Source organism: Theropithecus gelada, chromosome 13 (genome assembly GCF_003255815.1).
Source record: "Theropithecus gelada isolate Dixy chromosome 13, Tgel_1.0, whole genome shotgun sequence".
NCBI classification, from domain to species: domain Eukaryota; kingdom Metazoa; phylum Chordata; class Mammalia; order Primates; family Cercopithecidae; genus Theropithecus; species Theropithecus gelada.
In genome coordinates, this window is record NC_037681.1 from 99,980,978 (window position 1) to 100,052,029 (window position 71,052).

General features: G+C 40.0%; 3 protein-coding genes across 5 annotated transcripts; 1 reads left to right on the forward strand and 2 right to left on the reverse strand.

Annotated features, from left to right (window-relative positions):
- Positions 1–8,887: 8,887 nt before the first annotated feature.
- On the forward strand, positions 8,888–11,850 carry LOC112604558 (lithostathine-1-alpha). 2 transcript variants are annotated; one of them, XM_025353627.1, is made up of 6 exons: positions 8,888–8,944; positions 9,246–9,355; positions 10,006–10,124; positions 10,427–10,564; positions 11,286–11,397; positions 11,587–11,850. In XM_025353627.1, exons 2-6 carry the CDS (start codon positions 9,292–9,294, stop codon positions 11,652–11,654), a joined length of 501 nt encoding a protein of 166 aa, XP_025209412.1. In that variant the 5' UTR covers positions 8,888–8,944; positions 9,246–9,291; the 3' UTR covers positions 11,655–11,850. The 2 variants fall into 2 exon arrangements, with proteins under 2 accessions (XP_025209412.1, XP_025209410.1); XM_025353625.1 differs by having other exon boundaries at positions 11,286–11,849.
- Positions 11,851–23,551: 11,701 nt separating this feature from the next.
- LOC112604515 (lithostathine-1-beta-like) lies at positions 23,552–25,995 on the reverse strand. Its single transcript, XM_025353529.1, has 5 exons — positions 25,932–25,995; positions 25,170–25,288; positions 24,736–24,873; positions 23,894–24,005; positions 23,552–23,691 (listed from the first exon to the last, which is right to left on the reverse strand). The coding sequence occupies exons 1-5, from the start codon at positions 25,993–25,995 to the stop codon at positions 23,552–23,554; spliced, it is 573 nt and encodes a 190-aa protein (XP_025209314.1).
- A 31,848-nt stretch (positions 25,996–57,843) lies between these two features.
- Positions 57,844–60,587, reverse strand: LOC112605035 (regenerating islet-derived protein 3-alpha). Of its 2 annotated transcripts, none has more exons than XM_025354610.1 (6): positions 60,561–60,587; positions 60,164–60,272; positions 59,502–59,620; positions 59,161–59,298; positions 58,414–58,540; positions 57,844–58,135 (listed from the first exon to the last, which is right to left on the reverse strand). In XM_025354610.1, exons 2-6 carry the CDS (start codon positions 60,237–60,239, stop codon positions 58,068–58,070), a joined length of 528 nt encoding a protein of 175 aa, XP_025210395.1. In that variant the 5' UTR covers positions 60,240–60,272; positions 60,561–60,587; the 3' UTR covers positions 57,844–58,067. The 2 variants fall into 2 exon arrangements, with proteins under 2 accessions (XP_025210395.1, XP_025210394.1); XM_025354609.1 differs by having other exon boundaries at positions 60,164–60,249; positions 60,561–60,582.
- Between the last annotated feature and the right edge of the window lie 10,465 nt (positions 60,588–71,052).

Consider the following 71,052-nt stretch of genomic DNA (forward strand, 5'->3'; position numbering starts at 1 on the left):
CTACACATTGGGACGAGGTTTGGTCCCCCATGATTTTGCTGGGTTCATCCCGGGAAGTAGCTGTCACAGGTTAGGGTATCTTGTATGCAGCCCTCAACAGGTGGCATCTCACACTGCTGGATCTACAGTTAGGGTTTTGAAGGAAACCCATCCCCCAAAGTTCTACTAGAAATTGCCCTAGTGGACAAACTCTGTGGTGACCCTGTCCTTGGGTCAATTATTTGAGCCTTGCACCTCTCTGAGGCATCTTTTGAAATCTATAATAGGCAAGCCTACAAAATTAGCAACCAGTGGGCACTGCCAAGATTTATACACTGCACCTTCTGGAACGGTGGATGTAGCCACATGTGAGCGCCTTTAAGCCATTTCTGAAATAGTAAGGATTGCTGCTCAGGAATGTAGGCATCAGAGACTTGAAGTAGTCCTGGGCATTGAGCATCGAGGTCTCAAGGGCTTCCAAGGTCCAGCTTTTAGTATAATTCTATCCCCTAGATATTGGCATTCTGGACTTGTGATGGGAGAAGCAGCACCAGTAATCTTCAAGATGCCATTGGGCTCATTCTTCCATTATCTTGATGAATAGTCTTGATGAAGAAGCAGCTGGCTTCTTCCATTCATACTAATCTCTTTATCAAATAGCTACTTAGCTGTATTTTTGGTTTTCTCTTGTTACCTTGCCTTTTCTTTCTTAAAAAAAAAAGCAACCCTGTAATATTTTCAAACATTTACATTTTGTTTATCATTTCACATAATTATATCTTCTTTTTTCATCAACTTTTATTTTAAGTTCCAGGGTACATGTGCAGAATATGCAGGTTTGTTACATAGGTAAACGTGTGCCCTGGTGATTCAATGCACAGATCAACCCATCACCTAGGTATTAAGCCCAGCATCCATAAGCTTTAAGTTGCTTCTTTCTTCCTGAATTTTACTATTATTAGGTCAAAGAAGCCATGCAGCATCCTCAACAATTTGTTGCCGAGATATTTCTTTTAACAAATATCCTAGCTCGTGGTTCTTAAAGTCTGCCTTCGCAAATTGCTGGGACACAAAGATAAGTCAGCCAAGTTCTTTACCAGTTTATATAAAGGATGGCCCTTCCTCCATTGTGCAATACCATACTCCTCATTTCCATCTAAGACTTTATCAGAATTACTTCCAGTGTCTATGTTGCTAACAATATTCTGTTTACATTTACGTAGTAATCTTAGAGTATGATTTAGGCTTGGCTGTTAGCTCTCCTTCTGAGCCCTCATCAGAAAAGCCCTTACCTCTCTGTTAATGGCAATATAGACTTTTTCTAGCCTCTTCTTTCAAACCGATACAGCCTCTGCTCATTACCCAGTTCCAAAGCTGACACACATTTTTAGGTATTTGTTATGGTAAGAATATCACTTCTGGTACCAACACTGATTTCTATCTTAGTCTTTTTTGTGCTGTTAGAACAAAATACCTGAGAGAGGGGAATTTATAATTGACAGACATTTATTTTCTCACAGCTCTGGATACTAAGTTCAATATCATGGTGCTTGCACTTGGCAATGGCTTTCTTACAGTGTTATCTCATGGTAAAAGGCTGAATGACAAAAAGGCAAAAGGAAATGAAAGGAGCCATCTTATAATGGCATTAATACCACCTATGAGAACAGAAGCCTCATAGCTCCATTAATTCTTTAAGGTAACATTATTTAGTAGTATTGCAATAGCAGTTAAATTTCAACAAAAAATTTTGGGGGGAACAGATATTATAACCTTCTTTGATTTTCTTACCGTTTTAATTCGTCTGGACCCTGGTTAATATTCATCTCAATTAACATAATGGTATTTTTAAAAGGGTTATCTGGCTTCCTCTTTTACATTTTCTCTAATTCCATAGCAAGACATCCATTATGAGTTCAGTTTAAATTTGTGGATTTACCATGTCTTTGAGGCAGGCCATTGTTCCTCTGAAGAAAGAATTTTTTCACATGAGTGAAAATAAAATCTGAGCTCCCAAACTCCACCTCTATTCTTAAATCTCAGATTTTAAGGCAGCTTATATTTGTGCTAGTCTGCGGCTGATATCAATGTGTGTTTTAAAAGCCCAACGTTGTTTGGCAGAAGATGGCTCTGAATATGGCTATATGCTTAACTCTTCATGTTTTAGGGTTCAGGGATCCATTATTCCTACAAAAGATAATTCACTAAAGAAGTTGAGGATCAGAGTCTTTGGAGCTTTCCCTAAACCAAATTTGGCCCTTCAGTCTATAGGCTTATAATGGACAGTTGACAACAGTCCTTGACAGAGTGATTCCTCCTTGGAAATCTCACAAAAATAAGTCAAACCCCATCAGCAACAAGTTAACTGGTCCAGAGACTGGGAAGTAGAGACAATGTATTCACAAAACTGAGTTTGACTTTGTATGTCTGTGAAGTGTAAAAATGGAAGTCAGAGGAGGATATGGTATAACTCCAGCTTTCATGTGGAGATGAGGTTGTGGATGGGAAACTTTTACAAAATAACCACAAAGTAAAATAGCTGCTGGAGCCCGCAGGGAAAGGAGGGGCAAAGTGGTGGAAGGAATAGCAGACTGGGAAGTAGATTGGAGTTTCAGCATTTTATTTGATCACTATTGGACAGTGGTTCTCTTTAGAGAGGAGGGATCCAATTTTAGTGTCTGAACTAGACAATAAAATTATCTAAATACCTATGTCCTTATGAGAGGGAGTAGAACAATATGTGATCCCATCTGCCAATAACTTTCCTTTCTTACTGGTTGTGTCAGAATTTTAGAACTTTTGCAGGGTGGGCGATAGAACAGAGAAATAGAGAGCACAGACCCTGGTGTCAGGTTCATTGGGTCTGAATGCTAGCTATGCCACATATTGTGGTTACTTTTGGCCTTGGGCAAGTTAATCCACCCTTCTGTGGATAAGGCTTTTTAAAAATTTATTTATTTATTTATTTATTTATTTACTAAGGTAACTGTCTTCTATGTAGGGATTTTTTTTTTTTTTGAGACAGAGTCGCTCTCTGTCGCCAGGCTGGAGTGCAGTGGTGCTATCTCGGCTCACTGCAACCTCTGCCTCCCAGGCTCAAGTGATTCTCCTGCCTCAGTCTCCCAAGAAGCTGGGACTACAGGTGTGCACCACCATATCCAGCTAATTTTTGAATTTTTAGTGGAGACGGGGTTTTACCATGTTGGCCAGGACAATCTCGATCTCTTGACCTTGTGATCCACCCACCTTAGCCTCCCAATATGTAGGGATATTTTTAAAAAGTTAACATATTTTACACATGTAAACATATTTCTCAGAACATGAAAATTGTAATATACATGTTTGTGCAAATGGAATAACATAACAGAAATATTCTAAACTATTATATGAAAGGGTGTGTTTGAAGGTATTATGAAAATACATAGAAAATTATAGTTTCAGCTTTAATCATCACTGTTATATGCTTAGCAGAAAGCCAACAGTGTTAAGAGTGCCTTTGCTGAATGCATCATCACCATCATCACTCTCTTCCTCCTCTTTCTCCTCATTGTATCTGACAACAGTTCTGAAGAGGCATTAGAGTTGATTTATTACTTTGAGGAAGTGAGATGTAAGGTGCCATCCCCAGAAACCTTCATCTTCTTCCATGGGAGTTTCTCTTTCCACAGGATCCTTTCAGGACACGCCTAGTCAGTAGAGGAGGCCTCCGGGGTAAATGACGTTAGCATTCCACGAACTTCTGTCTCTCCCTTTCCCCACTGTCCCAAGCAGGATGGTCCACATCTTGTCCTGCTGCTGCCCTTGTCCCACGTCCCACAAATGGTCCTGCTCCAGACTCACACACTCACTGCCCCTCCTCCCAGAGTCCTCCCTTCACACCCATCATCACTATTCCTGGAAACTCTCTGCTTCTTCCTGGGCTGCTCAGGGCCATGAGAACCGGGCATCTGGTTGTTGCTGACTTTGCAGCATCTTTGACTTGCACAGTTTGCCAAGTTGTTTGTGAAAAGAACTTTATATGTGACCACTCCCGGGGTATGCCAAGAAGAGTTCCCCAATGCCAGAATTCCCTTGTGTTGGAGCCATCTGTAAGGCCTCTGAGCTTCTACCCTTGCCCTCTGCTTGGAATTCAAATTCAAAGCTCTCTTTACAGTAGGAGGGATCCACAGAAAAATAGCTTCTGTTGTGGATTTGAGGAGCTTACAACTTCTCTGGAAACTCTATACTCAAATAAATACATTAAATAACTGGGGGCTTGATAGAGTAGGTGTTTCTGACTATTCAGTGATGTAAAATTTAGAGTAGGAAGATGTCCTGGATAATTTTATGTAATAGCTTTTTCTTTTCTTTTTCCTTTTTTCTTTTCAGTGTTTTAATTGGCCCATAATAATTGTACATATTTTTCAGGTTCACTGTGATATTTCAATACATGTATACGATGTATAATAAACCAGCCAGGGTAATTAGCATATCTATCCCTTCAAACATGCATCATTTCTTTTGTTGGGAATATTCAAAACTCACTCATCTAGCTTTTCAAAAATTTACACAAAATTGTTATAAATTATAGCTGCCCTGTAGTGCTATAGGACATTAGAATCCATTCCTCAGATGTGGCTGTACTTTTGTATTCCTTAACCAAGCTTTGGCTGTCTTCTCTGTCCCCTTCAGTGTCTGTAGTAACCACCATTTCACTCTCTACTGCTATGAGATCTAAATTGTTAGCTTCCACATATGAACTAGAACATGTGGTGTTTGTCTTTCTGTGCCTGGTATTTTCCTGAATCTTTTTGTACCTTTCACTTCTCTGAACAAGTGCTGAGACATGCGAAAGGGTGAGTTGGGGGCCCTAAGTTTCTGCTCTTCCAAGGCTCCTCCAATATTTCAAGTTATTTGACCACATTGGTTTGTGACTTCAGGTCAGAACTGCTCATATGTATGCTAAGATGGCAGCATACCATCTTGAATGGCTCCCCCTTTTTCAAACACAAACACACAGACACACACACACCTAACTGTGTTGTTAATATATGTTAAAAAAAAAATAAATAAATTATGGTGTAGATATGGGTGCTTGATGTCTTATATTTATTCACATTTTAAGCTCTCCTTATGTGTCCCTGGCCATGGCCATCATGAGTTTGTGGTTATTAAATCAGTCCTCAGAGGCCTAGATGGGTTGAACATGGAAATTACCTAATAAAAGAAACTCAGAAAGGTAGTTGGAATAACAAAATGACCCTAAAGCAAAACTGCTTATGTTGAATATAGTTCCAATAAATATTTGTCATTTGAATTGGTTTAGTTACTTAGTTCTTCTCTGACCCTCAGTCTCTTCATTTGTTAAATATGGCTCTTCATAGCACCTATATTATTAGGATGTCATGTGGATTAAGTAGGTTCCTCTTAGTCAGCATTTAGAATAGTCCCTGGCACAGAGAGCATGCAATGAAGGTTTGTGTTAAATGGCCACATGCAGTGGCTCATGCCTGTAATCCCAGCACTTTGGGAGTCCGAAGTGGGTGGATCACCTGAGGTTAGGAGTTCAAGACCAGCCTGGCCAACTTAGTGAAACCCTGTGTCTACAAAAAATACAAAAATTATCCAGGCATGGTGGCTTATGCTTGTAATCCCAGCTACTTGTAAGGCTGAGGCAGGAGAAACATTTGAGCCTGAGAGGCGGAGGTTGCAGTGAGCTGAGATGGTACCACTGTGCTACAGCCTGGGTGACAGAGTGAGGATCCGTCTCAAAAAAAAAAAAAAAGTAAGAAAGAAAAAGGAAATTTGTGTTAAATAAAACAGAGGTTTCCTGTGAAGCAGAAAAGGCTAAGTTATAAGTAAGTTGCTTTATGTCTGCAGAACACAGCAGACCAGGGAAAATCCCGAACGCATCTTGTATTTCTTGAGCTCCTTTCCTCTCCAGTCTAAGGCTTGCGGACAGGCTTCTATTCACATGCCTGCTAAGTATTTAAACAAGAGGAACGTTGTTTCTCAATAGTAAGTCTAAAATCTCTATTCCAAGCATCAAAAGCAGAAAATAGCTACTGGATGATGGCCAGTAGCACCATCTATCATCCACAGCCTTGAAACGTTCTAAGCCATATTGAGTCTTATCAAGAAATTGCCCCACTTGGGCACATATTAACCTTAACGTCCATGATACTTGCTTCTATCTCTGAGAAAACTAACATAAAGAATAGATGGGAAAGGCCTGAAATGCGCTTCTGGGAATCTTATAAAACTAGGTCAAAGGTCCTTGAGGATCCTCAGAAAAATAAGGTAAATACTAAAGGGATTGAATGTATGGCTTTCCTGAAAAAGGAATTTCTTTGGGACCATGGCTGCTACCAATTTATGTCCTAAATTTTATTATCTTGCATGTGGAATTTGGCCAGTCACCTATGTAAGCAACAAGTGCAACTTCTCAATGGAGTTACCACTACTGGGGACAATAAGGATTTTTATGGGTGTACTCTGTCAATTGTTATTTGTTTTGAATCTCTGCCTGTTTTATGTCTTCCTAGTTGTAACATCTGTCATTGTGTATTTTAGAGTACTAGATCTTTTATACCTTGACAGTCATTTCTTGTTTGAAGTTATGTTAAATTAAGAAAAAATCTCATATTTTAAAAATATTTATTATAAAGACATATGCATACATATATTCATTGCAACATTGTTCACTATAGCAAAGACATAGAATCCACCTAAATGCCCATCAATGATAAACTGGATAAAGAAAATGTGGTACGTATACACCATGGAATACTATGCAGCCATACAAAAGAATGAGATAATGTCCTTTTCAGCGACGTGAATGGAGCTGGAAGCCATTATCCTTAGCAAACTTACACAGGAACAGAAAACCAAATACTGCATGTTCTCACTTATAAGTGGGAGCTAAGTGATGAGAACAATTGAACAAATAGAAGGGAACAACACACACTGGGACCTTTTGGAGAGTGGAACATGAGAGGAGGGAGAGGGTCAGCAAAAATAACTAAGGGTACTAGGCTTAACACCTGGGTGATGAAATACTCTGTACAACAAAGCCCCATTACACAAGTTTACCTCTGTAACAAACTTGCACTTGTACCACTTAATTTAAAATTAAAGTTGAGAAAAGAAAAGAAAATATTATGTCATAAAGTATTTTTATCTTAATTTTTTAAATTAATTGCTTGTTTAATTTTTACCAGATAAATATGTCATGGTACCAAGTATACTGGACTCTTCCCTACTATTCCTTTGTTAATGGAAGAATACGTCTGAATCTCTTATTTAGAGAAAAACTAGGAATCATTCTCTGGTTGTAATCATTTTAAAAGGCATAACTACTTTTTGTAAAAGCAGAAAAAAATTGGATTAATTTAACAAACACATAGGAACCAGACAGTGAGAATAAACAATATTAACATCTGTCATCTTTGTTTAATATCATTAGTTTTTGTTTTTGTTTTTATTTTTTGAGACAGTTTCTTGTTCTATCACCCAGGCTGGAGTGCAGTGGCACAACCACAATTCACTGTAATCTCAACTTCCCAAGCTCAAACAATCCCCCACCTCAGCCTCCTAAGTAGCTGAGACTACAGGCATGGGCCACCATATCTGGAGAGAGATATATATATATATATATATATATATGTGTGTGTGTGTGTGTGTGTGTGTGTGTGTGTGTGTGTGTGTGTGTGTACTTGTAGAGATGGGGTCTCACTGTGTTGCCCAGGCTGGTCTCAAATTCCTGGGCTCAAGTGATCCTCTCATCTCAGCCTCCAAAAGTGCTGGGATTACAGACTTGAACCACCACACCAGGCCCATCATTAGTTTTTATATAAAGGAAAAAACCTTAGAATTGTTAGGCAAATATTATGACAAATTGTAATATATATTCTTACATTTCAGATTTTTATTTTTTAAACTGTATGACAATTGATTAATAAATAAAATTTAGTATTAATCTGTCTTTTAAAACCATATATAAAGTTTATCAAGTAGCTTATAACTTCTTGCAACTGAATTTTTGTGTTCAGTGTTATGGATTTGATACTAATCCAAGTTGAAATATAGATATCTACTTTATTCGATTTAAATTGTTTGATATTTTATTGTATTTTGTTAATCCATTTGTCCCAATTCATATACTTATCTCTCTTTCTGTGAACATTCAGGTTAGTTTCTTCTTCCTAATTTTGCATTCTGATTGGCTTTTATTCCCTGAATTATAAATGACTATTCTATGATGATTCTGCTAAATATTCAATTTCACCACACAATCTTTGACTTCATACTAACAAACAGTTGACTTCACACGGACAATTTCAATGAAGCCTGACTTCATATCTAGCTCCTTTAAGCTTCCTTGGGCATCAGCTCTCTACAATTCTCACATTGAGAATATCTATATTTTGCTAGCTCAAACCTTGCTGGACATGTTCAATGTTTAGAAATATAAATTTAACCTACCTCTTGAGATAGGTCTTGAGAGGTTTGTGAGCCTAAAAAGACATGGAGGAACCACTTAATGCCACAAGCACATTGTTCTAAATTATTTGGAATCAGTTAATTCCTTCCCATCTCCTAGCTATGCCTGACACCAAAGGGCAGCCTCTAAATTTACAGGAAGTAGAAGGAAATCTACTCTTCTCTGCCCCTCTCTGGGTTGTTAGGGCACATGGGAACCCTCAGTTGTTTTCTGCTGAGCAACAGCCAAGTCCACCTTGAACTTAGACAGCTTGCCAAATTGTTTGCCGGAAGGGGACCTGATTTGTGACCACTCCCAGGGTGTGCCAGGAAAAGGCTCCTACTGGTGCCAGAAGCTCTTACTGTCAATGCCCTCCCTAGGCCCCCAAAACTCACCCCTTGCCCTCACCCCTTTCGCTTAAATGACGTGGTTCTTATCTCAGATCCCGATATAAAGCTCCTACAGCTACCTGGCCTGAGAAGCCAACTCAGACTCAGCCAACAGGTAAGTGGGCATTACAGGAGGAGGGCACCTCTAACTTGCACTGTAAATCTAAAATCTTGGGGAAGATACAGCATGAGTTTCTGTCCAGGAGGTTTTAGCCCTAATGAAGCCTCAGTGGGATGCAAAGGTGTTTTTCGGTTATTGAATCTATAATCCTCAAACTCTCAAGAGAAACTTTCGAAGGTATGGGTGTCTCAGAGGACCTTCCTGGTCTCAGAAATTCTGAGAGGAGGTTTTAAGGAAGGTAATAGGTGCTTTGCTCTCCATCTCTCAGAACCCCTGTCTCCGTGTTCTCCTATAGAGATTGTTGATTTGCCTCTTAAGCAAGAGATTCATTGCAGCTCAGCATGGCTCAGACCGGCTCATACTTCATGCTGATCTCCTTCCTGATGTTCCTGTCTCAGAGCCAAGGTAAGATCTTTTTTCCACCAACCAACTCTGTCTAGCCCTGAAGCCTTCACTCTATCCCCAAGCATATGGGTCTACTTGAAAAAAAAAAAAAAAAAAAAAAAAAAGTAGAGTCACCATTAAGGGTTGTTTTGTGGTGTTTAGTGATCTTTATTGCTTATCTCTCCACATTTATATGCATCTACACCTCATTAAGGAGTTTGAGCTAGAATTTAAAATGAGTCCTTATAAGCTACTGCTGCAGTTGGGATGAGTTAATCTGATTAAATTTATATACATGATGGTGGATTTGGGGATGTCTGTGTGTAGAGAGTCACTAATGGGGTGTAGAACTGAGGCGAGCCTTGTGTTCAGGGAAACTAAGACAGGCTTGAGAAAGCAGAAGCCTGAGTTCTTCAAGGCAGAAAAGCCTGAGCTCCAGACATAAAAGGGAAACTGGAGACATGTTTCTTTAGCCAATTCATTCTGGGATTTTTTTGCCGGATCAAATAAACCAAAGAGAGAAGATGTAGGATGCAGGAGCAAGAGTGAGCAGTCATTCCATAATAGACTAGATTATTCTGTTTCTATAAAGGAACCCCAGAAACTCCTACCTCATCTTCAAGCCTTTTCCTTACCCCGAGAGCGTCCTTTAATTGTCTGTTCTTTTTCAGGTCAAGAGGCCCAGACAGACTTGCCCCAGGCCCGGATCAGCTGCCCAGAAGGCAGCAACGCCTATCGCTCCTACTGCTACTATTTTAATGAAGACCGTGAGACCTGGGTTGATGCAGATGTGAGTGAGAAGAGCAGTGTGGGAAGGGAGGCTCACGAAGGGAGGGGAAGCTGCCACTCTCCAGTGTGTTCAGTGGCTGCAATGAGATGAGACTGAACCCCTCGCTGTACTATCATCAGTCCCAAACTTTCCAGTCTACTTTATCCCATTATTCAGCACATTCCCAGCACAAAGAACCTCGTGGTCAGTGACAGCATCATCAGGGACATTACTGTGCTTTTTATGACCCATCTTCTTGGAGGACTCAGTATATCCCTCACACCCTCCTCCTCCACTGCGTGCTCCATTTTCTTCCCCAACAGCTCTACTGCCAGAACATGAATTCGGGCAACCTGGTGTCTGTGCTCACCCAGGCAGAGGGTGCCTTTGTGGCCTCACTGATTAAGGAGAGTGGCACTGATGACTTCAATGTCTGGACTGGCCTCCATGACCCCAAAAAGGTAGGCTGCAGCCTTCTTTATCTCCTAATAATCAGGTTTGAGAAGTAAGAAGGAGGTTCACGTTCTGGTCTCCTAAGTAGCAGCTTTTGTCACTTTCCAGAACTCAAGCTGTTTACAGATCCTATAATGTCCTGTGTAGCAAGATGCACTGTAGATGATTAGAGATATAAGTGGAAAGCTGAATTTCCTAGGTGTCCTGGTCATTCATAAATAAACTTATTCTGTTTACAGTCAACAAAGCATCTATATGAACCAACTTCTTACCTATTTTGTTACTGTCAGCGTCATAAGAGAGACTAGATTGCTGACTATACAGAAAAGGAGACTTGTGGTAAAGAATCTACTGCTGTACTACTGGCATTTGGGAACCTAGTAGTACACTACATAATATAATATATCAACAACTAATGGTCAGCCAATGCTATGCTGGATATGAGGGTCCTGGGCCACAAAGACAAAAAATCAGGAACTACTTTTTAAGTGAGCTACTTTGGGTCTCTATGTCAAATTCATAACACTTATTTCTTGGTGAAACGTGGTTAATGAGTTGGACAGTTCAGGAAAGAAGAAGTTTAGAGCAATAGCAAAGGAAAGGAAACAATATTTAGTAAGGTTTATTCTTCCCTTGTGTCTTAGTATGTTTCTGAGTGTGCACAAAGGCCCAGTGATTCCATGAATTTTTGAGTGATCACTGCCTCTGTTCTGGCCCTTCCCCATCTAGAACCGCCGCTGGTACTGGAGCAGTGGGTCCCTGTTCTCCTACAAATCCTGGGACATTGGAGCCCCAAACAGTGTTAATCCTGGCTACTGTGTGAGCCTGACCTCAAGCTCAGGTGAGAGACAGAGAATCCATCCACCTCTTTCTGTTCTCTCCTGCTTAGCTCTAGGGATGGAACTGGGACTGGGATAGAGGAAAGGTGAACTCCTCATTAAGGGTGTTTGGTTTTTGTCCTGAGTCCTAAAGCCAGGAGGGTCATACTCTTTCTGGTCTCCCAATTCTAACTCTTCACATTGACTTATAGGATTCCGGAAATGGAAGGATGTGCCTTGTGAAGACAAGTTCTCCTTTGTCTGCAAGTTCAAAAACTAGAGGCTGCTGGAAAATAGATGTCTAGAACTGATCCAGCAATTACTACGGAGTCAAAAATTAAACCGGACCATCTCTCCAACGCAACTCAACCTGGACACTCTCTTCTCTGCTGAGTTTGCCTTGTTAATCTTCAGTACTTTTACCTACCCCAGTCTCTGGAACCCTAAATAATAAAAATAAACATGTTTCCACTATTGTGCTGTCTTACTGTGTCTGCTATTTCCACAACTGATGCCTGGGTGGTTGAGATGAGAGTGATTACAACAAAGCTTGCTCAGGCCTATCCACTTTTAAAAAGTCCATCCACATACCATGCATATTAGAATTCAGTATTTATGAACATATGTGGCCTTGCTTATGACAAGGCTAACAAGATGGAGATTGACCAAAAATTCACATGCTGGCATATCTCAAAGATATTTTGCATTCAGTTCCAGACCACTGTAATAGGGGTAATATCACAGAAAAGTAAGTTACACAGGTGGTTTTTTGTTTTTGTTGTTGTTGTTGTTGTTTGTTTTTTTGCTTCCCAATGCATAGAAATGTTTTCTTTACACTACACTGTAATCTATTATATGAACCATAACATTATGTCTGAAAAAGAAATATACATACTTTAATGAAATAGTACTTTATTGCTAAAAAAATACTAACAATCATCTGAGCCTTCAGCAAGTAGTATTCTTTTGCTGGTGAATGGTCTTGCCTCAATGTTGATGGCTGCTGCCTGAGCAGCGCAGTGGTTGCTGAAGGTTAGGGTGGCTGTGGAAGTTTCTTAAAATAAGACTACAATGAATTTGGCCACATTGATTTGATTCTTCCTTTCATGTATGATTTCTCTATAGCATGTCATATTGTTTGATAGCATTTTCCCCACAGTAGAACTTCTTTTAAATTGGAGTCGGCCTCTCCAAACCCTGCTACTTCTTTATCAACTAAGTTTATATGTTGTTCTAAACCCTGTGTTGTTATTTTAACAATGTTCACAGTACCTTTGTCAAGAGTAGATTCCATATCAGGAAACCACTTTCTCTGCTCATCCATAAGAAGCTGCTCCTCATCCTTTCAAGTTTTATCATAAGATTGCAACGATTCAGTCACCTCTTCATGCTGCATTTCTAATTTTAGTTCTCTTGATATTTCCACTACATTCACAGTTACTTCCTTCACAGAAATCTTGATCCTTTCAAAGTTATTCGTGAAGGTTGGAATCAGCTTCTTCCGAACTCCTGTCAATAATGATATATTGACCTCCTCCCTTAAATCAAAAATGTTCTTAATAGCATCTAGCATAGTGTATTCTTTCCAGATGGTTTTCAATTTACTTTGCCCAGATCCATTGGAGGAATCACTATGTATGGCAACTATAGCCTTGTGACATGTATTTGTTAAATAATAAAAATTGAAAAGTGAAATTACTTTTTGATCCCTAGGCTGCAAAACAGATTTTGTGTTATAAGCAGGCATGAAAAAATCATAAATCTTCTTGCATAGATCTGTGTTCCTAAGCAACAAGGTGCATCATCAAGGTGCAATAATATTTTTTAAAAAACCTTTTTTCTGATACAGAGGTCTCAACAAGTAGAATTAAAATATTCCATAAACTATGCTATAAACAGATGCTCTCATCCAGGCTTCAGTGTCACTATCTTTATTATCTTAGCTAGATCTTCTGGATAACTTGCTAAAGCTTCTCCATCAACACTTGCTGCTTTTCCTTGAGCTTTGATGTTATGGAGACAGCTTCTGTCCTGCAACCTCATGAATCAGTCTCTGCTAGCTTCAGACTTTTCTTAGGCAGTTTCCTCAACTCTCTCAGCCTTCATAGAATGTTGCTGACTTTCTCCAAGTCAGCAATAAGGATGTGCTTTTAAAAATTATTTGTGTGTTCACTGGAATAACACTTTTAACTTTCTTCAAGAACTTTTCCTTTTTGTTCACAACTTGGCTGTTTGGGACAAGAGACTTCATTTTTAGCCTACTTCAGTTTTGGACATGCCTTCCTCACTAAGATCAATCATTTCTAGCTCTTAATTTAACTCAAATGATGGGCAATTCTTCCTTTCACTTGAAGAATTAGAGGCCATGGGAAAGTTATTAATTGGCCTATTTTCAATATTATTGTGTCTCTGGGAATAGGGAGGCCAGAGAAAAGGGAGAGAGCTGGGGAAGTGACCAGTGAGCAGTCAGAACACACACATTTATTGATTAAGTTCATAATTGTAATGTTTCATCGAAGCCCAAAATAGTGATAATAGTAACATCAAAGATCACTGATCACAGATCACCATAACGGATGTAATAATAATAGTAAAGTTTTAAATACCGCAAAATTACCAAAATGTGACCCAAAGACTTGAGGTGACTACGTGATATTGGAAAACAGCACTGATAGACTTGTTCAATGTAGAGTTGTTACAAACCTTCCATTAAAACAAAAACCAAAGATACAGTATCTATGAAGCACAATAAAATGAGGTATGCTTGTATTCACATAAACCCAGTTCAAGTTCCAGAAGCAATTGTTGATGGTCTACAGATGGCTGGAGTATTTGATATTCATGAGATATTTGTATAGTTATGGTCTGAGGATGTCGCATCTTTGCTCCATATGCAAATTGAAGCCACAACGAAAATGGTACTTTAAGGAAAATTTTCAGATCTAGAGTGCTGAATGCATAGTGGAATGACCTAGGGACTTGGAATCCAGCAACAGTTGTTACATGGCTCTCATTGAATACATAACAATCAATAAATAGTTAAAATATCCAGACATACTTAGTTACCTTCTTGAAGATTATATCTCCAGATACAGCCAAATTCTGAAGTTTGGAGTCTAAAGAGATTAACAAATTAATTTTGTGAAGACCCAATTCAGATCATAACACCATCCATATCAATAATACCATTACATGCGATTTGATAAAACAATCCAATCCAAAAACACAGGTTGTTCTATTAAAACAACCACCACAGTAACAAAATCAAGATTCAATTATGTGGTATCTATAGGAGACTTGGCTTAAATTTACAGAGTTACTAAATGTTTTCTTTCAAGTGTTTGATAATTTTGTCTCTTAAATATAAATCTACATTTCATTTTGAATCAATCTCTATATACAGTGTGAGAAATAGAACCAAATGCATTCCCTAGGGTATAGCTATTCACTTGTTCCAGCACCATTTGCTAAAGAATATTCTTCCCTCTTGAATTTCTGTGATACAGTTGGCAACAAACAACTAACTATAAGGCTAAAAGTTTATTTCTGAAATCTGCATTCTGTACCGCTGATAATTCATGTTTGTCATTACGACAATTCTACACAATCTTTATTTCTTTAGCTTTGTAATAAGTTCTAAAATCTGAAACTGTAACTGTAAAAACTTGTGTTCTTTATCAAAATCATTTTGTCTATTCTTGACCAATATTGTTTTGGCTGTTCTGAATTTCCATACGAATATTAGTCAACTTGACAATTTCTGCAAGAGGAAGCTGGGACTTTGATGGGGATTAAGACAAGTCTATAGGTCAATTTAGATAGTACTTTCACCTTAATATTTAGTCCCTGTTCCATGAACACAAACTCTCTTTTCACTTATTTAGGTCTTCTCTACTTTCATTTAACAATGTTTTGTAGTTTCTAGTGTACAAGATTTGCACTTCTTTTAAAATTTTTTCTTAAAATGTTATTTGTTTTGATATTATTGTAATGAAAATGTTTTCTTGATATTATTTTAAATTGTTTATTCCTACCATATGGTTTTTCCTAGAGAAAATATCTTGTGTGTTCGAGAAGGATGTGTACTTTGCTGACATTAGGCGAAGCATTCATTCTATATATGTTTGTATGGTTTAGTGAATTTAGGATATATTTAAAGTGTTCTACTTTCTTGTTGATCTTCTAAGTGTTCTACCGATTACTAAAAGTGCTGCATTGAAGACTCGAACTACTACTGTTCAATCACCTGTTTCTCCCTTCACTCCTCCCAGATTTTGCTTTATGCATTTTGGGACTCTGTTCTTATTTGTACAGGTGTCTACAATTATTACATCTTTCTGAAAGACTAGCCACTTTGTCATTATACAATGCTCCTCCTTCCCTTTAGTAACATTTTCTGCTTTAATGTCTAACATGTCCAGTAACATTTTTTGCTTTAGTGTCTAACATGCTTGTCGTTAGAGCAGACACTCCAGTGTTCTTATGGTTGCTGTTTGTATGACATATCTTTTCCTGATTTTTTACTTTCAAACTACTGTATCTGTTTCATGAAAGGACCATATAAGTGAAGCAACTGGCAAATGAAGGAGGAGTTGAGAAGAGAAAGAACAAAGCAAACAAATCCAGTTTGTCAGTAAGGGGCAATTTATTAGAGAACTTACAGACACAAGTGTGGTCTTGGTGGCAGCAAGACAGGCAGATCTCTGAACCGTAATTTCCCAGGCCCAGTGCTTATATACCATAGGGAAAGGGGATGCATGCTCTTTAGGGACAATTAAAGGCAACTTTCCAGAACAAGGAAAAATGCTGTATGTGTCATAATTTGTAATTTGTATGATAATATCAAGGTTGTTTTGCTCTAAAAGAAAGATTTAGAGTGACTGCATATTCTTGCACCAAAGACAGTCAATAAGCCAGGCACAGTAGCTCACACCTGTAAGCTTTTTGCTTGGGAAGCCAAGGCAAATGGATTGCTTTAGACATGAGTTTGAGACCAACCTGGGCAATATGGTGAAACCCTGTCTCTACTAAAGATACAAAAATTAGCCGGATGTGGTGACATGAGGTGCGCCTGTCATCCCAGCTACTGAGGAGGCTGAGGCAGGAGGATCACTTGAACCCAGGGAAGCAGAGGCTGCAGCAAGCTGTGATCATGCCACTGCACTCCAGCCTGAGTGACAGGAGTGAGATCCTGTCTCAAAAAAAAGAAAAAAAAAAAGACAGTAAATAAAGAATCAGGAGGTATTCCTGGGACTAGGGTTAAGCAGAAGTCAATATAGGAGATTAGCATCCAAGATGGAGTCACTTTTGTCTCCATACTCCACAGCTCTAATCAGGCTCTTATAATCTCACACACCCACATGTTCCACAATGGTCCCTGAGCTGGGGATAGGGTAGTATGGGGGGCACTGCAGTCATTTTGATGGCGTGGATAACACGTTACATCAATTTGCTTTCTACATGTAACCAGAGGCTACAGCAGTACTATGAATAACAGGTGATGATACCTATGCTACGTATAAGAAACTGAATTAATAATGCCTTTTGCCACCATGTTCTCCAGGAGCCAAAAAAAAAAAAAAAAAAAAGGAGAGCCTTTGGGAGAAAAGGTAGAGTCAGAAAGAAAAGACAGTTATTTGTTCACGTGTGTCCTGTAGGACTGAAGTTACATCGCTGGAATTGTTAAGAATTTTATTATATTATTATTATATATTATAAAATTATCATAATATTAAATAATAATATAGTAGTAAATAATACTATAGTATTAATATTAAATTATTAAGAATATATACACGGCATTCAACCTTCATAATGGCACAAGTCCCCGCCTTGTGCAGCCACTAGGACATCTATTGCAGAAAAAGCAGAGAGTAACATGCCTTTCGTTTTACACTACAAGGTAGAGGAAACATTTCCCAGTCAGACATTTCATAAAACATTTAGGTGAAGGAGACACAACTACTTTACATAGAGCCTGTTTATATATTTTAACTTTTCTAATCCTATTCACCTTTATATTTTTATATTCTAGGACCCAGGAACTTCTTTTCTCCATCCCCAGACCATTTGACTTCTTTCTGTGGAAAAAGGATTTGGGTTCAGAGACTTAGGCTCTTTAATGTTGGGGGACTAGGAGGGGCTCCCTTTGGTCCACTCAACCTTCAATCGTGTTGTATGAAGACCTTTGTTTTAATCCCACTAATTTCCATTTTATTCTTTCCATTTTTTAAAAATCATCTAAAGATTTTCGCCCTGCTGCCTGAGACCCATGTCTCTCCCATTTCTTTTTCCTTTCAGTTTCATCCTTATCAATGTTTTCTTCATCCACCTTGTTTCTTAATATTTGTTTAAAATTTTCCACCTTTCTGTGATGAGTCCATTCACTGTCCCTCCTGCCTTTCCCCATTCTCTTGTTAATAAACTTGGTGTTTTTATTAACATCTGTGAGACCCATTTGCTCAGACAGCAAATTTGATAAGGCTTCTTGAACTGATATTTAACCCTGCAGGAGTAAAGTCACATGACGTTCCCATGTAAAAGGAGTCACCTTAACCACATCATTTACCCTGACCTAAGTAATGGGTATGCTCAGTGGCGCATATCCCTATCTTCATAAAGCCAGGCCCATGTGGCTTTCATAGAAAGTATGTCAGCTGCTTTATCTAAAGTGAAAGTATATCAGCTGCTTCATCTAAAGTGAAAGTATATCAGCTGCTTTATCTAAAGTGCTTTACTTGACATTTATAGGGAGAGCTGGACAGCTCCTTTCCTCAGGATAAACAGATGTCTCAATGGCTTTCATCCTGTCCACCAGGCTGGTAGTTCGCTTGGGAATGACCTCCTGTGTGTCTGGATCATTTATCCCCGTTTGCAATTGTTCAATAGTGAGTTGTGGGTCCTGCATCAACCCAAACCTGCTATTTCACTTTGAAGTGTTTTAAACCAAAGATATTGCTCCTGTATTAGTTACTCTCAGAATCCAATTATTTAAGTTTTCTCAAAAAGCTAATGATGCTGATCTGCAACATGAAACAATTCTTTCTCACTGTATCCTCTTGTTTCAATAGATACTGGTTGTTCCTTCTCCCATGTCGATTACCTTTTTGGTAACCACTGGTTGGAGGTAGTTTCTTTTGTCCTGGAATAATCTTCCCTTTTGCGTGCAGGTAGCTTTGAGGTTAGTGGCGTGAGTTCAGACAGGCCCACATCAAAACTTGCTCCAGCCTTAAGTTCCAACCCATCACTCTCTTTTATTTGCATTTAAACTATAACATATTACAATAACCAAGGCATTGAATATTTTACTTTTTGCTTATTAGTTTTCATTTTCTTATGCATCCAGTGAATCAACTCCCTGGAAATTGCAAGGTATTGGAATGTAAGAGTACTTGCTGCTGCGTGTTCAAAATGTCATTTTCCATTTCAATCAACCCTGCTACTCGGGGATTATATGGCATGTGAAATCTGCAGTCTATATCTTTTTCATGTGCCCAATCTTGGACATCACATCCAGTGAAACGCATGTCTCCATTGTTATCAATGCATGGAAGGTATCCATACACGACACCGAATTTTTCCAAGCCCTTAATGATGGTTGTTTGGTTTGCCATTTTTCTAGGGAAGGCCTGCAACAATCTCTTGGCAGTATCAACACATGTTAGTGCATGCTTTTTTTCCAAGATGCCTGACAGGGGTCTGAAGTAGTCTATCTGTCAGGTTCTTACAAGAGCAGCTGTCCTATGTGTGTGTGTGTATATATATATTCACCTTGTTTCTGTCCATGTGTTTGTGGGATATGGCAGGGGCAGTTCATTACTGTCACCACTAAATCTGCAGAGTAGAGAGCAATCTTGTTCCCTTTGCCATTTGTCAGCACTCTCCTGCAATGTGGTGCCCACTGTGTTTATGGACAAATCAGCTAGTTCAGATAATTGCAAGGGAGCTAGTGTTCTAATTTTTGCTAGAGTATCAGCTTCTATGGTTCCAGAAGGTGAATCTAACTGTTGTTGAAACATGATACACAATTAAGCTTGCAGTGAGTTCTTGCAGCCTTTCCCAAATGTCTTTCCACATAGCAGCTCCCTATAAGAGTTTCAAAGCACGTATCAGCCATCTTGGGCCCACTGGGCAAGCCAATTGTAAGACCTTTAAACACTGCCCAATTATCTGTACAGAGAACTATAGACAGTGGCTGATAGGTACAATCCAACCATGCACCTCAGAGTTCTTCCCACTGACTGCTTTGCTGCATTCCTATCTCAAACCAGACAGTATCTGCCCATGGTTGTACAGCTACTGCGATCCATATACAAGGGTTAGCTCTTGTCTGTTGGAGCACCAAGCATTTTCAAGAATGGGGGCTGTGCCTTTGTGCATTATTGGAGACATCTCCTGTGGGGGCTCCTCAATAAGGGCAGCACTGGTCCCATAGATAGCGCTGGCTCTAAGATGGCATGTAGTTCATTCCCAAGAGACTCATGGGGAAGGCACTATGTTGTTGCAGGGATACATGCCACTTTTGTAAAGTGAGGCTTGGAGAATAGCTGATACAGGCCTGGGACACAACTCTTCTATCCAACTTATGCCCTCAGGCCTTATGTTCGCATGCAAAGACATTGGCACCTTAGGAAGAGGGGACTTGAGGCTTATGCCTGAGTCACTAATATTTTAGCCTTCTCAAATGCGTCTTCTTGTTCTCTATCCCAGCAGCAACTAGATCCCTTCTTCACTAGTCATTATAGAGCATGAAAACATTGCGCTAAAAGGGGAATGAAGGCCTGCCAATATTCCAAAAGACCTAGGGAACTCTGTAACTGTTTAACTGCTTTTGGCGTGGCAAACTGTATTTTATCAATGACTGTGCATGGGATAAGGCATATCTTATCCAACCAATACCGTTTGTGAGTTGACGGCCCATCCTCTGGACTGCAGAAGAGTGCACAATGCATGGAGGTGCTGTTGTAGCAACAGCGAGTCCTCAGAAGTTGGCATAATATCATTGTTACAGTGAAACTGTTTAACAACAGGTGGGTCCTGTGAGTCAGGGTGCAAAGTGCTATTTTGGTATTATTTGCTCTATCACTTAGATTATGTTAGGCATAGTGATGTGTATCTCTGGAACCACCTTATTTAGTTCCTGGTAGTCTACTCTCATGATCCAGGTGCCATCAGGTTTTCTTACTGGCCGTACGGGACTCTAGAAAGGACTCTGGAATGGCCATATAATATTAACTCTGGCCATCTCCTGCACGGTGTCTGTCATTTCTTTTATCTCACCAGGAAGATAGTATTGTTTCACATTAATAAACACAGTGGAGGAGGAAGGTGTGCCAGTTCCCATTTTGCTTACCCTCTTAAAATAGCTTTTATCACCCAAACTCATGGGTCAGTTCCCTCACAGACATTTGTAAAGTGCATTCTAAGTGGACTGAAGGTGTTTTCTGGAATAAATGAGATAAAAACATATAATAAGTGGGGGTACTCTGCCCAATACAAAGAAGGAAAGGAGCTCGTTTCACTCAGATTGTTCGCCCCCCTTAGCCGTCCACAGCTGCTCACTTACCAGGATGTCTCTTTGGGTCTCCATGGAGTATGGTGCATTTTTCACCTGTGTCCACTAAAGCTAAACCTTTCTGCTTGTTTTTTGAACTTCAATAGATTGTAAGATCCACGTGGGGCCTCTGTTTGCGCCCTATTGCTGGCAGGTAGAGGCAACAGTCTCTAGGCTGGGGGGGAGTCGCCCCTGGAATGCAGAGAGATTGGGGTTCTTTTATGTGAAGTTTCCTCTTCTTCTCCCTATTATGGTGGGGCACTAGGAAGTAGTCTAACATGTTGATCAGGTGCCAGGTTTTTCCAAAGGCCCCCTAATACAGTGTTGTGTTTCTGATCTATTTTTTGTCTTCTCCAGCTGAGATCAGATCATACCATATCTGCTTCCTGGTAATCCTAACTAGGCCATTCATTCCTCCCTTTTTTAGTCTGGCAGACTTGGCTTCTCCTTCTCCACCCCCTCCCCACACACCCCCCACAAAACCTTTTTTTTCTTAGTAACCAGACAGACCTTATCTCTTTCCTTTTCATTTTCTCCAAGATTAGCTACAGCTTCCTCATGTAATATATATCTTGTCCCACAAGAGGGATTAAGAGGCATAGGAAAAAATCATACCAGTTCCAGGGGTGGTGGGGACGGGGCAGCTTGCAACAACTTATTATTATTATATATTTCTTTTGCCCATAGTAAGCACAGCCTTATCTGGTCCTGCAAATTGCTGATCATAGACGGCCTGAGCATGCCCAACGCCTTTGAATTTGTCCTTGTTTCCTCCAGAGTTCACCATGCCAGAGTTTAACCCAGAAATTCCCCTACATGTGGCCAAGCCTCTGTCACAGCCAGGATAATCTGATCTATGAGACTATGCTTTCTCTCAACAGTTCCAGCACTATGCAACGTCGTCTCAAAGGGGATTGAGTGGTTACAGTACTCATTTTATCAGCTTCACTTTCTGCTAAGAAGATGCCATCCACACTAGGGTTTCTTAGCTGCATCATCTATGTGGCTCAGTTTTCTATTGGCTGCTGTTTGAAAGTTTCACTATGTTCAATAATTCTGCCAAGGTGTAATTTTGGACATTGAAGTTTTCCTGAAAAGGCTGTCCATTACTGCCTGGCTGCAGGCGTTGGGCTTTTGTTTTCCATTGCATGAGAGGTCTTGCTCTCAAAAGAGAAGGATAATTATCCTCCTCCTGAGATATGTCTTCATCTCACTCACTAATTGGTTTCTAAAGACAACAAGTCTTAATATTCCAGTCCAATTTAGGAAGAAAAGCTTGCACTTTTGGCCAACACAGCTCTTTCCCACGTAACTGTACAAAGCAGCAGGCTAAGGGTGCCAGGTGAGTATCCTGAGTTTTGAGCTTATCTGCCAGACTAGATGCAAACATGGACGTGGAGGTCCTCATATCCTTTTCTAACTGTAATTCTTCCTCTAGTCTTCGTACCTTCACCTCAGCTGCTAACTACACTTCTGTGGCCATTCCCACAATCTGTAACAGTGGCCAACCCTCTGTCGCAGCCACCTGGTGGACCTTCTTACCCCAGCGAGCTGTAAGACTCTCTACTAACGAGCATTCTAGACCCTCCAGCATTTTCAGGGCATCCCTGTACTCACATGATGGTCCACAGGCATCTAGAAAGCAGGCAACACCACCCCACATCGATGAGGGGGGCCCTCCAGGATTTCCTCCACACATGCTTCCTGCCTTTTGCCCATACTTTGGTTCTTGGACCCCTCTTGACTGACTCCCCAGGTGTTTCATAAATGACCACATATGCAAAGCAAACACCAAACACAAAACGAGCCAAGAAACTAAAGAATGAGGTGGAAAAGTCCAGTTTGTCAGTACAGGGTGATTTGCTGGGGAACGTACAAACAGAAGCATGGTCTTGGTGGCCACAGGACAGGGAGATCTCCACACTGTTACTTCCTGGCCCCAGGGCTTATGTACCACAGGGAAAGAGTGCACACGCTCTATAGAGACAGTTAGAGGCGACCCTTCCAAACAGACAAGAATTCTGTGTTCACTATAGCCTATAATTTGTGCAAAGACCTCAAGATTGTTTTTATCTAATGGCAAGATTTCTAGTAAGTCTATGTTCTTACCCTAAGGACGGTAAATAACGTAGGAATTAGGAAGCATTCCCAGGACTGGGGCTAATCAAAAGTCAGCATGGCAGATTAGCACCCAAGATGGAGTCACTTTCATCTCCACAGTGTCTTTGAATCTAAGTCAATTTATTCATACCTTATAAATAGATTTTGTTATTGTTGTTTTAATTCACACTGACGATATGTGCCTTTGATTGCATTGTTTTATTAAATCATGGGTAATGGTATTATTGATGCTGTTGGTGTAATGGAATGAATGGTGTTCCCACAAAATTAATTCATTGAAGTCCTAATATCAGTGCTTCAGAATTTGACAGTATATGAAGATAGGATTACAAAATAAGTATGCCTGAATATTTTATTAATCTAATTTATTATTCATTTAGCCATTCATTCCAGGAGTGCCATTTAACCAACATTGCTGGCCACCAAGCCTCTAGTCATTCCAACACCAATGATTTCAACACTGTAGATCTGACAATTCTCAAATTATCACTTCAGTCATAGCTTCAACTTATATAATAAAGCACAGGTGTGCCCTCTTCAGACCACAGGTATGTGAACCCCTCCACATATTGCCTCCAGTATTTGAACTTGCAAACAAAGGAGAACTTCTCCTTACAAGAATCTTCCTTCCATTTCTTGAATCCTATAAGTCAATGAGAAGATTCAGGCTGAGGGGACCAGAATGTGTTACCCTCCTGGCTGCAGGACTCAGCAAAAATAAAGAGGAAACACTCCTCCATTTCCTGAATGAAGAGTTCACTCTTCCTCTATCCCAGTCCCCAGGTCGATCCTCAGAGATAAATAGGAAAGGATGGCAATAAGTGTGTGGTTTCTGTGCCTCTTACCTGAACTTGGAGTCAGGCTAGCACAGTAGGCAGTATTGGCACAGCTTGGGGCTCCAGTGTCCCACGATTTGTAGGAGACCAGGGACCCACTGCTCCAGTGCCAATGGCAGTTCTAGATGGGGAAGGGCCAGAACAGGGGCAGATGTGACTCAGAAAGAGATGGAAACACCTGGTTTGTGTTCACACTCAGAAACAGGTCAAGACTATAAGACAAGAATAAACCTTCCTTTTTCTCTAAGTGTCATATTATTTCCTCCACATTTTCTCTAAGCTGCTTCTTTCCTGGAATGTTCATCTACCTCTCTGTGTCCTGCCAAACATTAAGTGTTCTAAATTTGCCACAGAGAACCATGAAACCTCATTATTGAAACTGGTTCCTGGTTTTTCTTTCCTGAGGCCCCAAAAGTTCATATCCAGCATAGCATTAGATGGCCATTAGTTGTTGATATATTATTTATATCAACCTTGCGGTTCCTGATTGCCAGCAGTAGATTCTCCTCCTCTATTCTCTTTTACTATACGGTCCACAAAAGTCTCTTCTATAACACAGATGATAACACAATAGATAAGAGGTACATAATAGATACTGAAAGATGCTACCCTAGAAGTAGACAGAATGAGTATATCTGTGAATGCCTGAAACACAGTGGAAATTCAGCCTTAAGCTTATCTCTAAGAACCTATAGAGAACTGAACCTTAATGTCCTTTATGTTATAGGATTTATAGAGAGGTTGCTTTTATCATAATATGGTAAAAACTGGTGCTTGAGGAGCCAGACGTCGGATCTCCATCTTCTCTCTGGAACCTGATAATCAGAAGGTAGAAGATGCAGCAGACTGACCCGGTGGGGGTCATAGAGGCCAATCCAGACTTTGCCATCCTTGGTGCCACTCTCTTTAATCAGCGAAGCCACAAAGGCAACCTCAGCCTGGGTGAGGAGAGATACTAGGTTACCCGAATTCATGTTCTGGCAGTAGAGCTGTTGCAGAAGAAAATGGAGCACTCAGTGATGGAGGAAAGTGTAGGAGACACATTGAGTCCTCCCAGAAGATCTGTCAGTAAAAGGACAGCACAGAAATATCCCAGATGATGCTGTCACTGACCACAAGCATCTCTGTGCTGAATGACGGGATAAAGTAGATTGGAAAGTTTTGGGCTGATGATCGGATAGGGAGGGGACAAGTCTCATCTCATATCAGCCACTGAACACACTGGAGAGTGGCAGCTTCCCCTCCCTTCATGAGCCTCCCTTCCCACACTGCTCTCCTCACTCACATCTGCATCAACCCAGATCTCAAGGTCTTCATTAAAGTAGTAGCAGTAGGAGCCACAGGCATTGGTGCCTTCTGGGCAGCTGATCCGGGCCTTGGGCAACTCAGCCTGGCCCTCCTGTCCTGGGAAAAGAGACAATTAAGAAAGACCCTCAGGGCAAGGGAAAGGCTAAGAGATGAGGTAGGAGCTTCTGAGGATTCTTTATAGGAATAGAAGGATGCTATAGGTCATGAAGCGATTGGTCACTACTGCCCTCCTACATCTTACCTATAGTCTCTCAAGATGTCTTTGCTCAAGACAAGAGCACACAATGAATAGGTTCATGAAATGAACCTCTTCCTATTGTCCCATTGTCCCTTTTACATATGGGGCTCAGGCTTTTTCTGCCTCGAAGTACTCAGGCTTCTGCCTTTCTTAAGCTTGTCCGGTTTCTCTACACACAAAGCTCTCCTCAGTTCCCCATTCCACGAATGACTGCATACAGACATCCCCAAACCCCCCATCATGAGTAGTGTTAATATGATAAACCAATGCCACCTGCAGTGCTCACTGATAAGGGGTCTTGCTAAGTTCCATCTCTAACTCCCTAATGAGGTGAGGATGTTTTTGAAAGGGATGAGATCAGCAATAACTATCACTGAACAACACAAAACAACCCCTGAACTTGACTCTGCTTTTTCTCAAGTGAACTCGTATGCATGAGGATGGAGTGAGGGCTTCAGTGCTGGGGTTGTGGGAGATGTGTATGGGGGAAAGAAATCTCACCTTGGTTCAGAGACAGAAACATCAGGCAAGAGATCAGCATGAAGCATGAGTTGGTCTGAGTCATGCTAAGCAGCAGTGAATCTCTTGCTTAAGGAGCAAATCAGCAATCTCTGTAAGAGAACACAGGGAAAAGGGTTTGAGAGAATGAGAGCAGAGCACCCATTACCTTCCTTAGATCCTCCTCTGAATTCCTGACAGCAGGAAGGTCCTCTGAGATATTACATTCCCATATATTTCTCTTGAGAATCTGGAAACTATACAAACTCAGTAACCCAAAATAACTTTGGCTCCTACTGAGGCTTTGTTACTGCTGACACCTCTTGGACAGATAATGCTGTATCTTCCCCAAGATTTTAATTACAGCCCTTGTGAAAGGTGCTCTTCTCCTGTAATGCCCACTTACCTGTGGGCTGAATCTGAGGTGGCTTTTCAGGCCAAGTAATGATAGAGATGTATAACAGGGTCTGAGAGAAGAGCCACAGTATTTAAGCCAGGGGTGGAGCAAGGAGTGAGAGACAGCGATCCTACACAGGGCATTGACAGTAAGAGATTCTGGCATCAAGAGGAGCTCTTCCTGGCATATCCTGGGAATGGCCACAGATGAAGTCCTTTCCCCCAAAATGGAAAACTTTCCAAGTTCAAGGCAGACTTTGCCCTTGCTCAGCAGAAACCGGATGTCCTATCCTGTAGCCCTGAAGATCCAGCAAGCAGCTGAGACCTTCCAGGAATCTTGGCAGCTGTTATGCAGGCTAGGCCAGCGGTAGTAGAGGCAGGCAGAGTGAGAACCTGGAGCAGGGCCGTCTTTGAGACACAGAGACAAGGGAGCTGCTGAATGGTTAGGGAGCATCCCTGTTGGAAGCAGTGGGACAAATAGAGTTTAAAATATTGGTAACTTAATTGACTTATCCAATACCGTACTATGGAAGAAAATAGAGCTAAAACTCAATTCTTGTTTTTTTCTCCTTCTTATTCTAGTATACTGTTTTGTTTTTGTTGTTGTTGTTGTTGTTGTTGTTATTGTTTGCTCATTTTGGCCTCTGAGCACTCTCCCACTTGCAGGTTCTGTCAGTCCATGTATGGTCAGTCCTTCTGTACTGTCCATTTCCTGACAAGACCACTGCCTGCATCACCCTTTTATAACCTTCATGTACCTCTCAAACCATTCATGCATTTCAATTTTGACTGTCCCACAAGTAGCTGAAAAGCCCATACTTTTCTTCCTCTGTTGAGCACACTTTTAAGAGGATCAAGATCACTCTATCTTTTGCAAAAGGAGCTCCAGGTTCTTTCTAAGAATCTCCCTTATTGGATTTGCTGGCTTGCCTTCTGATCCTACCATCTGGTAGAATTTCCTATTGGTTCTTTTCAACATTGGCATTTTCTCTGCTTAGTCAATTAAAGAACACAATAGGACCAGACCTAAGAATTCTCCTTCACATCATCTCCTTAGCATAGATTAAAATAGCCTTAGAATACACCAGAAGATAGGTTAAGATCTGTTCATTGAAATTTTAGAGGTACCAGGTCTTAGATCTTTGGAGAAGGTAATTATAACTCATAAGAGGATTCCAGACTAATCCCCATATATGTTTTTCCCCTGTAAAGTCAGTTTATTCGTTTAAGTTGGCTATGTGACAAATTTTCACTCTCATTCAGGTTATTGACTGAATTCAGTTCCTTGTAGTTGTAGAGTTGTAGCACTGAGGTTTCCACTTCCTTGCTAGCTATCAGCTTAGGTGCCAGTCTCAGCTAGATTCCTTGGCACAAGAACCCCTCCATCTTCTAAGCTAGCAACAAGACAGTGAATTCTTTTTGGCCTTTGAATTTCTTGACTTCCCCTTATGCTACCAGTCAGAGAAAATTATCTGCTTTCAAATGGCTCATGTGATTAGACTGGGTCCCTCCAGGAATCTCCCAAAACCTCCTTTCTTATTGATGCAAAGTCAATGAATTAGTAACCTTCATTTTATCTTCAAGAATCCCTTTTGCCATATAATATAGCATAGTTGTGGTTTTTCAATCTCATCCTATTTACAGGTTCTGCTCACATTCATACGGCACACATATATAAGATCAAGGGTCATGGGGGTCATGACTCTGCATAGCACAGCACAGCAAATAATTCGTGCTCCCCTGCAATGAACCTCACTCAAACTCGTGTAAGGGGAACAATTACTCTATTTCCCACATGAAAGAACCAAAAGACTTGATACCTAAGACATTCCTCTGAACTTTCATGTTCATATCCTTTCAGCTAATGTCCCCGCCCTTTCAGCTAACGTCCCCCTCCTCCAACTAATCCCCACTTGTATAATACTTCAGCCCCGTAAATATTTATCTTCACATCTTTTGAGTAAATTCAAATTACTCAGTTTATGACTGCTAATCCTCAAGAACAGTTCCTCTATTCTTGATAGTGGCTGAAGTACCCTTGCTAAAGCCCCATAAAACATTTCACCCTCCTGCCCCAAGTCAGAATGGCCCTTGGGACTCTTCTTAGGCCAAGAACATTTTCAAATAAAGTCTTATGCTACTGACGCTTTGTTCGATTTTCCTCCAGTGTTTGGTAGGATATCCCATCTAGGTTTGTGTAAGTACAGTCTTTGACGTTCATGTGAAAATGCAATCACCTAAGGACGTGTTTTTCAGAACATATCCCCATAGTTAAATAACCCATAATTGTATTCTCTAGCACTTTACACTCAAAATGTTCAAAGATTCCAACTATTTAATGGTCAGCATTTTAAAAGTTGTTACAAAGATGGCTTTAGAAATACAGATAAATTATTTTTAAAAAGGAAAAATCCTAAAATTTATTTTCCTAAGTATTGTTGAGGATAGGCTAATAAAAATTTCGACTGTATAACCCCAAATTTTAATAATGTTCTGGTTGACTTTTTTCCACACTTATTTTCTTACAAGATTCCTGAATCTGTGACCCTCTTGAACTCCATAGTATTTGATATTTGCAAATATTTTGGAAGCACATTTGTTTCACCTTCAGGTTTCCTTTGGGGAGACATTCTTAGAAAGCTGAACTGTTCCTGGGCCAGGCACAGTGGCTCACACCTGTAATCCCAGGACTTTGGGAGGTCGAGGTGAGCAGATCACGAGGTCAGCAGTTTGAGACCAGCCTGGTCAACATGGAAAAACCCCTCTCTACTAGAAATACAAAAATTAGCCAGGCACAGTGGCAGGCACCTATAATCCCAGCTACTTGGGAGGTAGAGGCAGGAGAATCGCTTCAATCTGGGAAGCAGAGGTTGCAGTGAGCGGAGATGCACCACTGCCCTCCAGTCTGGGTGACAGAGCAAGACTCTGTCTCAAGGAAAGGAAAAGAAAGCTGAGGTTCTTTTCTTCCAATGTGCTGCAAGTGAAAATCATTTAATTGCATGTCAAGAATTATAAAGGCTCTAAGATTTGTACCCTACTTGCAAGGTAAGGCAGACTTCCACAGTTTGATTGATATTGGCAAAACACAAAGGACTTTTTGTTACTCATGGTACAGTAAGCAGCACAAGCAGCAGCACACTCACCCTAGGTCCTGTTACTCTAAGTCTCATGGAGGTGACATCGATGGGCCAGACAGATGCCTTCACATTGAGTGGGTTATGTTACAGGGGAGAAATACCCCCTGTAATTACATTATGAGGGTTTAGGAAACCTGAATCACTTATAATGGGAAACAAGCAAGCCTACCCTTTGCTTCAGAGGGAGACTTCTTTATTGTACCTGGGAGTAAGTATGCCTGTCTTCACTATGAATGGAAACTTTCAAGACTATAAGCAAACCTACCCTTTGCTCTGGAGGAAGATGCTGCCTCTACTTTTAAAGGTTTTTCACTAGCCAAACATTCTTGAAAGATAGTCTAGAAAAAAATGGCAGTAAGTGCCTCTGCTTGCAAGAAGTGGAGAAACATGAGAGACACACAGACAATAGTCTCTCAACTCTTCTCTGAACATTATTTTCTCTCTCCATAAAACAAGACAGCTCTTTATACTAAGAGTAGTCTATGACTTTTAGAAAAAGATTATTGGTATGGATTTAATTGTCTGAGGAAAGGTCTGTGGGAAGTTGGTAGCAGAGAGACAAGCTTTTGAAAATCTTTAAAATGATGGAATTGAAGAAGGAATGCAAAAGAATTATACAACTGGAAAACTTTTCTCATCCCTATGATAAATTTCAAGTAGCACCTAAGACATTACATGCACATTCTACAGACAGCATCTCTGGGTAACTTTTTCTTGATAGAATACCTCGTGGTTTCTAAATACCTCAACTCCACACAATGTTTATGTTCCTCAGTGCAACATTTTTTTCAGCCAAAGCTTACATAGAAATATTTTATATATGCATCTCCAAATAACAATGTAAGTATTTTAATACAATTATAAGTGGGCTAAATCTCTAGTTACATTTCAAGTTCAATGAACGAAGAAACAGAATCATGTGTACTTTAAAAACAATACTGATGGTCAATAAAGGGGTCCTGGTCATGTGTCATACATGTTGCTGGTGTAAAAAGAGACTCATTGGATCATGACATTTCATACAAAAAAATGGTTTTTAAGAAACACATTTTTCATCTACCAATAGGAGAGCTAACTTTTAAAGAATTTTCATTTCAGCATGATATTTTGCTGTTTATATATAGATGTTTATATGATTTAGAGAATTGGTTGAGGGTTTGTGGTGAACACCTACTATATTAGATTTTTAAATACAAATAATGAGATACAAGCTTACAGCTTTTAAATACAAATAATGAGATACAAGCTGACTTTTTACACTAAAGTCAGATTTTCAGAGAACAACAGTAGCTGGATTCAATTGGAAGAATGATTATTTTTATCATCCTTCTCTGCCACCATTGGATTCTACATAGGCGAGTACTGGTCATTTTCATTAGTTTGGGGCAAGGGATAAAATCAAGAGATAAGATGGGCTGCCCACAGGAGGAATGCTCAGTCTACTCTTATCTACTGAGTCCTTCTTCTGTGAATGTCACCCCACATGTCCACATTATTCCCAGGTTGATCCCATGTATCCTCTTGCAGTCTTTCCTGGAAGATCTCTTGTTTCTCCCTCTGCCTCTCAGGGACATGGGAACTGGGCACCTGGTGACACCCAGAGAACAGTAAAACTCCACCTTTACCTGAAGGAAACTGTGTTCTGACTATGGGAGAATACCTTATGTCCCAGCTCCTGCCTGGAAGAGCATCCCGCCATGCCAGAAATCTCTCTGAGCCCACTCACCCGTGCCCCTTCTCAGTGTCCTCAGTGTCTCAAGTCCTGCTCACTTGCTTGGCTCCAATTTCTGCTCTTCCCCCTATCAGATGTGTTAGTGAAAGATCTTCCTCATCTACCCTGGCAAAACCATTCCAGCAGGACATTGTGTGAGGGGATGTGAAAGAAGGTCATTTATTGTCTTTACCTCTTCCTCTACCCATATCTGCCTTTTGTAATTTAAAACATATGCAAAATGTCTACAGCATCATATATAATAGTTCAACCACATTCAGTTTAATACATGTATCATAATTTGTTAAATATATCCTGTTTGCTAGATGCCTATATCTTTAATTTCCATTTTATAATGATTGTTTGCAATGGTGTTTCTTAAAAAAAAAGAGAGAGAGAGAGACAGAAAGAGTAAGCAAGCACTTGTTTCTGGGAAAATGTCTGTCAGGAAAGAACTGGCTATATAGTCCCTGAATTGTTAAGGAATCACTAAGCAGTCACTTGGTTTACAGACCTAGAATATCGTTGCCAAGTGGTCTTATTGAAATTCTAGGTAAATTAATTATCATAATGTTGAACAGATCCTAGAGGGAGCAGTAATGTTCACTCTAAACTTGATTTTAGAAAGAAGAGTTTTCAAAATATTTAATAAGCAACAGTATTACAATTTTTTTCATTTTCACTTAATTCTTTTCTTTCTCCGAGGCAGGGACAGGACTTTGATTTTGCCTTCATCAGATGACCCATCAGCTTGTCTAAAATATGGAATATCACCAACCTTAGGCTTAAAAATCATGTTACCTAAAGTTTAAGTTTCAATGAGGCTGCTTACTTTCAGAGAGAGTCTTGCAATGACCATGGCTTTTTCATACTATTATTTGAGCAAAAGAAAACGGTAATAGAGCCTGCACAATGTAAATTGGTAAAAAATTAATTAATTAATTAATTAATTAATAACTGAAAAGGAACAACCAAAGATATAAGGAAAGTTGAAAGAGTGATATTTTATAGCTGTCAGGTGTCAACAGTAAACTGACAGCAAGAACGTGGCTGATTCCCGATTTGAGGACTGCCAAATTTGGGATGTTTTCCCTCTCTGGACATATTTATAATTTGATTCTCTGATGACAGTAATGTGGTGTTTGTGGAATACTAAGTGACAAACAAGGCTTATATGATTTTTCCTGTTTCTTAATCTTAATGGATTATGATGCCAAGTCTTTCCTAATTCCAGTTCTCTGCCTGAATGTATGTGCAGTGATATTCCCTGGGTTATCTATCTGGCTTCACTGTTTCATTTCTGCTTTCTTTAAATAGTAGCCAGGTGTGTTCTCTGTGAAAATCCAACCCATATGTCCTCCTGATAGTGCATTTGATAATGATTACACCCCAAATCCTGAGCTGTTTATAACTTGTAAAACTCAACAAGCATAATGTATCCTCTTTCCTATATTGACGATTCAATGCTGTGCAGTGATTTAGACTTCAGTCACTAGCCCCTGGCCCTGGCCATGGCGACTTTCTCAGATTTGTCTAAAAAGAGAGAAGCTTAGGATTTAAAAAATGTATATAATTAGAAAGTAGCCTATGCTTCCCCTTCTGGAACTGATAAAGAATCAGTAGCCCCAGTTGCAGATAGCAACTATCTTGAGGTGTAAAAGGAAACCAGTAGAGAAAGAAAAACATACAAATGAAAGAGAGAACAGAAAAGAGAATCCTAGAGAAATGGCACTTGAGCTCTGATTGAACTGTATCCAAAGACTACTGATGCCTAGATTCTTAGTGTTTATGTGGTCAAATAAATATCATTGCATTTTTTTTTTTTTTTTTTTTTTTTGAGATGAAGTCTCACTCTGTTGCCCAGCCTGGAGTGCAGTGGCGCATCTCAGCTCACTGCAAGCTTGGCCTCCTGGGTTCACGCCATTCTCCTGCCTCAGCCTCTCAAGTAACCGGGACTACAGGCGCCTGCCACCACACCTGGCTAATTTTGTTTGTTTGTTTTTGTATTTTTAGTAGAGATGGGGTTTCACCATGTTAGCCAGGATGGTCTTGATCTCCTGACCTTGTGATCTGCCCGCCTCGTCCTCCCAAAGTGATCACTGCATTTTTAATCCAAATTATATTGGGATTTTTCTTATTTGCAATTACAAATGTCCTATCTTTCACAATAGGCCTCTCCAACTGTAAGAAAAGGATGTGATTTCCACAGCTGTGATAACTCACCTGTCATTAAAGGGAGAACCCAGACTAAGAGGAGCTGGGTTTTATACCAGTATCATAAGGTTTTGATTTTTATAGCTTTGCAATATAGTTTGAAACCAGGAATCAATGCCTTAAGCTTTGTTCTTTCTTGAAATTGCTTTGACTATTCAAGGTATTTAGTGGTTTCATACCAATTTTAGAACTTTTTTCTATTTATATGAAAAATGCCATTGGAATTTTGATATGCATTTCACCAATTCTATAGATCATTGTGAGGAATATGGGCATTTTAACAATATTAATTCTTCAAATACATGAACATGGGATACTTTCCATTTAAAATTTATTTCATCAATGTCTGATAGTTCCATGGTAATAGACATGCTAATTAGATTGTGATATATACATATATACCAAAAATACAGATATATGTGTGTATATATATGTGTGTGTGTGTATATTTATATCTATATATATGTGTGTATATACACACACACACAGTCTGTATTTGTCAATTAAATATTTTTTAAAATAAGAGCTTACCCAAGTACAATTGGTGTGGACTTTTCTAACCCATTTTATTGCTTTATCCAGGGCAGAAAATCGAGATTTGTGTCATCACCCAAAGAAAAATTCTTTTTTAAAAAATTTATTTACTTTTTATTATACTTTAAGTTCTAGGGTACATGTGCACAACATGCAGGTTTGTTACATATGTATACATGTGTCATGTTGGTGTGCTGCACCCATTAACTCATCATTTACATTAGGTATATCTCTTAATGCTATCCCTGCCCCCTCCCCCCACCCCACGACAGGCCCCAGTGTGTGATGTTCCCCTTCCTGTGTCCAAGTGTTCTCATCGTTCAGTTCCCACCTATGAGTGAGAACATGTGGTGTTTGGTTTTCTGTTCTTGCGATAGTTGCTGAGAATGATGGTTTCCAACTGCATCCATGTCCCTACAAAGGACACGAACTCATCCTTTTTTATGGCTGCATAGTATTCCATGGTGTATATGTGCCACATTTTCTTAATCCAGTCTGTCACTGATGGACATTTGGGTTGATTCCAAGTCTTTGCTATTGTGAATAGTGCCGCAATAAACATACGTGTGCATGTGTCTTTATAGCAGCATGACTTACAATCCTTTGGGTATATCCCCAGTAAGGGGATGGCTGAGTCAAATGGTATTTCTAGTTCTAGATCCTTGAGGAATTGCCACACTATCTTCCACAATGGTTGAACGAGTTTACAGTCCCACCAACAGTGTAAAAGCATTCCAATTTCTCCACATCCTCTCCAGCACCTGTTGTTTCCTGACTTTTTAATGATCATAATTCTAACTGGTGTGAGATGGTATCATATTGTTGGTTTGATTTGCATTTCTCTGATTGCAAGTGATGATGAGCATTTTTTCATCTGTCTGTTGGCTGCGTAAATGTCTTCTTTTGAGAAGTGTCTATTCATATCCTTCACCCACTTTTTGATGGGGTTGTTTGCTTTTTCTTGTAAATTTGTTTGAGTTTTTTGTAGGTTCTGGATATTAGCCCTTTGTCAGATGAGTAGATTGCAAAAATTTTCTCCCATTTGGTAAGTTATCTGTTCACTCTGATGGTAGTTTCTTTTGCTGTGTAGAAGCTCTTTGGTTTAATTAGATCCCATTTGTCAATTTTGGCTTTTGTTTCCATTGCTTTTGGTGTTTTAGTCATGAAGTCCTTGCCCATGCCTATGTCCTGAATGGTATTGCCTAGGTTTTATTCTAGGGTTTTAACGGTTTTAGGTCTAACATTTAAGTCTCAAATCCATCTTGAATTAATTTTCATATAAGGTGTAAGGAAGGGATCTAGTTTCAGCTTTCTACATATGGCTGGCCAGTTTTCCCAGCACCATTTATTAAATAGGGAATCTTTCCCCATTTCTTGTTTTTTTCAGGTTTGTCAAAGATCAGATGGCTGTAGATGTGTGGTATTATTTCTGAGGGCTCTGTTCTGTTCCATTGGTCTATATCTCTGTTTTGGTACCAGTACAATGCTATTTTGGTTACTGTAGCCTTGTAGTGTAGTTTGAAGTCAGGCAGCGTGATGCCTCCAGCTTTGTCCTTTTGGCTTAGGATTGTCTTGGCAATGCGGGCTCTTTTTTGGTTCCATATGAACTTTAAAGTAGATTTTTCCAATTCTGTGAAGAAACTCATTGGTAGCTTGATGGGGATGGCATTGAATCTACCTTGGGCAGTATGGCCATTTCCATGATATTGATTATTCCTATCCATGAGCATGGAATGTTCTTCCATTTATTTGTGTCCTCTTTTATTTCACTGAGCAGTGGTTTGTAATTCTCCATGAAGAGGTCCTTTGCATCCCTTGTAAGTTGGATTCCTGGGTATTTTATTCTCTTTGAAGCAATTGTGAATGGGAGTTCACTCATGATTTGTATCTCTGTCTGTCTGTTATTGGAGTATAAGAATGCTTGTGATTTTTGCATGTTGATTTTGTATCCTGAGACTTTGCTGAAGTTGCTTATCAGCTTAAGGAGATTTCAGGCTGAGATGATGGAGTTTTCTGAATATACAATCTTGTCATCTGCAAACAGGGACAATTTGACTTCCTCTTTTCCTAACTGAATACCCTTTATTTCTTTCTTCTGCTTTATTGCCCTGGCCAGAACTTCCAACACTATGTGGAATAGGAGTGGTGAGAGAGGGCATCCCTGACTTGTGCCAGTTTTCAAAGGAAATGTTTACAGTTTTTGCCCATTCAGTATGATATTGGCTGTGGATTTGTCATAAATAGCTCTTACTATTTTGAGATATGTTGCATCGATACCGAATTTACTGAGAGTTTTTAGCATGAAGGGCTGTTGAATTCTCCCAAAGCCTTTTCTTAATCTATTGAGATAATCATGTGGTTTTTGTCTTTGGTTCTGTTTATATGCTGGATTACGTTTATTGATTTGCGTATGTTGAACCAGCCTTGCATCCCAGGGATGAAGCCCACTTGATCATGGTGGATAAGCTTTTTGATGTGCTGCTGGATTTGGTTTGCCAGTATTTTATTGAGGATTTTTGCATCGATGTTCATCAGGGATATTGGTCTAAAATTTTCTTTTTTTTTTTTTTGTATCTCTTCCAGGCTTTGGTATCAGGATGATGTTGGCTTCATAAAATGAGTTAGGGAGGATTCCCTCTTTTTCTATTGATTGGAATAGTTTCAGAAGGAATGGTACCAGCTCCTCCTTATATCTCTGGTAGAATTTGGCTGTGAATCCCTCTGGTCCTGGACTTTTTTGGTTTGTAGGTTATTAATTATAATCTNTACCTCTGGTAGAATTCAGCTGTGAATCCATCTGGTCCTGGACTTTTTTTGGTTGGTAGGCTATTAATTGTTGCCTCAATTTCAGAGCCTGCTATTGGTCTATTCAGGGATTCAACTTCTTCCTGGTTTAGTCTTGGAAGAGTGTAAGTGTCCAGGAAATTATCCATTTCTTCTAGATTTTCCAGTTTATTTGCGTAGAGGTGTTTATAGTATTCTCTGATGGTAGTTTGTATTTCTGTGGGGTCGGTGGTGATATCCCCTTTTTCATTTTTAATTGCGTCGATTTGATTCTTCTCTCTTTTCTTCTTTATTAGTCTTGCTAGTGGTCTGTCAATTTTGTTGATCTTTTCAAAAAACCAACTCCTGGATTCATTGATTTTTTGGAGGGTTTTTTGTGTCTCTATCTCCTTCAGTTCTGCTCTGATCTTAGTTATTTCTAGCCTTCTGCTAGCTTTCGAATGTGTTTGCTCTTGCTTCTCTAGTTCTTTTAATTGCGATGTTAGAGTGCCAATTTTAGATCTTTCCTGCTTTCTCTTGTGGGCATTTAGTGCTATAAATTTCCCTCTACACACTGCTTTAAATGTGTCCCAGAGATTCTGGTATGTTGTATCTTTGTTCTCATTGGTTTCAAAGAACATCTTTATTTCTGCCTTCATTTCGTTATGTACCCAGTAGTCATTCAGGAGCAGGTTGTTCAGTTTCCATGTAGTTGAGCGGTTTTGATTGAGTTTCTTAGTCCTGAGTTCTAGTTTGATTGCACTGTGGTCTGAGAGACAGTTTGTTATAATTTCTGTTCTTGTACATTTGCTGAGGAGTGCTTTACTTCCAATTACGTGGTCAATTTTGGAATAAGTACGATGTGGTGCTGAGAAGAATGTATATTCTGTTGATTTGGGGTGGAGAGTTCTATAGATGTCTATTAGGTCTGCTTGCTGCAGAGATGAGTTCAATTCCTGGATATCCTTGTTAACTTTCTGTCTCGTTGATCTGTCTAATGTTGACAATGGAGTGTTGAAGTCTCCCATTATTATTGTATGGGAGTCTAAGTCTCTTTGTAAGTCTCTAAGGACTTGCTTTATGAATCTGGGTGCTCCTGTATTGGGTGCATATATATTTAGGAGAGTTAGCTCTTCCTGTTGAATTGATCCCTTTACCATTATGTAATGGCCTTCTTTGTCTCTTTTGATCTTTGATGGTTTAAAGTCTGTTTTATCAGAGACTAGTATTGCAACCCCCGCTTTTTTTTGTTCTCCAGTTGCTTGGTAAATCTTCCTCCATCCCTTTATTTTGAGCCTATGTATGTCTCTGCGTGTGAGATGGGTCTCCTGAATACAGCAGACTGATGGGTCTTGACTCTTTATCCAGTTTGCCAGTCTGTGTCTCTTAATTGGAGCATTTAGTCCATTTACATTTAAGGTTAAGATTGTTATGTGTGAACTTGATCCTGCCATTATGATATTAACTGGTTATTTTGCTCATTAGTTGATGCAGTTTCTTCCTAGCCTCGATGGTCTTTACATTTTGGCATGTTTTTGAGATGGCTGGTACCGGTTGTTCCTTTCCATGTTGAGTGCTTCCTTCAGGGTCTCTTGTAAGGCAGGCCTAGTGGTGACAAAATCTCTAAGCATTTGCTTATCTGTAAAGGATTTTATTTCTCCTTCACTTATGAAACTTAGTTTGGCTGGATATGAAATTCTGGGTTTAAAATTCTTTTCTTTAAGAATGTTGAATATTGGCCCCCACTCTCTTCTGGCTTGGAGAGTTTCTGCCGAGAGATCTGCTGTGAGTCTGATGGGCTTCCCTTTGTGGGTAACCCGACCTTTCTCTCTGGCTGCCCTTAAGATTTTTTCCTTCATTTCAACTTTGGTGAATCTGGCAATTATGTGTCTTGGAGTTGCTCTTCTCGAGGAGTATCTTTGTGGCGTTCTCTGTATTTCCTGGATTTGAATGTTGGCCTGCCCTACTAGGTTGGGGAAGTTCTCCTGGATGATATCCTGAAGAATGTTTTCCAACTTGGTTCCATTTTCCCCCTCACTTTCAGGCACCCCAATCAGACGTAGATTTGGTCTTTTTACATAATCCCATACTTCTTGCAGGCTTTGTTCATTTCTTTTTCTTCTTTTTTCTTTTGGTTTCTCTTCTCGCTTCATTTCATTCATTTGATCCTCAATCGCTGATACTCTTTCTTCCAGTTGATCGAGTCGGTTACTGAAGCTTGTGCATTTGTCACGTATTTCTCGTGTCATGGTTTTCATCTCTTTCATTTCGTTTATGACCTTCTCTGCATTAATTAGTCTAGCCGTCAATTCTTCCACTTTTTTTTCAAGATTTTTAGTTTCTTTGCGCTGGGTACGTAATTCCTCCTTTAGCTCTGAGAAATTTGATGGACTGAAGCCTTCTTCTCTCATCTCGTCAAAGTCATTCTCCGTCCAGCTTTGATCCGTTGCTGGCGATGAGCTGCGCTCCTTTGCCGGGGGAGATGCGCTCTTGTTTTTTGAATTTCCAGCTTTTCTGCCCTGCTTTTTCCCCATCTTTGTGGTTTTATCTGCCTCTGGTCTTTGATGATGGTGATGTACTGATGGGGTTTTGGTGTAGGTGTCCTTCCTGTTTGATAGTTTTCCTTCTAACAGTCAGGACCCTCAGCTGTAGGTCTGTTGGAGATTGCTTGAGGTCCACTCCAGACCCTGTTTGCCTGGGTAACAGCAGCAGAGGCTGCAGAAGATAGAATATTTCTGAACAGCAAGTGTACCTGTCTGATTCTTGCTTTGGAAGCTTCCTCTCAGGGGTGTACTCTCTTCTAGGTTTTCTAGTTTATTTGCATAGAGGTGTTTATAGTATTCTCTGATGGTAGTTTGTATTTCTGTTGGGTTCGTGGTGATATCCCCTTTATCATTTTTTATTTCGTCTATTTGATTCTTCTCTCTTTTCTTCTTTATTAGTCTTGCTAGTGGTCTATCAATTTTGTAGATTTTTTTCAAAAAACCAACTCCTGGATTCGTTGATTTTTTGATGTTTTTTTTTTTTGTGTCTCTATCTCCTTCAGTTCTGCTCTGATCTTAGTTATTTCTTGCCTTCTTCTAGCTTTTGAATGTGTTTGCTCTTGCTTCTCTAGTTCTTTTAATTGTGATGTTAGGGTGTCCATTTTAGATCTTTCCTGCTTTCTCTTGGGGGCATTTAGTACTATAAATTTCCCTCTACACACTGCTTTAAATGTGTCCCAGAGATTCTGATATGTTGTATCTGTGTTCTCATTGGTTTCAAAGAACATCTTTATTTCTTCCTTCATGTCTTTATCTACCTAGTAGTCATTCAGGAACAAGTTGTTCAGTTTCCATGTAATTGAGCGGTTTTGAGTGAGTTTCTTAATCCTGAGTTCTAGTTTGATTGCACTGTGGTCTGAGAGACAGTTTGTTATACTTTCTGTTCTTTTACATTTGCTGAGGAGTGCTTTACTTCCAACTATGTGGTCAATTTTGGAACAAGTGTGATGTGTTGCTGAGAAGAATGTATATTCTGTTGATTTGGGGTGGAGAGTTCTGTAGATGTCTATTAGGTCTGCTTGGTGCAGAGCTGAGTTCAATTCGTGGATATCCTTGTTAACTTTCTGTCTCATTGATCTGTCTAATGTTGACAGTAGGGTGTTAAAGTCTCCCATTATTATTGTGTGGGAGTCTAAGTCTCTTTGTAAGTCTCTATGGACTTGCTTTATGAATCTGGGTGTTCCTGTATTGGGTGCATATATGTTTAGGATAGTTAGCTCTTCCTGTTGAATTTATCCCTTTACCGGTCTGTAATGGCCTTCTTTGTCTCTTCTGATCTTTGTTGATTTAAAGTCTGTTTTATCAGAGACTAGGATTGCAACGCTTGCCTTTTTTTGTTTTCCATTTGCTTGTTAGATCTTCCTCCATCCTTTTATTTTGAGCCTACGTGTGTCTCTGCACGTGAGATGGGTCTCCTGAATACAGCACACTGATGGGTCTTGACTCTTTATCCAATTTGCCAGTCTGTGTCTTTTAAATGGAGCATTTAGCCCATTTACATTTAAGGTTAATATTGTTAGGTGTGAATTTGATCCTGTCACTATGATGTTAGCCGGTTATTTTGCACATTAGTTGATGCAGTTTTTCCTAGCCTTGATGGTCTTTGTCTTTTGCCATGTTTTTGCAGTGGCTGGTACCAGTTGTTCCTTTCCATGTTTAGTGCTTCCTTCAGGAGCTCTTGTAAGGCAGGCCTGATGGTGACAAAATCTCTCAACATTTGCTTGTCTGTAAATGATTTTATTTCTCCTTCACTTATGAAAGTTAGCTTGGCTGGATATGAAATTCTGGGTTGAAAATTCTTGTCTTAAAAAATGTTGAATATTGGCCCCCACTCTCTTCTGACTGGAGAGCTTCTGCCAAGAGATCCGCTGTTAGTCTGATGGGCCTCCCTTTGTGAGTAACCTGACCTTTCCCTTTGGCTGCCCTTAATATTGTTTCCTTCATTTCAACTTTGGTGAATTTGATAATTATGTGTCTTGGAGTTGCTCTTCTTGAGGAGTGTCTTTGTGGCGTTCTCTGTATTTCCTGAATTTGAATGTTGGCCTGCCTTGCTAGGTTGGGGAAATTCTCCTGGATAATATCCTACAGAGTGTTTTCCAACTTGGTTCCATTCTCCCCATCACTTTCAGGTACACCAGCCAGTTGTAGATTTGGTCTTTTCACATAGTCCCATATTTCTTGGAGGCTTTGGTCATTTCTTTTCACTCTTTTTTCTCTAAACTTCTCTTCTCGTTTCATTTCATTCATTTGATCTTCAATCACTAATACCCTTTCTTCCAGTTGATCGAATCAGTTACTGAAGCTTGTGCATTTGTCACATAGTTCTCGTGCCATGGTTTTCAGCTCTATCAGGTCATTTAAGGACTTCTCTACACTGGTTATTCTAGTTAGTCATTCATCTAATCTTTTTTCAATGTTTTTAGCTTCTTTGCCATGGGTTTTAATTTCTTCCTTTAGCTCGGAGAAGTTTGATCATCTGAAGCCTTCTTATCTCAACTTTTCAAAGTCATTCTCCATCCAGCTTTGTTCCATTGCTGGCGAGGAGCTGCATTCCTTTGGAAGGGGAGAGATTCTCTGATTTTAGAATTTTCAGCTTTTCTGCTCTGTTTTTTCCCCATCTTTGTGGTTTTATCTATCTTTGGTCTTTGATGATGGTGACATACAGATGGGATTTGGGTGTGGATGTCCTTTCTGTTTCTTTGTTTTCCTTCTCACAGCCAGGATCCTCAGCTGCAAGTCTGTTCGAGTTTGCCGGAGGTCCATCTAGACCCTGTTTGCATGGGTATCAGCAGCAGAGGCTGCGGAAGAGTGAATATTGCTGAACGGTAAATGTTGCTGCCTGATCGTTCCTCTGGAAGCTTTGTCTCAGAGGGGTACCCAGCTGCATGAGATGTCAGTCTGTCCCTACTGGGGGGTGCCTCCCGGTTAAGCCACTCGGGGGTCAGGGACCCACTTGAGGAGGCAGTCTGTCCATTCTCAGATCTCAGCTCTATGCTGGGAGGACCACTATTCTCTTCAAAGCTGTCAGACAGGGACATTTAAATCTGCAGAGGTTTATGCTGTCTTTTGTTTGGCCATGCCCTGTCCCCAGAAGTGGAGTCTACAGAGGCATGCAGACCTCTTTGAGCTGTGGTGGGCTCCACCCAGTTCGAGTTTCCTGGCCACTTTGTTTACCTAGTCAAGCCTCAGTAATGGTGGACATCCCTCCCCCAGCCTCACTGCTGCCTTGTAGTTAGATCTCAGACTGCTGTGCTAGTAATGAGGGAGGCCCCGTGGGCATGAGACCCTCCAAGCCAGACACAGGATATAATCTCCTGTGTGCCATTTGCTTAGACCCTTGGAAAAGCTCAGTATTAGGGTGGGAGTGACCTGATTTTCCAGGTGCTGTGTGTCACGGTTTCCCTTGGATAGGAAAGGGAATTCCCTTACTCCTTGTGCTTCCTGGGTGAGGCAATGCCTCGCCCTGCTTTGGCTCTCACTCGGGGGGCTGTACCACTGTCCTGTACCCACTTTCCAACACGCCCCAGTAAGATGAACCCGGTACCTCAGTTGGAAATGCAGAAATCACCCGTCTTCTGTGTCGTTCACATTGGGAGCTGTAGCCTGGAACTGTTCCTATTCAGCCATCTTGGAACTGCCCCCTGCAAATTCTTTTAAACTGATGGAAAACTGTTTCCATCAAAAATGCTAAACAGGTTTTTACTCAAGATAGTCTATCTTGGAAAGAGTAAAAGAAATGTAACATTGATTTTAAGAATTGGCACTGCCTATTCAACGCATATATTTATTTGGGAAGGAATACCTTTCCAGGACAATGTTATAGTGTTCCCGTTACATATGGATAACATTGTCAGTGGTCTCATGTGATAACTTCTTTTCCATGTCAGAGAAGTGGAAGAGTAAAATTTTTTTCTACTTAGAAACATGTAGGTATTAATAGAAATTCCAGTGGACATTAAGGTCATCTCAACCCCCAGAATAAGTTTTATGGCCCAAAGACAGAAAACCTACTGGAGTCTTTTCTTCCAAGTGCCTTCCAGAGACAGGACAACATATACTGTGATGTACCAGTGCTGATAGTCAGTTTGCTAGCCAATTATGGTGAGGTAATGCAGAAAGATACTAGAAAATGTCATAACAACTTCACAGATTACATTCATGTTTGTCAAAATTGGTAAAAAAAAAAAAAAAAAAAAAAAAAGCTTGCATTTTGATGATCTGTTTTTCCATTTGATTTTTATTTATTTTAAATTTATTTTGCAGGTATTTCTTATGAAAGATGATTGAAAATTAAAAAACAAAAAAACGATTACTTCACCTCTATAAGTTTCAGAAGGACTGTGTTTTAAAAAAATTACTTTTCATTTTTTAATTGACACATTAAAATTGTATATGTTTATGATGTTCAATATGATGTTTTGAAATACCTATACCTTGTGAAATGCCTAAATCAAGTTGTTAACGGATTTATTACCTCACATAGTTATCATTTTTTTGTAAGAACATTTAATATGTTGTTATTAACTACAGTCACTTTGTTGTATAATTGGTTTCTTCCATTTACTTTGTTATACAATTGGTCTCTTCCATTTATTCCTCCTGTCTAATTGAAATTGTGTATCCTTTAACCAATACCTCCTCAATAACCCCCACTCCAGCCCATAGTAGCCACAATTCTACTCTCTACTTCTGTGATTTAATTTTTTTAGATTTTACATAAAGGTGAGATCATACAGTATTTGTCTTTCTGTGCTCGGATTATTTCACTTAATATAACATTCTCCAAGTTCATCCATGTTGTCACAAATGACAGGACTTCCTTTATTTTTAAGGCTGAATAGCATTCCATTTTGTATGTATATACTTTTCTTTATATAGTCATCCGTTGATTGACACTGAATTTGACTCCATATCTTAACTATTGTAAGGTTTTAGTGAACATGGGAGTGAAGATATGTTTTGACATATGGATGTCATTTCTTTTTTTGTTGTTTTTTGAGATGGAGTCTCGCTCTGTTGCCCAGGCTGGAGTGCAGTGGCGTGATCTCGGCTCACTGCAAGCTTCTCCTCCTGGGTTCATGCCATTCTCCTGCCTCAGCCTCCCGAGTAGCTGGGACTACAGGCACCCACCACCAAACCTGGTTAATTTTTTGTACTTTTAGTAGAGATGGGATTTCACCATGTTAGCCAGGATGGTCTCAATCTCTTGATTTCGTGATCCACCCACCTCAGCCTCCCAAAGTGCTGAGATTGGAAGTCATTTCTTTTGCATATATACCCAGAAATGGATTTACTGGATTATACAGTAATTCTTTATTAATCTTTTGAAGAACCTCCACAGCATTTTGAATAATTGCTATTGTAATTTACATTACCACCAATACTATACAAATATCCCCTTTTCCCTGAGTTCTTGCCAACAACTGTACTTTTTATTTTTAATTATAGCCATCGTAACCGGTATGAGGTGAGATGACATTGCGGTTTTAATTTGAATTTTCCTAGTGATAACTGATGTTAAGCCATTTTCCTCATATACCTCTAGATATTTGTATCTTCTTTGGAGAAAAGTTTGTTCAGGTCCTTTGAGCATTTTTTAAATTGGGGTATTTGTTTGCTAGTTATTAAGTTCCTTATATAGTTTGAATATTAACCCCTTATCATATGTATGCTTTGTAAATATTTTCTCATATTCTGTCGGTAGTCTCTTCCCTGTAATATTTGTTCGCTTTCCTGTGCAGAAAGTTTTTATTTTGATACGATCCCATTTGTCTCTTTCTGCTTTTTTACCCCTGTGTTTTTTATATTATATCCAAAAAATGATTTTCCAGTTGATTTTGTCATACAGTCATGACATGGACAATGTTGTGACGTTTCCCCCTAAGTTTTCTTGTAGTAGTCTTAGAGTTTGCAGTCTTATGTTGAAGTCTTTAACCCATTTTGAGTTTATTTTTCTATACAGTATGAGATAAGTGTCTAATTTTATTCTTTTATGTATGCACATTAAGCTTTCACAACACCATTTATTGAGGAAACTGTTTATCAACATTATCTATTATTGGCATCTTTAAAAACTCCATTATCTATAAATATGTGGACTTATTTCTGGGCTATTTTGCTCCATTGGTCTATGGATTTGTTTTTATGCTACTAGAATGCTGTCTTGATTAATATAGTTTTGTAGTATATTTTGAAATCAGGTTGTATGTTTCCAGTATTATTCTTTTGGCTCAAGATTGCTATGAATATCTGGGGTCTATCTCAATTTTAAGATTATTTTTCCTACTTTTGTGAAAAATGTTATTAGAAATTCAATAGGAATTGCATTGAAACTGTAGATTGCTTTGGGTAGTATGAACACTTTAACAATATTAACTTATCCAATCTATGAAGATGGGATAAGTTTCATTTATTTGTGTTTTATTCAATTTCTTTGATTATAGTTTTATTATTTTTATTGCACTGATCTTTTACTTCTTTGGTTACATTTATTCCTAAGTATTTTTGTAGTTACTGGAAATATGGTTGTTTTCTTGATTTCCTTTCAGAGAGTTTATGGTTAGTGTAAAAATGCTACTAATTTTTGTATGTTTATTTAGTAATGTGAAACCTTATCAAATTATTTTATTACTTTTAATAGTCTTTTTTTTTTTTTTGTATGTAGTCGGTAGGGTTTTCTAAAGGTAAGATCATTTCATTCACAAAAAGAGAGAATGTAACTCCTTCCTTTCCAATTTCAATGCTTTTGCTTGTTTCTCTTGCCTAATTGCTCTGGGTAGGACTTTGAGTGCTATGTTGAAGAGAAGTGGTGAGAGTGGGCATGCTTGTCTTGTTCCAGATTTTAGAGGGAAAACTAACTTTTCACCACTGAGTATGTTGAGAGCTGGAGGCTTGTTGTATATGGTCTTTATCGCGTTGAGGTACATTCCTTTTTTTTGAAGACGGAGTTTCACTCTAGTCACCCAGGCTGGAGTGTAATGGCGCAATCTCAGCTCACTGCAACCTCCACCTCCTAGGTTCAACCGTGTCTCCTGCCTCAGCCTCCCAAGTAACTGAGATTACAGGCGCCTGCCAGCAGGGCCAGCTATTTTTTGTATTTTTAGTAGAGACAGGATTCCACCATGTTGGCCAGACTGGTCTCGAACCCTGATCTCAGGTGATCCACACACCTCAGCCTCCCAAAGTGCTCAGATTACAGACATGAGCCACTGGGCCCTGCTGGTACATTCCTTTTACATCTAATTTTCTGACTTTTTTTTTTTTTTTTTTTTTTTTAACGTAAAATGATGGTGAATGTTGTCAATTGCTTTTTCTGCATCTATTGGGATAATCTTTTTTGTCCCTCATTTTAGTAATATGGTGTATCTCATTTATTGATTTGCATATGTTGAACCATTCTTGCAACCCAGGGATGAATCCCACTTGGTCATTTTAATGTGCTATTGAAAATAGTTTACTAGTATTTTGTTGAGGATTTTTGCATCTTGTTTCATCAGGGACATTTATCTTTAGTTTTATTTTCTTGTAGTGTCTTTCTCTGGCTTTGGTGTCAGAGTAATGTTGGTCTCATAAAATGAGTTTAGAAGTGTTCCCTCCTCTTTAATTTTTTGGAAGAGTTTGAGAAAGATTGGTATTAATTCTTTAAATAGAATTTAGACTTGAAGCCATCCAATTCTGGGCTTTTCTTTGATGGAAGACTTTTTATTAGTGATTACATCTTATTACTTGCCATTGATCTATGTATATTTTAGATTTCTCCATGGTTCAATCTTGTTTGGTTCTGTGTCTAGAAATCTATGAAGTTATGGTTTTCCAATTTATTGATACATGGTGGCTTATATGCTTATAATATTCTTTAATGATCCTTTGAATTTCTATGGTTTAAGTTGTAATGTCTCCTTTCTCAACTTTATTTTATTTGGGTCTTCTATTTTCTTAGTCTGGCTAAAAGGTTGTTAATTTAATTCACCTTTTCAAAAAAAAAAAAACAAAACAAAACTCTCACTCTCAATCTTTTCTGTTCCTTTTCTAGTCTTTATTTCATTTATTTCTGCTCTAATCTTTATTATTTCTTTACTTCTACAAAATATTGGCTTATTTTTTCTTCTAGTTTCTCAAGGTGTACAGTGAAGTTGTTTATTTGAGAACTTTATTTGTATTTATTTATTTATTATTTTGACACGGTGTCTCGCTCTGTCACCCAGGCTGGAGTGCAGTGGCGCGATCTCGGCTCACTGCAAGTTCCGCCTCCCGGGTTCACGTTATTCTTCTGCCTCAGCCTCCCAGTAGCTGGGACTGTAGGCGTCCGCTAGCACACCAGGTTAAATTTTTCTATTTTTAGTAGAGACAGCGTTTCCGCGTGTTAGCCAGGATGGTCTCGATCTCCTGACCTCGTGATCTGCCCGCTTCAGCCTCCTAAAGTGCTGGGATTTCAGGCATGAGCCACTACGCCCGGCCTAAATCTTTATTTTTAATGTAAGCATTTATTGCTATAAAATTCCCTCTTAGGACTGCTTTTGCTGCATACCATAAATTTTAGTATGTTGTATATTCATTTTCATTTGTCTCAAAACATTTTTTTATACTAATTTAATTTTTTATTTCAATAGCTTTAGTGGTACAATTGGCTTTTGCTTACGTGGGTGAATTATATAGTGGTGAAGTCTGAGATTTTAATGCACGTGTCACTCGAGTACTGTACCCTGAGTAGTGTACTCAGTGGGTAGTTTTTCATCACTCATTCCCCTCCCCACCCTGAGTCTCTAATGTTTATTTTATCACTCTGTGTGCCTTTGGGTTCCCACAGCTTGGCTCCCAGTTATAAGTGAGAACATAAATATTTGGTTTTTCGTGCCTGAGTTACTTTACTTAGAGTGATGGCCTCCAGTTCCATCCAAGTTACTGCAAAATATATTATTTTGGTTTTTTTTTTAATAGCTAAATAGTCAATTACCAGTATTCCATGGTATATGTGTATATATATGTATGCCACGTTTTCTTTATCCACTCTTTGATTGATGGGCACATATCTTTGTAACTGTGAATTAGGCTACAATAAACATACGTATGCTGGTGTCTTTTTGATATATAATCTTTTTTTGTGTAGTGGAATTACTGGATCTCACCACTAATTACACTTTTAATTTCTTCTCTGGCCCACTGGTTGTTTAGGATAATGTCATTTAATTTCTACATATTTGAACATTTTCCAATCTTTCTCTTTTTATTGATTTCTAGCATTGTACTATTTTGGGTGAAAATTATACTTGATATGATTTCAATCCTTTAAAATTTGTTGAGCCTAGGTTTATGGCCAAATATGTGATCTCTCCAGAAGCATGTCCCGTGTGCACTTGAGAAGACTGTTTATTATGCTGCTGTTGGAAGAAATGTTCTGTATATTTGTCTGGTCCATTTGTCTAAAGTGTAGTTCAAGTCTATTGTTTATTGACTTTTTTCTGTCTGAATGACCTGCCCATTGTTGAAAGTGGGGACTGAATCCTCCATAAAACATTGTATTACAATTTTTCTCTGTCTTCAGATCTATTGATATTTGCTTTATATATTTATGAGTCCCAATGATGTGTACATATGTATTTAAAATTATTACATCATCTTACTGAATTGACTTCTTTATTATTATACAATGACTTTGCCTCTCTTTAAAGTTTTTAACTTAAAATCTATTTTATGTAAGACAACTATAGCTACCACTGTTTTATTTTGGTATCATTTGCATGAAATATCTTAATTATTTCACATGCAGCCTAGGTGTACTCTTAAAGCTAAAGTGAGTTTCTTCTAGGCAGCATTAAGTTGTGTCTTGGTAATTTTTTAAATTCATTTAACCACTCTATACTATTTGACTAGAAAATTTTACTCATTTACTTTTCAAATAATTATTAATAAGGAATTATTTACTACTGCCATTTTGTTCATTGTTCCCTGGTTGTTTTGTAGGCCCTTTTTCCTTTCTTCCTCCCTTTCTCTCTTCTTTTTGACTAGATAATTTTCTCTTGTGGTGTACTTTGGTTGCTTGCTTCTTATCTATTATTTATCTATTATAGGTCTTTGCTTTGTGGTTACCATAAAGCTTACAAAAAATACATTTATTATAGACTATTTTAAACAGATAACTTAATTTTGATCACATAAAAATATTTTACACTTTTGCTGTTATTCACACATTCTTGTTGATGTCACAATTTGCAAATTTCTTTATTGTATATTCCTTAACAATTATTGTAGTTATTGTTATTTTTAATAGTTTTGTCTTCTATGCTAAAGATTTAAGTGATTTACCAACCACCATTACAATGTTAGAGTATTCTAAATTTTACTATGTACTTAACATCGTCAATTTATGTTTTATACTTTCTTGTGTTCTTATGGTATCAGCTAGCATTTTTATCTTTCATCTTGAAGAAATTCTTTTAGCCTTTTTCATAAAGAAGGTCTAGTGTTAATGAAGTCTCTCAGGTTTTGTTTGCTAGTAAAGGTCCTCTCTTTTTGTCGTTTCTGAAGGGTAGGATTTCCAGGTATGGTATTCTTGGTTTGCAGGGTTTTGTTTTGCTTTGTTTTGTTTTCTCGTTGAGTATGTTGAATGTATTATCCCACCCTCTCCTGCCCTGAAAGGTACCTTCTGAAAAATCAACTGATAATCTTATAGACATTCGCTTGCACGTGGCATGTTATTTTTCTTTTGCTGCATTCAAAATGTTATTTTCATCCCTAACTTTTGGGAATTTGATTATAATGTGTCTCAGTGAAGACGTCTTTATATTTAATCTATTTGGTGTTTTTTTACTTCATGGATTTAGATGTTCCTTTTTCTCACCAGTTATGGGAAGTTTTTCATAAGTATTTTTTTCTTTCTTTTTTAAAAAACTTTTATTTCAGGTTCAAGAGTACACGTGAGAGTTTGTTATATAGGTAAATTGTATGTCATAGTGGTTTGGTGTATAGATTATTTTTTCATCCAGGTAATAAGCATAGTATCCGACAGATGCTTTTTCAGTCCTTGCTCTCCTTTCACCCCTCATCCTCAAGTAGGTTCCAGTGTTTGTTTCTTTCTTCTTTGTGTCCATCTGTAGTCAAACTTTAGCTCTCACTTATAAGTGATAACATACAGTATTTGGTTTTCTGTTCCTGTGTTAGTTGACTGAGGATCATAGCCTCCAGCTCCATCCATGTTGTTGCAAATGACATGATTTTATTGTTTTTTTATGGCTATGTAGTATTCCACTAAGTATATGTACCACATTTGCTTTTTTAGCCTCCTGTTGATGGACATTTAGGTTGATTCCATGTCTTTGCTATGTGAATAACACTGCAATGAACATACATATGTATCTTTATGTTAGAATGATTTATATTCCTTTTGGCATATGCCCCATAATGGAATTGCTGGGTCAAATAGTAGTTCTGTTTTAAGTTATGTGATAAATCTCCAAACTTCTTTCCACAGTGGCTGAACTAATTTACATTCCCACTAGAAGTGTATAAACATAGCCTTTTCTCTGCAACCTCACTAGCATCTTTCTTTTTTGACTTTTTAAAAACAGCCATTCTGACTGGTGTGAGATGTCATCTCACTGTGGTTTTAATTTTCATTTATCTGATGATCAGTGATTTTGAGCATTTTGTATATGCTTCTTAGCTGTGTGTATGTCTTCTTTCAAAAAGTGTCTGTTTATGTCCTTTGCACACTTTTTAATGCAGTTGTTCAGTTTTTGCTTGCTAATTTAAGATTTTTATAGATTCTAGATATTAGACCAAACTATTTCAGATGCATAGTTTGCAAATGTTTTCTCCCATTCTGTAGGTTGTCTGTTTACTCTGTCGATAATTTATTTTGTTGTTCAGAAACTCTTTTTTTTAATTAGATCCCATTTGTCAATTTTTGTTTTTGTTGCAATTGCTTTTGGCACCTTCATCATGAAATATTTGCAAGATCCTATGTCTAGAATGGCATTTCCTAGGTTATCTTTCAGGATTTTATAGTTTTATATTTAACTCTTTAATACATCTTGAGTTTACTTTTTAAAATAGTATAAAGAAGGGGTCCAGTTTCAATCTTCTGCATATGACTATCCAGTTATCCCAGCACCATTTATTGAATAGGAAGTCCTTTTCAGTCCTTTTCCCACTGCTTATTTTTGTCAACTTTGTTGAAGACTAGATGTTTATAGGTATGTAGCATTATTTCTGGGATCTCTATTCTGTCCCTTGGGTCTATCTGTCTCTTTTGGTACTAGTACCATTCTGTTTGGGTTACTGTAGCCTTGTAGTATAATTTGAAGTTGGGTAATGTGGTGCCTTCAGCTTTGTCCTTTTTGCTTAGGAATGCCTTGACTATTCGGGCTTTTTTGCTCCACATAAACTTTAAAACAGTTTTTCTAATTCTGTGAAGAATGTTTTTGGTAGTTTCTTATGAACAACATTAAATCTATAAATTGCCTTGGGCAGTATGGACATTTTAACAATATTAATTTTTCCTATCAATGAGCATGGAATGTTTTTTCATTTGTTTGTGTCATCTATGATTTTTTTTAAGCAGTATTTGATAATTCTCCTTGTAGAGATCTTTCGTCTCCCTGCTTATCTGTATTCTTAGGCATTTTATTCTTTGTATAACTATTGTGAATGGGATTGTGTTCTTGATTTGGCTCTCTGCTGGGATATTGTTTTTATAGAGGAATGCTAGTGATTTTTGTTTATTGATTTTGTATCCTGAAATTTTGCTGATGTTGTTTATCAGTTGAAGTAGCTTTTGGGCTGAGATAATGGGGTTTTCTAGATATAGAATTGTATCATATACAAACAGGGATAGTTTGACTTTCTCTCACCCTATCTGGATGCCATTTATTTCCTTCTATTGCCTGTTTGCTCTGGCCAGGACTTTCAGTAATATATAGAATAGGAGTGGGGACAGAGGACCTTCTTGTCTTGTTTCAGTTTTCAAGGGGAATGCATCCAGTTTTTGTCCATTTAGTACGATGTTGGCTATGGGTTTGTCATAGACAGCTCTTGCGGTTGTAAAGTATATTCCTTCAATGCCTACTTTGTTCAGGGTTTAAACACAAAGAGATGTTTAATTTTGTCTAAAGCCTTTCCTGCATATATTGATATGATCATGTGTTTTTCTGTTTTTAGCTCTGTTATGTGATAAATCAACATTGATTTGGATATGTTGAATCAACCTCACATTCTAAAGCCTAGTTGATTGTGGCTTTTTGATGTGTTGCTGGATTTAATTGGCTATTATTTTGTTAAGGATTTTTGCATCAATGTTCATCAAGGATATTGGCCCAAAGTTGTATTTTTTGTTGTTGTGTCTTTGTCAGATTTTCATATCAGGACAATGTTGGCCTCATAGAATGAGTTAGGAAGGAGTCCCTCCTCCTCAATTTTTTGGAATAGTTTTAGTAAGGATGTTATCTGCTTTTCTTTATATGTCTCACCGAATTTGGCGGAAAATCTCTTTGGCCCTGGGCATTCTCTCTTTGGTAGGCATTTTGTTAGTGATTTAATTTCCGAACTCATTACTAGTCTGTTCAAGGACTCAATTTCTTCCTGGTTCAATCTTGGGAGGTTGTATGCTTCCAGAAATTAAACCATTTCTTCTAGATTTTTCAGCTTGTATGCACAGTGTTCAAAGTAGTCATCGAGGGTTTTTTTTTTCTCCCCCATGGTGTCAGTGGTAACGTCCCCGTTGTCATTTCTAATTGAGTTTATTTGGATCTTATCTCTGTTTTCTGTAGTAGTCTAGCCAGTGTTGTATCAGTCATATTTATTCTTTCAAATAACATATTCATGGATTTGTTGATCTTCTGTATGGTTTTCACATCTCAATTTCCTTCAGTTCAGATCTGATTTTGGTTACTCCTTGTATCTGCTAGCTTTGGAGTTGGTTTGTTCTCACTTCTCTAATTCCTCTAGGTGTGATGATAGATTGTTAACTTGAGATCTGTCTAACTTCTTGATGTGGGTGTTCAGTGCTATAAGCTTCCCTATTAACATTGCTTTAGCTGTGTGTGGGAGGTTCTGATATGTTGCATCTTTGTTCTCGTTCATTTCAAAGAATGTCTTTATGTCTACCTTAATTTCATTATTTACCTCAAAGTCATTCAGGAGCAGGCTGTTTAATTTCCATTTAATTGTATGGTTTCAGATGATTTTTTAATAGAGACTTCTATTGTTATTGAACTGTGGTCAATCAAAGAGTGTGGTTGGTATGATTTCTGTTTTTGTTTTTATGTTGTTGTTTTTTTGAACTTGCTGAGGATTGTTTTGTGCTAAATTGTGTGGTCAATTTTAGAGTATGTGCCAAGGAGAAAAATGTGTATCCTGTTGTTTGAGAGTGAAGAGTTCTGTAGATGTCTATTAGGTCTGGTCAAGTGTTGAGTTCAGGTCCTGAATATCATCGTCAGTTTTCTGCTTCGATGATCTGTCTAATACTGCCAGTGGAGTACTGAAGTCTCTACTCTTATTGTGTGGCTATCTAATTCTCTTTGTAGGTATCTAAGAACTTGCTTTATAAATCTGAGTGCTCCTGTATTTGATATGCATATATTTAAGATAGTTAGGTCTTAATTTGAATGGAACCCTTTACCATTATGTAATGCCCTTGTTTGTCTTTCAGAAATCTTTTGGTTTAAAGTCTGTTTTGTCTGAAATTGGTGTAGCAACCCTGGCTTTTTTTCTGTTTTTTGTTTGCATGGTAGATTTTTCTCCATCCCTTTACTTTGAGTCTAGTAGTGTCATTGCATGTGAGATGGGTCATTGCATATGAGAGGGGCATACCATAGGGTCATGCTTCTTTTTCCAACTTGGCACTCTGTACCTTTTAATTGGGGCATTTAGCCATTTACATTCAAGGTCAGTATTGATGTATGCAGGTTTGATCCTGTCATCATGTTATTAGCTAGTTATTATGCAGACTTGTTTGTGTGGTTGCTTTATAGTGTCACTGGTCTATGTACTTAAGTATGTTTTTGTAGTAGCCAGTAATGGACATGCTTTTCTGTATTTAGCACTCTTCAGGTTGTCTTGTAAGGCAGGTCTGGAGGTAATAAATTCCTTTAGCATTTGATTATCTGAAAAGGATCTTATTTCTCCTTCGCTTATGAAGCTTAGTTTTCCTGGATATGAAATTCTTGTTTAGAATTTCTTTGCCTTAAGAATGATGAATATAGGGCCCCAGTCTCTTCTGGCTTGCAGGATTTCTGCTGACAACACTGCTGTTAGCTTGATGAGGTTCCCTTTGTAAGTGATCTGCCCCTTCTTTCTAGCTGCCTTTAACATTTTTTCTTTCATTTCAGCCTTGGAGAGTCTGGTGACCATGTGGCTTCGGCATGGTTATCTTGTGTAGTCTCACAGAGGTTCTCTGCATTTCCTGAATTTAAAGGTTGTCCTCTCTAAGGAGGCTGGGGAAGTTTTCATGGATGATATTTTGAAATATGTTTTCCAAATCGCTTGCTTTCAATGAGTCATAAATTTGGTCTCTTTACATACCATATTTTTCAGAGGTTTTGTTTAATTTTCTTCAATCTTTTTAAAATTTGTAATATGTGTCTAAGTTATTTCAGAGAACCCTCTTTGAGATCTGAGATTCTTTCCTCAACTTGGTCAATTCTGCTGTTAATACTTGTGATTGTATTCTGAAATTTTTAAAATGAGTTTTTCAGCTCCATCAGATCAGTTTGGTTCTTTCTTAAAATGGCCATTGCATCTTTCATTTGCTGTATTGTTTTATTGTACAGAATCGTTGAGATGGATTTTGACTTTTGCCTGAATCCCAATAATCTTGGTTCCTATCCATATTCCGAGATCTATTTCTGTCATTTCAGATATTTCAGCCTGGTTAGGAACCATTGCTGGGTAACTAGTGTAGTTGTTTGGAGGTAAAAATAGATGCTGGCTTTTTGAGTTGCCAGAGTTCTTGCATTGGTTCTTTCTCATCTGTGTGGGCTGATGTTCCTTTAATCTTTGAAGTTGCTGTTCTTTGGATGGATTTTGTGTGTGTGTATGCGTGTGTGTATGTGTGTGTGTGTATTTGTGTTTATCTTTTTTGATGCCCTTGGGGGTTTGATTGTGGTATAAGGTGGGCTCAGTTGACTAACTTCATTTCTGGAAGATGTCGGGGGGGCAACGGTTCAGCTCAGCATTCCCCAATTCTGGAATGCTAATATCAGGCCCCTGGCTTTGTTCTCTTGCGCCTTGAGGTTAGGAACCTGCTGTGCTGGGGGGCCAAAGGTGTTCCCAGATTGGTGGCCACAACACTCCAGTAAGTGGCAGTGGTCACAATATTCTGTCAGGGTGGTAGCAGTGGGATCTGTGCTCATTTGCACATGCCACAGCAGTGGCAGCATGGCTAGGCGCATGCTCGTTGGCTGGGGTGAGACACTGACAGGCATGGGGACCCATTATTTTTTGTATATGACAGGCCCATTATTTTTTGTATATGTTTTCTGCATATTTCCTGCCTCTGCTCCTTCTAGAAAACTCACAATGTATATATTGGCTCAGTTGATCATGTACCATAGTTTTCTTAAGCTTTATTTACTCTTTTTGTTTCTTTTTTCTTTTTGTTTCTCTGACTGGATAATTTCAATGACTTGTCTCAAACTCACTGACTTTTTCTCCTGCTTGATCAAGTCTGCTGTTGAAATTCTCCGTACAGTTCTTCAGTTCAGTCACTATGTTTTTTTTTTTTTTAACTTAAAAAAAAAATCTCTTTCTTGACCTAATTTTGTTCATATATTATTTTTCTGATTTCATTTAGTTGTCTATCTGTATTCTCTTGTAGCTCACTGAGTTTCTTTTAGACAATTACTTTAAATTATTTGTTGAGCAGTTTGTAAAATTCTCTTTCCTTAAGGTCAGTTACGAATCCTTTATTTTGTTCTGTTGGTGATATCATATATCCTTGATTGTTTATGATACTGTGGTCACGTGTTTTTGGTGTTTGACTTTTTGAACAAGTAGTCACTTATTCCAGTCTTTACTGACTGGCTTTAGCAGATAAAGTCCTTCACCAGTCAGTCATCCAGAGATTCTGGGCAGGTTCTGGGCAGATTCTGGTTCTAAAGAAGGCCTTGAACCCATGTCTTCATGGGTTAGCCAGGCACTAGGATAGATGTGGTACCTGAGTCTCTAGGACAGGTCTAGAGTTTGAGTCTGTGCATGCTGGGCTGGTACCTGGAACTACAGGGGCTGGCATGGAGCCAGGGTTAGTGGGGGCTGGCCTATATCCTGGGACCATGAATGTCAACTTACCTCTAGGGTAGATCTGGAGACTGGATTCATGGGGCTAAGGCTGGAGCCTGAGTCAGTGGGGGCTGGCCCGGTGCTAAGGTCTACTATAATGAGGCTTGATTCTGGGTGTGCTGGAGTATGAGACCAAACTAGTATTGAGTCCACAGAGGCTGGCCTGGAACTGGGATGATCTAGAGCTTGTGTCTGTTGGGGCTGGCCTAGTGACAGAGGCCACAGAGGCTGGCCTAGCATCAGAGTTTTGTGCTCAGATGGACCTAAAGGCTTGGGGAGGGTTTGAGGTTTGACAGAACTGTATCCTGCGACTGTGAGTGCCAGTTTGGAGCTGGGGTCTGCAAGTACTGGCCTGGAGTTGTAGCTGTGGGAGCTATCCTGGAGCTGTGGTGGGTCTGAAGGGCAGGTTCACATGGGTAGGTCTGATGTCTAGGATTTCAGGGGCCACCCTGGAGTCTGTAGCTGCAAGTACTAGCTTGTCCTTGAGGTGGGCATAGAGTCTTTGACAATGGGTGCTGACCTGTGATCTGGAGCTATGGGGAAAAGCATGATGCTGTGTGTGTCTGTAGCCCATGTCTTCTGGGCAAGACCGCTGCAGTATAGGGGCTGACCTGGAACCTGGGGCCACAGAGGCTGGCCTGGCATCAAGGCAACCTGGAGTCTAAGTCCAAGGGTACCTGCCTGGAATCAGAGGCCACTGGGTCTTACTGGGGCAAACCTAGTGTTAGGGTCCATGGAAAATTCAAGTGCTTACTTCACTCTCTTTCCCCAAGTTGAGGGAATGTCTCTCCATGCTGTGGTTACTGAGATTGAGGGAGAGGTGATGTAAATAATGTAAGAGTGTTCTTTCTACCCTCTTTAATGCATCTTTTCTTATTTTTTGCAACATGCAGATGCTTTAATCACACCCTTGGACTTATTGGCTCTTGTGAAGGTATTTCCATTTTCAGGGATAGTAGTTCAAATGAATGTTTCTGTGAAGGTTTGATCAAGAGTTGGAAAGTCATATCTACCATCCTGCTTATGCCATTCTCTGAGAAGTACTATTCTAAGCACCATCAGAGCCTCCTAAATCTGTTCATGTCACATTGTCAGGTTTGGGCTATGGGAATGGGAGGACTGGAAGTACGTGGGAGAGAAATGTCCTCATCTCTTCACAACACAAATCCTACACGAGCAGGAGCCACGCCCTCATCACAACACACTAGTAGGGATGCACATTTCCTCATTTTCCCTAGAGACCTGGGTGAATAGGGAAGAAGGAGGACCTACAAAGTTTCCTCCCCTCAACCACTTTGTCCTTCTCAGGCTATGGCTATGACACTGGCACATACAAGACAAACAAGTGCAGACTAAAAATTTTATTATTGCTCTTTAAAGCCTTAGGCCATATGACAAAATGAAGAGACTGAAATGAGAGTGGGGAGGAAGAAACAGAAGGAAGATAAGAGTGAGGTGGTCAGGTTTGAGGGAATTAAGTGAATATTCTCTTCCAGGGTGAGTCTTCACACTGGTCTCATGCCCATGATGAGTTGCACACCAAACACAGGCTGCTGACTTCCCTCCTGCCCTAGTCAGTGAACTTGCAGACATAGGGTAACCTCACATCACAGTTATAATCTTTCCACCTCAGAAATGCTGGAGAGACAGAAGACATAAATGGAATGGGGCTGAGGAAGTTTGTGAATCCAATGAAGAGGCATCCCAGGTTTTAGCCTAGAAGTTAAAGCTTCTCTCTCACCTTCACCAGTGTCCCAATCCAAGAGAGAGATTCAAAGAAAGCAGAGAAGAGAGGAGATGACAGAAGACACACTGACATTGTATTTTCTAGCTCAGGAAGATTTCCTGAAGGTCAGACCCAGGAATGGGGGATGAGATGGAAAACACTGGGAAGAGGCAGCTCCTCTGTTTCTTACCTGTGTTTCTCGACAGCCCTGCACAGTGGCCGGGGTTTGAGATAGTGGAGGGATTTCTCTCCCATGCAAAGTAATTCATCACATCACTGCTACTCCACTCCCATCCATCTCCATTGGGCTCGGTGCCCTGTAGAGTAGAGGAGTAACCAGGTGATGGGAATGGTCATTGCAGCCCTTCTTGCATGGCCCCTTAACTGAAACACCTGATTTGCTCCCCAGCATGAGGGAATTTGGTCTGTTACTCCAGATGCTGCTGGTGAGCCCTTCACTAGGAACTTCTTCCTTGACTCCTCATTGCTATTGGAAAATCCCAGCCAATAAACACAAGATCCTTGGAACCACACAAGGTAATGTGTTACTTGCAGAACAATAACTGGTGTAGCATTTGTGGTTAGCTTGTGAAGCTCAAGGGTAATGTCAGTTCTGTATGGGGGCAAAAATTGATCCTATCTTCATTAAGGATTCTTTCAGAACAGTAGGCAAAGACTCCATGAAGCTCAGAGAGTTATTAACGCAGCCTCATATGAGAATTATGTAATAAGCCTGAGGAAGGCAGATTGATTTTATCTGAAAGATGGAGACCTCCACAGAACTCCGATCTTCAGATGCTTCATGGCCTTCACTTTCCCCCAAATATTCCCCAGAATCTGAGCTCCAGTGCTCCCTGAAGTATTCCTGGGCAGCACAGGGCACAGAGAGTGGGACTGGGCAACAATAGCACCTTGAGAGGGAAGGATATACACGCACCTGTGTGGGGTCATGGAGCCCAATCCAGACGTATGAGTAGCTATTACTAATGCTCTTCACCAGGGAGGACACGAAGGATCCCTCAGCCGCACTGAGCACAGACACCAGGTTTCCAGAGGGCCGTTTCTGGCAGGCCAGCTTTGAGGGAGACAAAGAGAATGAGAGGGAGCCTGAGACCCGTTGGGGGAGAGCAGGACAAAGGGAGGTGGGAGGAGGACTATGTGAAAGATAAGCGTGTTCATCCTCATTCCCAATGAACTCTTCTGAATGGAGACCCTCCTCCCCCTGAGACCTGCATGGATTTTCCCCTGTCACCTCCTACCCCACATCTAACCACTCACATCTGCATCTGTCCAGGATTTTGGTGACAGAAACAAGGCATAGCAGTGGGAGCCATAGGCCTTGGAGCCTTTGGGACAGCGGATCCGCGCAGAGGGCAGTTCCTTCTGGGGTTCCTCACCTGAGGTGGAAGAAGAGGGAGAGGGTAAAATGAAGAGTGGGGGTTGAGGTGGAAGATGACCTTGGGGAATATCTAGGCCTGCCCTTGGGGAGGAAGACCACATTCCTGACACCCCTTCATCTTCCCTTGTGTCTTCAGAAGTTCTTTATCTCAAAATAGCCCTAGCAAATGGGGCACCATCTAGTCTCTTATTACCCTTTCCCCTTATTCAACCTTTCAACACTCTCCTCACTCTGGGCTGTCTCTACACTGGGTCCTCCAGTCATTGTCCCTCCCCGCATCTCATTACTGACCCTCCACACTTTCTCACCAGTGTATATTAGAGTCTACTGACTAAATGGAAGCCATCTCATTCCACTGTTAGTGGACCACCGTGGAGCCTCCCACTGCAAGTTAACCTGAAGGAAGGAGGGATGATGCAGGAACTGCAGGCAGGTTCATTAGACACTACGTCATTACCCATGTGACACACAGGAGCCTTCCTCCTCTTCTTGGCTCTGAGGATTCATAGGGAACCCAGTGCTAGAAGCAGAGCAATCTCACCTTGAACCTGAGACAGGAGCATGAGGCAGGAAAGCAGCATCCAAGATACGCTGGGCAGGGCCATGGGAGGCAGCATCGGAGTCTGACTTGAGGAGGCAATCAGGAATCACTAAAGAAAGCATGGTCAGTGGGAGAACACAAAGATACACTACGGCCTCATGTCTTTTTCCTTCTCCAGTCCCCTAGGACTAAAGTGATCTTGGTCACATCCATCATCTTCTACAGTTCTGAATGAGTTGTGAATCTGTGTACTCTCCCATCCCCAAGTCCTCCCAGGACAGCCTTGCTGAGTCTCAGAGCTCCTATGCTGCCTGAGGAAGGGACCCTCCCATGCATTCTCCGGTATCATGTGCAGTAGCCCCTCCCCAGGTCTCATCTTCTCTCAGCTCCCACTTACCTCTCTGGTGGGATATGGTATGGTTTGTCTGGTCAGGAAAGAGTGAGATTTTATAAGAGGATCTGGGGGAGGGACATTGGAGTGAAGAGTGACAATGAGAAGGTAGGACAGGGGTCATGGGGTGGGATTGGCATGGGGAGGAGACTCTTCCTGGCAAAGACTGGGGATTTTCCCAGATGTTGCCTCTTTCCTGTTGGCAGACCAACACTGTCCCTAGGAAGAGGTTAAGTTTCCTTTTTCCTCTGCATCCTCCTTGTCAAAGACCTGTGCCACCAAATGTGATATGAAATCTTCTAATGTGGACATCTGAAACAGGAGTTCCTCTGGTGGATTTCTTAAGAACCCACTTCTGGAGGCAAACCTATGTATTTCTTATTACCTCACCTCATAAGATTAAATAAATGTTAGATGTTAAGTAGAGGAATTATAAGTATGATAGACAGTTGAGGGCATAGATGGAACTGAAGCTAAGAGTAGGAGTGAGGGTTCAGGGCCATTATGCAAATATGGTAGCTAATTTTGATGAAACTTTAGAATTATCTGACAACTCAATAGATGAGCCAAATCTTACAGAAAATCAGGTGAGTGGACTTGTCTTTCCAGTCTTCAGCAAGAAAGAGCTTCCCCAGAGGAGAATGACAATGACAATGTGATAGAATAAGAGGTGATGAAGGAACACAAGACATAAGAAGGACTACAGTCAAATAATGAGGATCAAAGAAGAATGAATAATGGTTAAAGAAGGGAAGAGCAGCCATCGTGTAAAAATCATAGGTCAGTTGGCCATGTGCAGTGGCTCATGTCTATAATCCCAGCACTTTGAGAGGCTGAGGTGGGAGGATCACCTGAGGTAAGGAGTTCAAGACCAGCCTGAGCAACACAGTAAGACCCTATCTCTACAATTTATATTTTAATGTAAGCCAGTTGTGGTGGTGTGTGCTTGTGGTCCTAGCTACTCAGCAGGCTGAGGTAGGAGTACGTTGAGTTGAACCCAAGAGTTCAAGGCTGCAGTAAGTTATGATCATCCCACTGCACTCCAACTTAGGCAACAGAGTGAGACCCTATCTCTAAATTTTTGTTTTATGATGTTGTAAACATAATTCTGAATTGCATGTAAGTCTCTATGACATCAAAATGCTCACTACTTGTAAGTTGCTCATGAGCTTCCTTGCTGGACTGCCATTGGCTATACATTAAAAGCCCTTTTAATTACATTCTTAGTGGGAAATTGGTCAGCTTCATATGGGTATACTGAGAGAAATTCTTTTAATCAGGTTTATTTTTGAGTTGACAGTTTGATGCCTCTGACAAGCATACTACATTGCTCATACACTGGTTCAGGTTCGGTTTGGCCAGTCCAGGAAAAAGTTAGGCTAGGAATCTCTACAGACCCTGACTCTTATGCTATTGTTGTAGTATGCCAGCTTGCATGCAGATGTTTATAGTCATGAAATGTAGCTCATCCTTAATTCATGTCCTCAATATTCAGTACCCCAAATTCAATGCAATTCCTCAAATAATGTGAGAAGAAATATAGCCAGCAGATTATTTTGTTAAGGATTTTTTTCCACAAAATTTATACAATATGTAGACACATGGAAGTAGGGGGTAGAAGCTAACCAGAGGGTAGAATAGTTACCAGAGGCTGAGAAGGGGGAGGCGAGATGAAGAAAGTTTGGTTCATCATACAAACATACAGCTAGATAGAAGGAATATGCTCTAGCTTTTGATAGCACATAGGGTGACTATAGTTAACAACATTATGTTGTATATTTCGAGATAGCTAAGAGAGAAGATTTGAATGTTGACAGTTTATTATTAAAACTCACTTTTATTCTTAATTGAAATAATGTGACATTTATAATAAGCCTTAAGGTTATAAAATCCATAACTGCAATGTGAAATTTGTTTGCAATGACATTCACTAAACTCACTAAAGTTGAGTTGTTTTTGTTTTATTTGTCATTGTTCTTCATAACAATGCTTATTAACCAGGCATGGAGAAGTTTGTTTAAATATTATATTTATCGAGCTGGTTTTGAATTATATAAAAATTTACTTCTTGGGGATGACACAGGAATTCTTACTCTCGATGTAACCAAGGCTGAGTTTTAAGGAGCTTCCTTTGCCAAAAGATAAGATGCCCAATTTGTACTTTTATCCTTATATCTTCTGAATCAAATATTTTCAGATAAGACTTAGTAGTCATTCTTTGAACTATGCAAGTGAAAAATGATCTCTTTGCAGGAGTCTAATATTTGTTTAAAGGATGGTAAAATGTAGAGGTTTCCTGGAAGATGGCTCAGCAGGGCCCATGTCAAAAAATAGCCTTGAACTGTATCTCACTGGAGATTTATCACTAAAGTGCACCCCTTTGAGATATATTAACCAGATGTCCAGAATGCCACTTTGGTCCTTTCATCTTATCCTATGCCTGTCAAAAGAATTGGGAAAGCGATAAAATGAAGTGCTGAGCCCCTATAAAATAGGAAAAAGGGACAAAGCTTCAAAGTCCCTGAGGCCAATGAGGGAAGTTATTAACATCAAAGAATTGGAAAGCTGATAACATAGCTACTGAAATTTGGTCAATTATACATAAGCAATGAACAGTAACTATCATATGACCTGTGTGGTTATTGGAGGCAATAATTTTTATCAGAAAACTGTGTTAATTTTTATTTGGTTTCAAATTTTCACATTGATCTTTTAAGAGTTCCCTGTTCATATCATGTTTGCTCTTCTAACGTTATCTATATGGGTATTTTATAAAGGCTATTGCTTATTATTTATTTTTGTTTTAGAATAAGCTAGTCATAATACAAAATGTTCATTTGGGAAAAAATTAAGATAATGTTTTCAATTAATTATCATAAATCATACTCAAACAGCTTATGGATGATAACTTTGCAGATTTGAACTGTTCACAATGTATCAGAGTTCACATTTCTCATGGTAGCAAATAAAAATAAAAATAAGAAATAATTTCATAGTCATGTTGCTTTTCTTTTTATGATAAATTATCTTTGTCATACAGAAAACATTTAACAAACAGGTATAGACTGACAATCTAGAATCTACAGTGATAATATCTTGTCATCTTTTTAAGCTTTTTTTTAGAGAAAGGAAGCAAAAAGAAGTAACCAAGAAATAATATAATCATATTAATATTAATAAAATGATAAATAATATGATAGTAGTCCATTGATGTTATTCCTCAGTCCCACTTATTTCCATGCTTCTCCATTATAAATTTTATAATTATTTTTCCAATTTTTATATATTTTATATATATATATATTTTTGGAGTTGCAAGATTTAATAAAGTAGAAACAGAGCTCCCACACAAAGGGAGGGGACCCAAAGAGGGTAGCCATTGCTGGCTCGAATGCCTGGGTTTATGTCCCGGTCATTGTCCCTCCCATTGTGCTCTCAGGCGATGGATAATTGGCTATTTCTTTACTTCCTGTTTTTGCCTAATTAGCGTTTTAGTGAGCTCTCTTTACTACCTGATTGATCGGTGTGAACTAAGTTGCAAGCCCCATGTTTAAAGGTGGATGTGGTCACCTTCCTAGCTAGACTTACGGATTCTTAGTTGGCCTAGGAAATCCAGCTAGTCCTGTCTCTCAGTCCCCTCTCTCAACAGGAAAATCCAAGTGCTGTTGAGGAGGTTGGCCAATGACTGCTCTAACTGCTTCCTGCTGAACTGGGACATAGTAGGGGTTATGCAGTTGAGATTTCCTCAGGAGGTGTGCCTTCAATGTCATTAACATTAGAGCATGGGCTAGCAGGCTGGACCAGGGGTCCATGGTATATCTTAGTCATGGACTGCATCTGGGGCTCCCTTTGAAGAACCATTTGTAGTTTTACAGCTTTGATTCTGGAAGAGAAAAACTTAACAAGGAGGTTAAAGATACAGGGATTTAAATGTATGGCCTGCAGTTCAAGGGATTATTTATTTGGCACACTTCACAGGCCCTGACTATCTGCTTGATAATTATGAAAAGTCCTGGTCCAGTAAATAATCATTTGGCCATCTGATGGGTACTATCAATGCCTAAGTGAAAGGTTTGGTGAAGGGTGTTAAGTAATTTCCATTGGTTAGCTGCAGGCAAAAGTATTTTTCCTTCTTTGGTGGCTAGCCATCCTGAGGGGAGGAAACTATGTCCTCGTTAGGTTCCCCATTCTATCTCTCCTGCTGAGTACTGGGGCTTGGTTTCCTGGAGGGAGTTACTCCACACAAGGGATCCTTCTATAAGCATTTCTAATGGAGGGTCCCATCTTGTGGCTCTTTTGGCTTCAATATCTGCTTGGCAGTTCCCTTCTATTTCCCTTTCCTTTCCTTTCTGATGACCCCAGCAGTGTAAGACTGCCACCTCTTTAGGTTTCTGTACCGCCAATAATAATCTCCCAATGGCTTCCCGATGTTTGATAGGTGTTCCCTTGGAAGTTAGGAATTCCCTTTCTCTCCATATTGCTGCATGGGCATGGAGGACTAGGTAAGCATACTTAGAGTCTGTATATATATTTACCCTTTTTCCTTCTTCTAATTCTAGTGTCCAAGTGAGGGCTATTATTTCTGCCAGCTGAGCACTAGTTCCTGGAGTGAGGGGATTACTTTTAAGTATTCCATTATCACTGACCACTGCATACCCCTCTTTTCAAAGTCCTTTTTCTACAAAGGAACTTCCATCAGTATACAAGTTTAGGTCGGGATCAGTCAAGGGAATCTCTAAAAAGTCCCCTTGAGCAGTGTAGGTTTGAGCAATTACTTGTGGACAGTTGTGTTCTATCTTTTCTTCATTGTCTGGAAGAAATGTGGCTGGGTTAAGAGTTGCACAAGTGTGCAGTCGCAGCACTGGTCCTTCAAGTAATAGAACCTGATATTTAAGTAAACAGTTTTCTGACAGCCACAAGTCTCCTTTGGCAGTGAGTAGGTCATTCACATCATGAGATGTCCACACAATAAGGTCTCTTCTCTGTATTATTTTAACTGCTTCAGCTACTAAGACTGCTACTGCAGCCACTACCCATAAACAGTGAGGCCAACCCTTTGCCACTACACCAGTTTCTTTACTCAGGTATGCCATGGGTCACAGGCTCATCCCTCAGATGTGTGTAAGGACTCCTAGAGCTATTCCTGTTTGTTCTGTGACATATAAAGAAAAGTCTTGCCCTGTTGGCAAGCTTAACACTGGAACTTAGGTTAGGGCCTTCTTTAGGGTCTGGAAAGCCACTTCTGCTTCAGGCGTCCATCTTACTAAATGGGTATTGGCTTTCTGAGTTTCCTTAATTAGTGTGTATAATGGTCTGGCTATTTTACCGTACCTGGGAATCCATATTTGTCAGAAACTTGTTATGCCAAGGAACCCTCTTAGTTGCTTTAGGGTTTTGGGATGAGGATAAGCCAGTATAGGCTGGATACATTCGTCACTGAGGGCCCTGGTGCCTTTGGATAATTTTAGCCCTAAGTATTTAACCCGCTGTGAGCAGAGCTGAGCCTTTGGTTTGGAAACCTTGTAGCCACAGGTAGCGAGGAAATTTTAGAGTGCTTAGGTGGCTTGATGGCACAAGGTTTATGAACAGGTAGCTAAAAGTAAATCTTCCGCGTACCGAAGGACAAGAGTGTCCAGGTATGAGAATTGGCTCAAGTCTTGGGCTAATGCCTGGTCAAATAGATGGGGGCTGTCCCTGAACCCTTGGGGTAAAACAGTCCAGGTGAGTTGAGACGTTGGGTTTGAAGGATCTTCAAAGGCAAACAAGAATTGAGAGTCAGGATGTACTGCAGAAAAAGGCATCCTTAAGGTCCAGGACTGTAAACCACTCTGCTTCCTCTGGTGTTTGGGAAAGCAGAGTATAAGGGTTATGTACAGCTGGGTATAGAGGGAAAACAGCCTCATTGATAATCCTGAGATCTTGCACTAACCTCCACTGTCCATTGGGTTTCTGTACTCCTAAAATTGGAGTATTGTGGGGGCTATTGCCTGGTTTTACTAGGCCTTGGGCTTTTAGGTCCTTAACAATCTTTTGGAGTCCTTGTTGGGCCTTGGGTCTAAGGGGGTACTGCCTTTGGTAGGGAAAGGAGGTGGAATCCTTCAGTTTAACTTGAACAGGATGGGCATTCTTTACTCATCCATATTGTCCTTCTGTTGCCCAGACTTCAGGATTAATTCCTTCCTCAAGCAGGGGACAACAAACAGGTGTTCCTTCTCCTATGTTCAGGTGTATAATGGCCCCTGCTTTTGCTAGAATGTCTCTCCCTAACAAGGGAGTGGGGCTTTCAGGCATAATTAGAAAAGCATGTGAAAAGAATAAAGTTCCCCAGTCACAACTTAGTGGCTGGGAGAAGTATCTAGTGACTGGCTGTCCTAGGACCCCTTGGATAATGACAGATCTGGAGGGCAGTTGTCCAGGACAAGGGAGGAAGACTGAGAAGACCATGCCAGTGTCCAGGAGACAGTTAACCTCTTGGCCCTCAAAGGTCAAGCATACCTAGGGCTCTATGAGGGTGATGGCATGGGCTGGCGTTTGCCCCGGGCACCCTCAGTCCTGCTGCTGGATCATCTGATTAGTGGTTTCTGACTCAGATGACCTTCATCCCCTGAGTTAGTGGGCCTTCCAGTGATTCCCTTGACATAAGGGGCAGGGAGGAGGGGGCGGCTTTTTTCTACTTGGACAATCTTTTTTAAAGTGTCCTTGTAGACCGCATTGGAAGCAAGCCCTATTAGGCATTCGATTTTCCCAGTTTTTCCCTTTTCCAGAGCCTCCAAGTCCACTTGCTTGAGGGCCATGACTAAAGTGGTGGCCTTTTTTTTTTTTTTAATCCCATTTATCCCGTTCTGCCTGCTCCTCCTGATCTCTATTTCAAAAAACCAAGGTTGCCAAGTTCAATAGGATTTCTAAGTTTTGCTCTGGGCCTAAGGTGGACTTTTGAAGTTTTTTTCTAATGTCTGCAGCTGACTGAGTGATAAACTTATCCTTTAAGATTAGTTGGCCTTCAATAGAGTCAGGACAGAGAGGTATGCTTCCTCAATGCCTCCCTTAGTCTCTCCAGAAAGGCAGTAGGATTTTCTTCCTTTCCCTGTTACAGTGGACATCATTGAGTAATTCATAGGCTTCTTCCTAGTTTTCCTTAGTCCTTCTTGCACGCAATTTAGCAAATGTCTGCCGCACCAATCTCCATGTTCTGATTCTGTGTCCCAATGAGGGTCTACGCTGGGAACTGCCTGCTGGCCTGTGGGGAATCATTCTCTTTCCTCTGTTGTCATCCTATCATTGACCTGACTGAGATACCAGAGATCGCCAAACTCTCGGGCTGCAGTTATGGTGGCACTTCTCTCATTTGGGGTTAGTGTCTGATTTAGCAGTAACATTATATCTCTCCATGTCAGATCAAAGGATTGTCCTAACCCTTGTAAAACATCAATATAGCTAGCCATCAGGGTCATTTGAGAATTTACCTAAGTCTATTTTAATTTGCTTTAAATCTGAGAGAGAAAAAGGTACATGCACTCTGGCTAGGCTGAATTCTCCTCCTCCCACTGCTTGGAGGGGGCATAATCAGGGAATATGAACACTTTTTGGTTCATTGTTTACCCGTTTGTCTATTTCCTTTGGGACAGTTTAGGTTGAAGGGGGGTCCTTATGTAATGCCCAGACTGTTTGTTCCCCAAAGAAGACCACCAGAGTCCAGAGTCAAAGCCAAGCAGCAAGGATCTTTAACTGCAAGTTCGAACTTGGTCCCTCCATTCCACAACATACAAGAGGGCCCCGAACAATGCAAGTGCTTGCCTTTTATAGCCCGAGGTAAATAGGATACGTAAAGTTACAGAGGAACAAAGGAATTCTTTTGGTTGCAGCACTACAATTGGTTAACATTTTAAGTTATACATTTAGCAGTTTTCTATTGGTTCCCACGCTTTCAGTAAATCCACGAACGGCTGTGTCCTTATCGGAGACTTTCCAGGTGGTGTTTGTACTGGGCTCGGGAAGTTGAAAGATATATGGGGGGATGTGTTTGTACTGGGCTCGGGAAGTTGAAAGATATATGGGGGGATGTGTTTGTACTGGGCTCGGGAAGTTGAAAGATATATGGGGGGATGTGTTTGTACTGGGCTCGGGAAGTTGAGCCCGGGGCTGAGGAATGTGCCTGATTTCTTTCATTCCTTTCATTCCCCCCTTTTCTTAGGTACCTCTAGAGCCAATCTTGGGTCCTATAAGTCTGATTCTGTTTCAGCGTTTACAGGTTGGTATTGGGCTCTGAGGACCATGAGCTGTACTGTGTCAAACCTTTCCCTGACAAACTGTAAAATTCTGTTAACAACACAAGGTCCTATGGTTGACAGAAATAGTAGACTTAGCAGGGGTCCAAGGAAGGGGGCTAACAGGGAAAACATAGAGGAATTCTACTATTGGTCTGCAGCTGAAGCAAACTGCCGTGTTTTTACTTCTATGCTTAACTTGTGTAACTGTTGGACCCGGTTCTCTATAAGCCCTGATTCGTTTATGTAGAAACGACAGTCTTCCTTTAGAAATATATATGTACCACCTTTTTTAGCAGTGAGTAGGTCTAGGGCCCTCCGGTTTTGCAAGGTTACCCGAGCTAGGGACGTGAGTTGTCGCTGAAGGGAGGTAAGGGACTCAGCCGACTCCTCCATAGCAACGGCAAATTGTTGGTACAACTTGTTGCTTTTTATGAGGGTGTGACCTAGGACTCCCCCCACCCCCAGTCCGGCCACAATGAGGGATGTGGTGAGGGAGATTCCCGCAATGAGGGGGAGAAATATGGCTCGTGCAGGTCTCGGTCTAGGGACTGGGTGAATAGCAGTACTAGTCCAGTTACCGGTGTACCCCAGGAACTCGCCAGCAGTTAGTAGAGTCAACCGGGGAATGCATGTTTGCAGTGAGCTATGCTGCCGGTGCAGGGTGAGTTTTAAGGGGTTGTTCTTAGCTCTGTCCACAGTCCATGTGGCTGGTGTTTCAGCCACCGCCGTGATTGGCCCTAGAAGGTCGGAGGTTGGGTCCACTGGCTTGACATGGATGTAGTGGATCCACGACGCGATGCCTTCTACCTTCAGGGCGGTGGGTGTGGTTAGGAGCACTTGGAGTGGTCCTTTCCACATGGGTTCTAGGGTCTCTTGTCGGTGTCGCTTAACCAGGACCCAGTCTCTCGTCGGGTACGGATGGGGTGTTGGTGGGGGACTGGTCTCATATAGTTCCTTCAGCTTGGGCCAGATTTCTTGATGAATTTTCTGTAAGGCTTGTAGGGAAAATATGAGTTCAGAGACATTTTCTGTTTCAGACTTGAGCAGATCATCTTTTAGGCTAGGAACCAGGGGTGGGGGTCTGCCATACATGATTTCGTAAGGGGTAAGGCCTAGTCTGTAAGGGGTATTACGGGCCCGGAACAGAGCGTAGGGGAGAAGGACCACCTAATTAGTGCCAGTCTCTATAGTCAATTTAGTTAAGGTCTCTTTTAAGGTCCGATTCATCCTCTCTACCTGTCCTGAACTCCGGGGCCTTTAAGCGCAATGTAGTCTCCAATTTGCCCCAAGGATGGAAGCCAAACCCTGACTTACCTTAGCAACGAAGGCCAGCCCATTATCTGACCCTATCTGGATGGGGAAGCCATACCTGGGGAGGATATCTTCCAGAATTTTCTTTGCTACAACCTGGGCAGTTTCCCTTTTGGTTGGGAATGCTTCAGTCCACCCTGAAAAAGTATCTACAAAGACAAGTAAGTACCGATACCTGTATTTTCCTGGCTTTATCTCAGTAAAATTTACTTCCTAGTAGATACCGGGCCTGGTTCCCCTGAGCCTTGCTCCCGTTGCAGCCTGGGATTGGGGGTAGGCGTTGTTAAGTTGGCAGACTTTGCAACTTGTCACGATGCTGCTGGCCATCTCGGCTATATGTCTGATTTTGAGCTTAGAGCGTCTGATCAGGTCTATCATCTGACGGGCACCCAGGTGGGTGGTTCAGTGGATGTGTTTTAACACTTGCTGTCCTAATTTTTCTGGTAGGATGGTTTGGTTATTAGTATCAGTCCACCACTTATTCTGAATCTGTTTTAGGGGAAGTTTGTCAATCCACTGGAGATCTTGTTCTGAATAATCAGGGAGATATGGCAAGTCCCGGGGGCCCGGATCAGGGAGCTGGAGTGCAAGGAGTTGGCTGGGAGCCTTTGCCACACTCCTTGCAGTTTGGTCTGCCAGAAAGTTGCCTTGAGCAATTGGAGTGGTTGGTTTCTGATGCCCTGGGCAATGTACAATAGCCAATTTTTCTGGTCTCTATAGGGCTAACAGGGCTAGGATCTGTTGCTTGTTTTTTATTTCCTTTCCTTTAGCCGTTAGTAACCCTCGCTCCCTGTAAATGGCCCCATGTATGTGTGCCGTAGCAAAAACATATCGGCTGTCTGTGTATACTGTCAGTTTCTTCCCTGCTCCTAAGGTAAGAGCTTGGGTGAGCGCTATCAGTTCGGCCTTCTGGGCCGATG

Excerpts from the sequence above, each read along its gene's own strand:
- LOC112605035 (XM_025354610.1), bottom strand. The coding sequence starts at position 60,239 with ATGCTGCCTCCCATGGCCCTGCCCAGCGTATCTTGGATGCTGCTTTCC. Across the intron at positions 59,621-60,163 it reads GCTCCTGTCTCAGGTTCAAG|GTGAGGAACCCCAGAAGGAA; the intron begins GTGAGATTGCTC and ends CTTCCACCTCAG. Across the intron at positions 59,299-59,501 it reads AATCCTGGACAGATGCAGAT|CTGGCCTGCCAGAAACGGCC; the intron begins GTGAGTGGTTAG and ends TCTCCCTCAAAG.
- LOC112604515 (XM_025353529.1), bottom strand. The coding sequence starts at position 25,995 with ATGACTCAGACCAACTCATGCTTCATGCTGATCTCTTGCCTGATGTTT. Across the intron at positions 24,006-24,735 it reads GCCTCTATGACCCCCACCGG|AACTGCCATTGGCACTGGAG; the intron begins GTCAGTCTGCTG and ends TTCCCCATCTAG. Across the intron at positions 23,692-23,893 it reads TAGCCTGACTCCAAGTTCAG|GATTCAAGAAATGGAAGGAA; the intron begins GTAAGAGGCACA and ends ATTGACTTATAG.
- LOC112604558 (XM_025353625.1), top strand. The coding sequence starts at position 9,292 with ATGGCTCAGACCGGCTCATACTTCATGCTGATCTCCTTCCTGATGTTC. Across the intron at positions 9,356-10,005 it reads GTTCCTGTCTCAGAGCCAAG|GTCAAGAGGCCCAGACAGAC; the intron begins GTAAGATCTTTT and ends GTTCTTTTTCAG. Across the intron at positions 10,125-10,426 it reads AGACCTGGGTTGATGCAGAT|CTCTACTGCCAGAACATGAA; the intron begins GTGAGTGAGAAG and ends CTTCCCCAACAG.